The sequence below is a fragment of the Triturus cristatus genome, chromosome 12, assembly GCF_964204655.1.
Source record: "Triturus cristatus chromosome 12, aTriCri1.1, whole genome shotgun sequence".
Lineage (NCBI taxonomy): Eukaryota > Metazoa > Chordata > Amphibia > Caudata > Salamandridae > Triturus > Triturus cristatus.
In genome coordinates, this window is record NC_140595.1 from 858,130,367 (window position 1) to 858,202,455 (window position 72,089).

The following is a 72,089-nucleotide window of genomic DNA, read 5'->3' on the forward strand; positions in this document are numbered from 1 at the left end:
CTGATATACTTCTTAATCCACAAAACAACTTGAAAGGTGAGTTATTTAATTGTGAGGGGATGTATGTGGTCTATTTTGATTTTAATCAGACTAATGTATTTCTCCTGCTAAAGTGCAGGGGGTACTTTTTTTGTCTACAATCTTATTCACAGTGTGTGTGCATGTTGAAACCATTCTGTGATAAGCATTTGTGTTTTTCATGTGTTTGCAGACAGATGACTGTGCTGTTTTTATATTTTGGTAGAATTAGAGACCAGTCATTGTTTATGAATTTGCAAAATGAGTCATGTTTCTACACTAAAATGTAGTACCCGTAGATTAAGAAATGTGTTTTGGTAAACTCCTAGGGTTAGTGTTGTTTGTCTAGAATCACACTGTGAGTCTGTGTGCACTTGGGTAACCATTGTGAGAGAAGCATTTGGTAACATCATGTATTTGCTGACAGATGACTGTTTTAAAACCTGTCATATTGTCATGTTTTAGTAGCATTAGAAGCCAGTCTTTGCTTATGCATTGATAAAATGAGTCAGGCTTTGACACTAAAGTGTAGTACGTACATATATAGATTGTGTGCAGTCACCTTACCCCTTCCATAGTAGTGAATGAGTTTTGGTAAACTTCTAGTGATAGTGTAGCTTGTATAGAATTACACTGTGAGTGTGTGTGCATTTGGGAACCACTGTGAGAGAAGCATTTGGTAACATCATGTATTTGCTGACAGATAACTGTTTTAAAACCTGTCATGTTGTCAAGTTTTAGTAGCATTAGAAGCCAGTCTTTGCGTATGCTTTGATTAAATGAGTCAGGCTTTGACACTAAAGTGGAGTCCTGAAATATGTAGATTGTGTGCAGTCCCCTTACCCCTTTCACAGTACTGAATGAGTTTTGGTAAACTCCTAGGGATAGTGTTGCTTGTATAAAATCACACTGTGAGTCTGTGTGCATTTGGGAACCACTGTGAGAGAAGCATTTGGTAACATCATGTATTTGCTGACAGATAACTGTTTAAAAACCTGTCAAGTTGTCAAGTTTTAGTAGCATTAGAAGCCAGTCTGTGCTTATGCATTGATAAAATGAGTAAGGCATTGACAGTAAAGTGCAGTACTGAAATATATAGATTGTGTGCAGTACCCTTATCCCTTCCAGGGTAGTGAATGAGTTTTGGTAAACTCCTATGGATAGTGTTGATTGTCAAGAATCACACTGTGAGTCAGTGTGCATTTGGGAACCACTGTGAGAGAAGCATTTGGTAACATTATGTATTTGCTGACAGATAAGTGTTTTAAAACCTGTCATGTTGTCAAGTTTTAGTAGCATTAGAAGCCAGTCTTTGCTTATGCTTTGATTAAATGAGTCAGGCTTTGACACTAAAGTGGAGTCCTGAAATATGTAGATTGTGTGCAGTCCCCTTACCCCTTTCACAGTAGTGAATGAGTTTTGGTAAACTCCTAGGGATAGTGTTGCTTGTATAAAATCACACTGTGAGTCTGTGTGCATTTGGGAACCACTTTGAGAGAAGCATTTGGTAACATCATGTATTTGCTGACAGATAACTGTTTAAAAACCTGTCAAGTTTTAGTAGCATTAGAAGCCAGTCTTTGCTTATGCTTTGATTAAATGAGTCAGGCTTTGACACTAAAGTGGAGTCCTGGAATATGTAGATTGTGTGCAGTCCCCTTACCCCTTCTACAGTAGTGAATGAGTTTTGGTAAACTCCTAGGGCTAGTGTTGCATGTCTAGAATCACACTGTGAGTTAGTGTGCATTTGGGAACCACTGTGAGAGAAGCATTTGGTATCATTATGTATTTGCTGACAGATCTGTCTTTTTCCAGACGAAGATCTCTGACATTTATTCCGCTTTAGAGCTGCAGAGGACTTTAACCACTGAGCCCCTTGTACTTGGGGATGTGGCTCCTGTTCCCATTGCTTAAACTGAGAATTCCTCTCTGGGACGTTTGGAGTCCTTCCCTCCCCTCTCCTTGCAGGATTTAGAGATCCTCCTGAATAATACCAAGTCAGGCTCACCACTGGATATCTGTCCTCTTAAGATCCTTAAGCAATGCAGGGAAACCCTCTTGCCCCCTCTCGTTGACATCATGAATAGGGCCATGAGGGATGGTATTTTCCCCCCTCAATGGAAAAGGGCGGTAGTGAAGCCTTTACTCAAGAAACCATCTCTTGATCCTGGGGTCTTAAAGAACTTTCGCCCCATTTCACTGCTCCCTGCCCCTGCGAAGATGTTAGAAACTCATCTGAATAAACATCTCGCAGCTTTTGTAGAAAGTTCGGGCTGCCTTGATTATTCCCAGCATGGTTTCAGGAGGGAACATAGCACCGAGTCGGCCCTCACCATAGTGCTGGATAATATCCGCACACGTGTGGATGCGGGTCAGACCGCCCTCCTGATCCTGCTGGACCTCACGGCAGCCCAATTTGATACCCTCTCTCCCTCAGTTTTATCATCTCGTCTGAGGGAGATTGGGGTTGAGGTAGCAGCCCTGTGTCTATTGACCTCTTTCCTCGACCAAAGAGAGCAAAGAGTGAAGTTGGGGGAGTTCCTATCTCCATCCATGTCTGTGCAATGTGGGGTCCCTCAGGGGTCGGCATTAAGTCCGACCCTTTTTAACATATACGTGACCCCCCTTGCCAGACTAATTAGATCTTTTGGGATGGAGGTAGTTTCCTATGCAGATGACACACAGATCCTCGTCTCTCTCTCCCAGTCAGTTAGTTCGACTGCCTCCAATTTTAGATCTTGTATGGAGGCAGTCGACCAATGGATGATTCACAATTCATTGAAACTGAATGGGGAGAAGACGGAGGTGATGGTGTTTGGAGGAAAGGAAGAGGTATGGTCAACCGATTGGTGGCCGGACTCAATGGGAGCGTGTCCTGTTCCCGCCTCGTCGGCCAAGAACCTAGGAGTTTTGATCGACTCCACCCTCAACATGTGTCAACAAGTTAATAGAACTGTCTCTACCATTTGGGGCATTATACACATACTGAGGAAAATTAGGCACTATCTCTCGCAGCAGGCAAGGAAACAAGTTGCTGTTGCTCTCATTGGCTCCCGGCTGGACTATTGCAATGCGCTATATGCGGGACTGAATAGAAGTCTGCTGCAGCGCCTGCAAATGGCCCAGAACGCAGCAGCTAGGTTTGTCCTGGATTTGCCCAGGCGTGCCTCGGCTACCTCTGCCAGAAAACTGTTACAGTGGCTACCTATAGAGGACCGGATACTGTTCAAGACCATGTGCATGACCTATAGGGCTTTAGCTAATGGTAACTCCTCTGGAGTTGGATCTATTTTATCTCTCTATAGCCCCTCCAGGAACTTGCGCTCTTCCAACTGACTTCTCTTATTAGTCCCCCGTATCCGGAAAACTAAATGGGGGGGGCAAAGCCTTCTCCATTCTGGCACCTAAGTGGTGGAATGATCTCCCACTGGAACTTAGGTCCCTTCCCACTCTACAGCTATTTAGAAATGCTTTGAAAACCCGTCTTTTTGCGAGGTCATACTTGTAGTTGTGTTCTGCCTTCTGATTTTGATTTGTTTTGTAGGCGCCTTGATGCCTTCGGGTTTTAGTTGCGCAATATAAATTTTATTTCATTCATTTATTCATTCAGATAAGTGTTTTAAAACCTATCATGTTGTCAAGTTTTAGTAGCATTAGAAGCCAGTCTTTGCTTATGCATTTATAAAATGAGTCAGGCGTTGACACTAAAGTGGAGTCCTGAAATATGTAGATTGTGTGCAGTACCCTTATCCCTTCTAGAATAGTGAATGAGTTTTGGTAAACTCCTAGGATAGTGTTGCTTGTCTAAAATCACACTGTGAGTCTGTGTGCATTTGGGTAAGGATTGTGAGAGAAGCATTTGGTAACATCGTGTATTTGCTGACAGATAACTGTTTTAAAATCTGTCATGTTGTCAAGTTTTAGGTGCATTAGAAGCCAGTCATTGCCTATGCATTGATAAAATGAGTCAGGCATTGACAGTAAAGTGCAGTACTGAAATATGTAGGTTGTGTACAGTACCCTTACGCCTTCCACAGTAGTAAATGAGTTTTGGTAAACTCCTAGGGATACTGTTGCTCGTCTAGAATCACACTGTGAGTCTGTGTGCATTTGGGAACCACTGTGAGAGAAGCATTTGGGTACTTCATATGTTTAAATACACATAACTGCTTAAAAACTTTCCTGTTCTCCAGTTTTGTTAGAATTAGAAGGCAGTCATTGCTTATGTATTCACCCAGGAAGTGTCCTTGCAATACTGTAAACATTCAGTTAATATTCAAGTAGTAACTGAGTGAGGCAGTCCTTCACACATGCATTGATTCAAATGCTTATCCACTATGCATGCAGTCCTCTATCTACACATTTCTCTTTCACACCTTTAATTCCACAGTAAGTATTCATACACTTCAAGCAAAAACCCTGTCACTCCCCTTGTACTCCTCTAGTGATCCATTCAGCAGCATATACTAAACCATTCACTTTGCCAAAACCCAAAGAATTATAAATTCACTCAGGCACTCTCTTTGCAGTACTCTTATCATTCAGTCAGTATCCAAGTACTCATGCAGCGAGTCAGGCCTTACAACATGGACTGCTTCAAACCCCTATGCAGTATGCATACAGGCCTCTAGTCACCTACACACTTGTCTTTCACTTCTTTAATTAACTAGTCAGTATCTATATACTTCAATAAACATCCTGTCACTCATCTTGCACTCATCCAGTGACTGATCCAGTTCCATGTACTAATCTTTTTACTGCGCCAAAACTGAAAAACGTAAAAGTTTTACCCAGGCACTCTCCTAGCAGTAGTCTAATGATTCAGTCAGTTTCCAGGTACTCATTTAGTGAACCATGCATTAGCACATAGAGGGCTGCAAATGTCTATGCAGTATGCATGCAGTCTTCTAACACACTATACACTTGTCTTTAATAGCTTCAATTCCCCAGTGAGTATCCATGTACTTCCAGCAAACATTCTGTCACTCCCCTTGCACTGTTCCAGTGACTTATTCAGCATCATGTAGTAAAGCATTCACTGCGCCAAAACTGAAACACTTGTAAATTCATCCAGGTACACTTCTTGCAATAGTCTAATCATTCAGTCAGTACCTAAGAACTAATGGAGTGAGGCAGGCCTTAGCACATGGATTGACTCAAACGTCTTTCCAGTATGCATGGAGGCCTGTAACTACCAACAGAATTGCCTTTCAGACCTTCAATTTCTCTGTCAGTATCTATAAACTCCAATAAACACTCTGTCACTTTAATTGCACACCTCCACTGACTCATTTGGCAGTAAGTACTAACCTATTCACTGCACTAGAATCCAAAATCTTAAAAAGATTCACCGAGTCACTCTTTTTTGTAGTACTCTAATGATTCAGTCAGTAGTCAGGTAGTTTTGCAGTGATCCAAGTGTTACTCTATGGACTGTTTCAAACGTCTATCCACTATGCATGCAGGTCTCTAGCCACCTACATACTTGTCGTTCACACCTTCAACATCCCAGACAGTATTCATACAGTTCCCGCAAATACTCTGTCACTCTCCTTATACTTCTCCAGTGACCCATTCAGCACCATGTACTAATCCATTCACGGCACCGAAAGGCAACCACTTATACATTCACCCAGGTAGTCTCCTTGCAGTGCTTTAATCATTCAGTCAGTACTCAAGTACTCATGCAGTGAGTCAGCCCTTAGCACATGAATTGATTCAAACGTCTATCCAGTATGCATGCAGTCTTCTAACCACCTACACACTTGTCTTTCACACCTTTAATTCCCCACTCAGTATACATACAGTGCAGCAAACACCCTATCACTCCCCTTGTACTCCTCCAGTGACCCATTCACACCATGTACTAATCCATTAATTGCGCCAAAAGTCAACGATTTATAAATTCACCCAGGCTCTCTCCTTGCAGTACTCTAATCATTCAGTCAGTACCCAAGTACTCATGCAGTGAGCCAGGCCTTAGCACATGAATTGCTTCAAATGCCTATCCACTATGCATGCAGTCCTCTAACCACCTACACACTTGTGTTTCACACCTTCAATCCCCTATTCAGTATTCCTACACTTCTAGCAAATACTCTGTCACTCCCCTTGGAGTCCTCTAGTGACCCATTCAGCACCATGGAGTAATCCATTCACTGTGCCAAAACCCGAACACTTATAAACTCACCCAGGCACTCTTTATTTAGTACTCTAATCATTTAATCAGTATCCAAATAGTTTTGGAGGTAGACAGGACTTAACATATGGATGGATTGAAACATGTGTCCAGTATGCATGTAGGTCTCTAATCACCTACACACTTGTCTTTCACACCACCAATATCCATGTCAGTATTCATATACTTCTAGGAAACACCCTGTCACTCACCCAGTTTCTTTCCGTATAGTATTGTAATCATTCAGTCAGTTAGCATGTACTCTTTTAGTGAGGTAGGCTTTAGGGCATAAACTGTTTCAAAGTAGTATGCACTATGCATGTAGTGTTTTAACCATCGTCACACTTGTGCTTCAGGGCTATAGTTTCTTAGTCAGTTTTTATATAAAATGTGTTTCTACAGTAATAGAATAGTATAAATTTGAACGTTATTAATATACTTTTATTCGTGATTCTTTTTTACAGATACTGTTTTTCGACGTTAAAATAGAGAAATCATGCCTGAAAAAAAAAGAAAAAGGAAAAGAACAGAGACAGGAGAATTACTTGAAGAAAAGTCAACCACAAGTATTGAATGTACAAGATAATGTGGCTTAAAAGAAAAAATCTTCTGGTAAGATTACAAAGCAATTTATTAAAAATGTTTGTAGGAGGAAACAGAATGTACAGAACGCTGAATCCACTGTGAATGTTTCAACTACAAAAGAAATTCAAAATAAGAGGAAAAGCAAAAAAACAAATGTTCAGTCAAAGGAGACAAAGTATGCTAAAAGAAGGCAAAATCAGTATAAGGAATTACGAAAAAAAAAAAAAAAAATTCAAGAAAGTAGTACATAATTTGCTGAAAGATGTAAAGAAATATAAAAAGAGAGCTCTATTTTATAAAAAGAAGAAGCATATTGAAAGCATTGTGGAAAAGGCTTTTGAAGTAAAAAGGGAACTATTCATTTTAGTATTAAACAGAATTCGATCACTAGATAAACCAATCAATTTAATGAAGGCCAAAAGTAGGAGGAAAAGAGTAATTAATAGAAAAAAAATGTGTGATTTTTTTGGGGAGAATTGAAACACAGTTCCAGTTCAGAGCCTTTCTTTAATGAAGAGAGTTATTTACAGAGCAAAAAATTACTGTTTGCAGTTGACACCAGTGATAGAGCTTATGAAGTTAGAGATGGTTGTCCAATTGAGAAAGAGAAAATGGTTGAAAGAAATGCAGAAGAAGTGATAGCTGATCAAGTTCTAGGGAGATGTCCTAAACACCCTGGGGCAGATTAATGTTCCCTGGCGCATCCCTGCAAATCAGCATGGATGCGCCAGGGAAGATGCATCACGAAAGTTTACCCTTGCGCCACATTAGATGCGCCGCATTTACAATGCAGCGCATCGTGGCGCAAGGATAAACAGATGCGTGACGCATCTGATGGCGGAAGGTTGGCGCATTGCTGGAGTTGCGTCGCAAGCGCGATGCAGCTCCAGCAAGGCCCGGGGTGCTTTATCGTTACAATGCTGCGTCAATCCTTACGCCTGCTTCAAGCAGGCGCAGGGTTTTGACGCAGCATGGCCGGAAAAGTGACTGAGTGAAATCTTGTAGATTTCACTCAGCCACTTTTCGGAGGCGTTCCTGCGCTGGAACGCCCCCCCCTTTGCAGGTACGCCAACATGTGGCGCAAGCTTTACAACGTGACGCATCTCCCTAGATGCGTCACGTTGTAAATGGGGCGCAACATGGCGCAGGGTTTACACCGCTGCTGCGTCACAAAAGTGACGCAACGGCGGCCTAAAAGTGGCGCAAGTCCGTTATAAATCTGCCCTCCTGTGTATACATGGGTTGCAGTAGTATTTGTAGTGTACAACAGGAATCTATTTATAAATTATGTAGTTTTTTACGAGCATATACTAAAAAAGGTGTTAAACAAAAGATTAAGGTGTTGCGACAAGACCCTTGCAGAGTGAGAAAAAATATTGGTTTGCAAGGTCATTCTCTGGCTTGTCTTTCTAGGAAAGTTTGTGAAAGTGTTTTTCACCATTTCAGGATGCTGGCAGTACATCATACTCAAATGCGGAAGTTAGTGAGAAGATTGTATTATGCGAAAAGTCTAAAGTTAAATGAGTTGAACAGTGCTCTTTTGCGTGGCTCAGTATCAGATGTGAAGAAGGTTTGTGAGGATATTGAGTTTTGTTACTTTGGTCCTCAGCAGGAGAGTGCAGAAACTGTCACATCAGTAGAAGAAAATGTTGAACATAATGTAGAACCTGTGATTTCAAAAAATTATGAGGATGAAATCACAAAGTTTAAGGTAATTTCAGGTGAAAGACCAAAGGTTTCTTGTATTTGTTGTTGGCGACCTCACTATAAAAATCAGACTAGGTGTGTCAATCTGTATTTAAAAAGTGAAATAGAAGATAATGATAAGTGGATGGAATTTGCAACTTATTTGTTGATAGAGGATTGTTTTGATTTGGGATCTGAGCAGCGCATTTGCAAATATTGTTATAACAAATTAGATGAGAATAAAATGCCTGCTAGAGCCGTTCATAATAAGCTAGAGTTGGTTGCTATTCCTCCAGAGCTGATAGATTTAAATACGTATGAGTCTATTCTTATTCAATGTGTTCACCCGTTTCAGGCTATTGTTCGTATAGAGCCTAAAACAGGTAAATTACCTCCATCAGAGTTGCAAAGAGGATTGAAAGGAAGAGTTGTGTATTTACCGTTAGATTTAAGGAAAAATATTAAAACTATTGGTGTAGACCATGCAGAAAATGAGCCACTAGTCATTCTAGTTAATGGTGTTCCTATTAAGAATAAGAAAATCTGCCAAGAGTTAGTGGATGTTAGAAAAGTGCAAAAGGCATCATTGTATCTGTTAAAAAATAATGTGTACTATAGAAATGTGTTTGTAGGAGAAGAAGTAATAGATTTACAGAAGATACTGAAACATTAACTGGACAAATTGAAAAAGTGGACATGTCCAGATGGGAAGAAATCTATGAACATTACAGTGCACATCCACTTCATTCCAAAGAGGTAATGGGGAATACGATTGAGCTGTTCCAAATGAAAAAAGCAACAGGAAGTCCCATGAGTGTATGGGAAGAGAGTTTGGAAGCTCGTTGTTTCCCGCAGTTGTTTCCAACAGGAAAAGGTGGACAATATGATGAACGTCCTGTGCAGATTCCTGCATCTGAATATCGGACAACAAGATTATATACAGAAGATCCAAGATTTTGACAATGTATCCCTTATATGTTTCATCTTCTGTTTGAAAATGACTTGTCTGGACCTTCATATGCAGTAAATCACATTTTAAAAACTGGTATGCATCTGCAAAATGTAACTGCTAAGGATTTTATGGATAAAGTGCATCAGAGAGATGATCATTTTGAATCTCAGTTGATTAATCTGATGGCATGTCAGCGAGGGACTAATGAATATTGGTACCGTCGTCATGGAGAACTGAAATGTATGCTACGTAACTTGGGAACTCCTAGATGGTTTGTTACACTAAGCTGTGCTGAGTATGCTTGGGATGATTTACTTGAATTTCTTTGCAAATTGCAATATAAAAAATATTGAATACAAGACAGCAGGAGAATTGTGCTCATTGGATCCTGTTAATGTATGCAGATATTTCAATCATAGATTTGAAGCTATAATGTCTTTCATCTGCAATAAGAAGAATCCTCCTCTTGGAGAAGTTGTGGATTTCTTTTGGAGAAAGGAGTATCAAGCAAGAGGTGCTCCTCATATACATATGTTGTTATGGATCAAGGACGCCCCCAAATTTGGAACAGATTCAGATGAAACTGTTTTGTCTTTCATTGAAGATTATGCCACATGTGCTGTACCCAATAGCAAAGAACATAAAAACTTAAAACAACAAGTCTTATGATTCCAAAGCCATCGATGTGGAAAATACTGTCGACGAAAGTACAAGTCAAAGGATAAGTTCTATACCAAATGTCGTTTTGGATTTCCACGTCCTGTATTATCCAAAGGAAGAGTGAACAGTTTTATGTCAGCTGTGCGACATACCATCACAAGAAAGTCTCCGAAAAATACCTACAACTTAAAAAGAAGTGAAGAATCAAAATACATAAATGACTACAATCCAGTTATTTTATCCATGTGTAATGCTAACATGGATATTCAGTATGTTGCGGACAATTCCATTGCTGTTGCACGATATGTAACGTCCTACATTACTAAATCAGAAAAGACGGAATTGAAAGAAATGTGGGAAGAGATTTCTCACGAGAAGACTCTAAGTAAAAAATTATACAGTTTCAGTTTGAAGATGTTATCGCATCATGAAATTGGAGCATATGAATGTTCAGATCGGTTATCATCTGCAAGTCTATATTCCAAAAGTAGAAGAATCATTTGGGTGAGTTTATGTCTTGCAGGAATGCGAAATCGGGTACTAAAATCTGTTCAAGAAATTGAATATTTAGCAGAAAAAGAACCAGAAAGTACAGATATTTTGAAAACGAATATGTTGGACACATATTACCCAAACAGAAGTCATCATCTTGAGAACACGTGTCTCTATGAAGTGCTGCAAAACTACACTTATAAACGGAATACTACAGAGAACATCAATGATGAAAAATATGCAGTTATTGGTTCTGAAGGATGTCTGGTGAAACAAGGGAAATGAAATTTAATTAATCACAGGAAACTGAGTTGCGACACTGCTGATTAAAGGGAATTTTACTATTTAGCCCTTTTGCAAATGTTCAAACCATGGCGTTCAGAACTGGAATTACTTGGAGATTTTCAGAGCTATGAAGATTCATTTAATGCTTGTACAGATAGCATACAATGCAGTGCTTTTGCAAAGTATGTGAAAATGTTGAATGATGAAATTGATCAAGAAGCTACAATTGCAGCTGAGATTGCTAGAAACAGTTCTCAAGACAGTCAAAGTTCTGCTGCACTGAGTCAAGATCCACTAGGACAACCAATTGTTGAAACTGCCATGAATGAGGTGGAAACAGCAATGTATCAAGCTCAAGAAGATGTAATACAGTTAGGAATCTTGGTAGAAGAACTAAATGTTGATCAGAAACAAATATATCAACAAGTGAAAGAGCAGATTGACCATGGATTACTTCATGAAAAGAAAGGGTGCTCATGTACATCATTTCAACCTATCCGAATGTATGTGAGTGGTCAAGCTGGAACAGGAAAAAGTTTCTTAACCCCTTCGCTGCTAGGCCTTTTCCCCTCCTGTGCTAAGCCTTTTTTGGGCTATTTGGGGTAGTGCGCGCTTAGGCCCCTGTAACTTTTTGACCACATTAGGTATCCACGCCACATTTGCGTCCTTTTCTTCCAACATCATGGGGATTCTAAAGGTACCCAGGGTTTGTGGATTCTCTTAGAGGGTTCCCAGAAATTAGTCAAAATACAGCAAAATTTTGTTTTTTTTGTGAAAAATGGGGAAAAGTGGCTGAAAATGAAAGCGTCTGGGTTTTTCTCTGCAAATGATATCAAAAAAGGGATTGTGGGGCTGAAATCACAATTTCTCCTGCTTTTAGGGAATGACAGATTTTTGCTCTTTTTTGTGCTTTGAACCTCCTTCCAGATAATGGTAAAAATGGGTAGAAAAGCAATAATGGATCCTGGAAAGCTATACATTTTTGAAAAGTAGACAAAATTCTGAATTCAGCAAGGGGTCATTTGTGTAGATCCATCAAGGTTTCTTTATAGAAACTACCAGTTAAATATAGGAAAAATTTAAAATTAGTTGAAAAAAGCAGCCTTTTGAGTCAAAGTTTTCACCTGTAACTTCTTCTAATTATCACATCTCTTTGAAAGCAATGTACCGTTACATCCACTGGACCTTCCTGGTTGTGGGGATATATAGGACTTGTACGTTCACCAAGAGCCCAACGAACCCAGAGTAAAAAACTGAGCAGCATTTTGTTATGGTTTTTTTTTTTGTTCCGGGTATATAGCAATTATTGTGGGAAAATGTATACATGGAAAAATCGGTATGAAAGACACCTATGTATTTCTGAAATGGGAACAAATTACAGAGTTTAGAAACAGTGCATATTTGCACATTTTCGAAATTGGGAATACTCATACTTGCATGACAATTATTGGTCATTTTTCAAAATGACTTTTTTTTTTACACAATGTCTTTCATTTCGAAGGGAGAAATGCATCCAAAATCAATAGGTAATAACAGTTGCTTTACAAATCTGAACTACCCTAAGTCTCCCGATAAAAATGGCACCTCACTTGTGTGGGTAGGCATAGTGCCCACGACAGGAAGTGGCTCAAAACCTAAGCTGAACACACCACATTTTCACACTGAAAATTTACACTTTTTTTGCGAAGAGTCTAGCTGTAGTTTTTGAACCCTAGCCCTGCCGGCACCTAGGGAAACCTAGCAAACCTATACATTTTTGAAAACTAGACACCCAGGGGAATCCAGGATGGGGTGACTTGACTGCCTCCCATCATGGTCTGTTACCCAGAATCCCTTGCAAACGTCAAAAAATGACAAAAAAAACACATTTTCCCCACATTTCTGGGATGGAAAGTTCTGGAATCTGCGTGGATCCACAAATTTCCACCCATCCCGCGTTCCCCAAAGTCCTACGAGAAAAATGGTACCTCACTTGTGTGGGTCAGCCTAGTGCCCGCGACAGGAAATGGCGCAAAACACAACGTGGTCACACCTCAATTTTGCAGTGAAAAACTACCCCTTTTTGGCAAAGTGACTAGCTGTAGTTTTTGAACCCTAGCCCTGCCGGCACCTAGGGAAACCTAGCAAACCTATACATTTTTGAAAACTAGACACCCAGGGGAATCCATGATGGGGTGACTTGACTGCCTCCCATCATGGTCTGTTACCCAGAATCCCTTGCAAACGTAAAAGAATTACAAAAAATACACATTTTCCCCACATTTCTGGGATGGAAAGTTCTGGAATCTGCGTGGATCCACAACTTTCCACCCACCCCACATTCCCCAAAGTCCTACGAGAAAAATGGTACCTCACTTGTGCGGGTCGGCCTAGTGCCCGCAACAGGAAACGGCGCAAAACGCAACGTGGTCACACCTCAATTTTGCAGTGAAAAATGACCCCTTTTTGGCAAAGTGACTAGCTGTAGTTTTTGAACCCTAGCCCTACCGGCACCTAGGGAAACCTAGCAAACCTATATAGTTTTGAAAACTAGACACCCAGGGGAATCCAGGATGGGGTGACTTGACTGCCTCCCATCATGGTCTGTTACCCAGAATCCCTTGCAAACGTAAAAAAATGAAAAAAAACACATTTTCCCCACATTTCTGGGATGGAAAGTTCTGGAATCTGCGTGGATCCACAAATTTCCACCCACCCCGCATTCCCCAAAGTCCTACGAGACAAATGGTACCTCACTTGTGTGGGTCGGCCTAGTGCCCGCGACAGGAAACGGCACAAAACGCAAGGTGGTCACACCTCAATTTTGCAGTGAAAAATGACCCCTTTTTTGGCAAAGTGACTAGCTGTAGTTTTTGAACCCTAGCCCTGCCGGCACCTAGGGAAACCTAGCAAACCTATACATTTTTGAAAACTAGACACCCAGGGGAATCCAGGATGGGGTGACTTGACTGCCTCCCACCATGGTCTGTTACCCAGAATCCCTTGCAAACGTAAAAAAATGACCAAAAAAACACATTTTCCCCACATTTCTGGGATGGAAAGTTCTGGAATCTGCGTGGATCCACAAATTTCCACCCACCCCGCGTTCCCCAAAGTCCTACGAGAAAAAAGGTACCTCACTTGTGCGGGTCGGCCTAGTGCCCGCGACAGGAAACGGCGCAAAACGCAACGTGGTCACACCTCAATTTTGCAGTGAAAAATGACCCTTTTTTGGCAAAGTGACTAGCTGTAGTTTTTGAACCCTAGCCCTGCCGGCACCTAGGGAAACCTAGCAAACCTATACATTTTTGAAAACTAGACACCCAGGGGAATCCAGGATGGGGTGACTTGACTGCCTCCCACCATGTTCTGTTACCCAGAATCCCTTGCAAACGTAAAAAAATGACAAAAAAACAAATTTTCCCCACATTTCTGGGATGGAAAGTTCTGGAATCTGCGTGGATCCACAAATTTCCACCCACCCCGCGTTCCCCAAAGTCCTACAAGAAAAATGGTACCTCACTTGTGTGGGTCGGCCTAGTGCCCGCGACAGGAAACGGCGCAAAACGCAATGTGGTCACACCTCAATTTTGCAGTGAAAAACTACCCCTTTTGGCAAAGTGACTAGCTGTAGTTTTTGAACCCTAGACCTGCCGGCACCTAGGGAAACCTAGAAAACCTATACATTTTTGAAAACTAGACACCCAGGGGAATCCAGGATGGGGTGACTTGACTGCCTCCCACCATGGTCTGTTACCCAGAATCCCTTGCAAACGTAAAAAAATGACAAAAAAAACACATTTTCCCCACCTTTCTGGGATGGAAAGTTCTGGAATCTGCATGGATCCACAAATTGCCACCCACCCCGCGTTCCCCAAAGTCCTACGAGAAAAATGGTATCTCACTTGTGCGGGTCGGCCTAGTGCCCGCGACAGGAAACGGCGCAAAACGCAACGTGGTCACACCTCAATTTTGCAGTGAAAAATGACCCTTTTTTGGCTAAGTTACTAGCTGTAGTTTTTGATCCAAAGCCCTGCCGGCACCTAGGGAAACCTAGCAAACCTATACATTTTTGAAAACTAGACACCAAGGGGAATCCAGGATGGGGTGACTTGACTGCCTCCCACCATGGTCTGTTACCCAGAATCCCTTGCAAACGTAAAAAAAGACAAAAAAAACACATTTTCCCCACATTTCTGGGATGGAAAGTTCTGGAATCTGCGTGGATCCACAAATTTCCACCCACCTCGCGTTCCCCAAAGTCCTACGAGAAAAATGGTACCTCACTTGTGTGGGTCGGCCTAGTGCCCGCGACAGGAAAAGGCGCAAAACGCAAGGTGGTCACACCTCAATTTTGCAGTGAAAAATGACTCCTTTTTTGGCAAAGTGACTAGCTGTAGTTTTTTAACCCTAGCCCTGCCGGCACCTAGGGAAACCTAGCAAACCTATACATTTTTTAAAACTAGACACCCAGGGGAATCCAGGATGGGGTGACTTGACTGCCTCCCACCAAGGTCTGTTACCCAGAATCCCTTGCAAACGTAAAAAAATGACAAAAAAACACATTTTCCCCACATTTCTGGGATGGAAAGTTGTGGAATCTGCGTGGATCAACAAATTTCCAGCCACCCCGCGTTCCCCAAAGTCCTACGAGAAAAATGGTACCTCACTTGTGCGGGTCGGCCTAGTGCCCGCGACAGGAAACGGTGCAAAACGCAACGTGGTCACACCTCAATTTTGCAGTGAAAAATGACCCTTTTTTGGCAAAGTGACTAGCTGTAGTTATTGATCCCAAGCCCTGCCGGCACCTAGGGAAACCTAGCAAACCTATACATTTTTGAAAACTAGACACCAAGGGGAATCCAGGATGGGGTGACTTGACTGCCTCCCACCATGGTCTGTTACCCAGAATCCCTTGCAAACGTAAACAAATGACAAAAAAAACACATTTTCCCCACATTTCTGGGATGGAAAGTTCTGGAATCTGCGTGGATCCACAAATTTCCACCCATCCCGCGTTCCCCAAAGTCCTACGAGAAAAATGGTACCTCACTTGTGCGGGTCGGCCTAGTGCCCGCGACAGGAAACGGCGCAAAACGCAACGTGGTCACACCTCAATTTTGCAGTGAAAAATGACCCCTTTTTGGCAAAGTGACTAGCTGTAGTTTTTGAACCCTAGCCCTGCCGGCACCTAGGGAAACCTAGCAAACCTATACATTTTTGAAAACTAGACACCCAGGGGAATCCAGGATGGGGTGACTTGACTGCCTCCCACCATGGTCTGTTACCCAGAATCCCTTGCAAACGTAAAAAAATGACAAAAAAAACACATTTTCCCCACATTTCTGGGATGGAAAGTTCTGGAATCTGCGTTGATCCACAAATTTCCACCCACCCCGCGTTCCCCAAAGTCCTACGAGAAAAATGGTACCTCACTTGTGCGGGTCGGCCTAGGGCCCGCGACAGGAAACGGCGCAAAACGCAACGTGGTCACACCTCAATTTTGCAGTGAAAAATGACCCTTTTTTGGCAAAGTGACTAGCTGTAGTTTTTGAACCCTAGCCCTGCCGGCACCTAGGGAAACCTACCAAACCCAGATATTTCTGAAAACTAGACACCCAGCGGCTTCCAGGGAGGTATGGCTTGCGTGGATCCCCCAACGTTTCCTTACCCAGAATCCCCTGCAAACCTCAATTTTTGCTGAAAAAATCACTTTTTTCACACATTTTGGGGTGGGAAAGTAGTGGCATCACCGGGCTCACACAAATTTACCACCACCCAGCGTTCCCCCAGGTCTCCCAGTAAAAATGGTGCCTCACTTGTGTGGGAGGCCCAAGTACCCGCGGCAGGCAAGGGCCCAAAACGTAGTGAGGCGACATCAAAATGGCCTAACGCAAAACCACCTGGTTTTGCAAGGGGGGTCACTTAGGTTTTTGGCCCGGTGCGCGGTGGACATCTAGGGAACCCTACCAAACCCATGCATTTCTGAAAACTAGACACCCGGCGGCTTCCAGGGAGGTATGGCTTGCGTGGGTCCCCCAACGTTTCCTTACCCAGAATCCCCTGCAAACCTCAATTTTTGCTGAAAAAATCACTTTTTTCACACATTTTGGGGTGGGAAAGTAGTGGCATCACCGGGCTCACACAAATTTACCACCACCCAGCGTTCCCCCAGGTCTCCCAGTAAAAATGGTGCCTCACTTGTGTGGGAGGCCCAAGTACCCGCGGCAGGCAAGGGCCCAAAACGTAGTGAGGCGACATCAAAATGGCCTAACGCAAAACCACCTGGTTTTGCAAGGGGGGTCACTTAGGTTTTTGGCCCGGTGCGCGGTGGACATCTAGGGAACCCTACCAAACCCATGCATTTCTGAAAACTAGACACCCGGCGGCTTCCAGGGAGGTATGGCTTGCGTGGGTCCCCCAACGTTTCCTTACCCAGAATCCCCTGCAAACCTCAATTTTTGCTGAAAAAATCACTTTTTTCACACATTTTGGGGTGGGAAAGTAGTGGCATCACTGGGCTCACACAAATTTACCACCACCCAGCGTTCCCCCAGGTCTCCCGGTAAAAATGGCGCCTCACTTGTGTGGGAGGCCCAAGTACCCGCGGCAGGCAAGGGCCCAAAACGCAGTGAGGCGACATCAAAATGGCCTATCGCAAAACCACCTGGTTTTGCAAGGGGGGTCACTTAGGTTTTTGGCCCGGTGCGCGGCGGCCATCTAGGGAAACCTACCAAACCTACACATTTCTGAAAACTAGACACCCGGCGGCTTCCAGGGAGGTATGGCTTGCGTGGATCCCCCAACGTTTCCTTACCCAGAATCCCCTGCAAACCTCAATTTTTGCTGAAAAAATCACTTTTTTCACACATTTTGGGGTGGGAAGGTAGTGGCATCACTGGGCTCACACAAGCTTACCACCACCCAGCGTTCCCCCAGGTCTCCCGGTAAAAATGTCGCCTCACTTGTGTGGGAGGCCCAAGTACCCGCGGCAGGCAAGGGCCCAAAACGCAGTGAGGCGACATCAAAATGGCCTATCGCAAAACCTCCTGGTTTTGCAAGGGGGGTCACTTAGGTTTTTGGCCCGGTGCGCGGCGGCCATCTAGGGAAACCTACCAAAACCACGCATTTCTGAAAACTAGACAACCGGCGGCTTCCAGGGAGGTATGGCTTGCGTGGATACCCCAACGTTTCCTTACCCAGAATCCCCTGCAAACCTCAATTTTTGCTGAAAAAAACACTTTTTTCACTCATTTTGGGGTGGGAAAGTAGTGGCATCACCGGGCTCACACAAATTTACCACCACCCAGCGTTCCCCCAGGTCTCCCGGTAAAAATGGCGCCTCACTTGTGTGGGAGGCCCAAGTACCCGCGGCAGGCAAGGGCCCAAAACCTAGTGAGGTGACATCAAAATGGCCCATCGCAAAACCACCTGGTTTTGCAAGGGGGGTCACTTAGGTTTTTGGCCCGGTGCGCGGCGGCCATCTAGGGAAACCTACCAAACCCATGCATTTCTGAAACCTAGACACCCGGCGGCTTCCAGGGAGGTATGGCTTGCGTGGATCCCCCAACGTTTCCTTACCCAGAATCCCCTGCAAACCTCAATTTTTGCTGAAAAAATCACTTTTTTCACACATTTTGGGGTGGGAAAGTAGTGGCATCACCGGGCTCACACAAATTTACCACCACCCAGTGTTCCCCCAGGTCTCCCGGTAAAAATGGCGCCTCACTTGTGTGGGAGGCCCAAGTACCCGCGGCAGGCAAGGGCCCAAAACGCAGTGAGGCGACATCAAAATGGCCTATTGCAAAACCACCTGGTTTTGCAAGGGGGGTCACTTAGGTTTTTGGCCCGGTGCGCGGCGGCCATCTAGGGAAACCTACCAAACCCACGCATTTCTGAAAACTAGACACCCGGCGGCTTCCAGGGAGGTATGGCTTGCGTGGATCCCCCAACGTTTCCTTACCCAGAATCCCCTGCAAACCTCAATTTTTGCTGAAAAAAATCACTTTTTTCACACATTTTGGGGTGGGAAAGTAGTGGCATCACCGGGCTCACACAAATTTACCACCACCCAGCGTTCCCCCAGGTCTCCCGGTAAAAATGGTGCCTCACTTGTGTGGGAGGCCCAAGTACCCGCGGCAGGCAAGGGCCCAAAACGCAGTGAGGCGACATCAAAATGGATTATCGCAAAACCACCTGGTTTTGCAAGGGGGGTCACTTAGGTGTTTGGCCCGGTGCGCGGCGGCCATCTAGGGAAACCTACCAAACCCACGCATTTCTGAAAACTAGACACCTGGCGGCTTCCAGGGAGGTATGGCTTTCGTGGATCCCCCAACGTTTCCTTACCCAGAATCCCCTGCAAACCTCAATTTTTGCTGAAAAAGTCACTTTTTTCACACATTTTGGGGTGGGAAAGTAGTGGCATCACCGGGCTCACACAAATTTACCACCACCCAGCATTCCCCCAGGTCTCCCGGTAAAAATGGCGCCTCACTTGTGTGGGAGGCCCAAGTACCCGCGGCAGGCAAGGGCTCAAAACGCAGTGAGGCGACATCAAAATGGCCTATCGCAAAACCACCTGGTTTTGCAAGGGGGGTCACTTAGGTTTTTGGCCCGGTGCGCGGCGGCCATCTAGGGAAACCTACCAAACCCACGCATTTCTGAAAACTAGACACCCGGCGGCTTCCAGGGAGGTATGGCTTGCATGGATCCCCCAACGTTTCCTTGCCCAGAATCCCCTGCAAACCTCAATTTTTGCTGAAAAAATCACTTTTTTCACACATTTTGGGGTGGGAAAGTTGTGGCATCACCGGGCTCAAAAAATTTACCACCACCCAGCGTTCCCCCAGGTCTCCCGGTAAAAATGGTGCCTCACTTGTGTGGGAGGCCCAAGTACCCGCGGCAGGCAAGGGCCCAAAACGTAGTGAGGCGACATCAAAATGGCCTATCGCAAAACCACCTGGTTGTGCAAGGGGGGTCACTTTGGTTTTTGGCCCGGTGCTCGGTGGCCATCTAGGGAAACCTACCAAACCCATGCATTTCTGAAAACTAGACACCCGGCGGCTTCCAGGGAGGTATGGCTTGCGTGGATCCCCCAACGTTTCCTTACCCAGAATCCCCTGCAAACCTCAATTTTTGCTGAAAAAATCACTTTTTTCACACATTTTGGGGTGGGAAAGTTGTGGCATCACCGGGCTCACACAAATTTACCACCACCCAGCGTTCCCCCAGGTCTCCCGGTAAAAATGGTGCCTCACTTGTGTGGGAGGCCCAAGTACCCGCGGCAGGCAAGGGCCCAAAACATAGTGAGGCGACATCAACATTGCCTATCCCAAATGTCGCATCACTACGTTTTGGGCCCTTGCCTGCCGCGGGTACTTGGGCCTAGTTTTCAGAAATGCGTGGGTTTGGTAGGTTTCCCTAGATGGCCGCCGAGCACCGGGCCAAAAACCAAAGTGACCCCCCTCGCAAAACCAGGTGGTTTTGCGATAGGCCATTTTGATGTCGCCTCACTACGTTTTGGGCCCTTGCCTGCCGCGGGTACTTGGGCCTCCCACACAAGTGAGGCACCATTTTTACCGGGAGACCTGGGGGAACGCTGGGTGGTGGTAAATTTGTGTGAGCCCGGTGATGCCACAACTTTCCCACCCCAAAATGTGTGAAAAAAGTGATTTTTTCAGCTAAAATTGAGGTTTGCAGGGGATTCTGGGTAAGGAAACGTTGGGGGATCCACGCAAGCCATACTTCCTTGGAAGCCGCCGGGTGTCTAGTTTTCAGAAATGTATGGGTTTGGTAGGTTTCCCTAGATGGCCGCCGAGCACCGGGCCAAAAACCAAAGTGACCCCCCTTGCAAAACCAGATTAACTATTGTTCCTACAGCGTGAGAATTTTGGAATAATATTGCAAAGAAAATGTGGCAGACATTTTGAGGTTTGCAGGACATTGGGGATAAAAAAATTTTTTGAATTCACAAGAGAGACATCAACATGAACTCCCATGGGTTTTCGACAATATCTACAGTTGGTGGGTTATTCTTGCATGGAAAGTGTACCTTGGCAGAGAAACTAAAGACAAAGATTCCTGCACAACCATCTATTCCTCAAACACACACACATACTGGTTGGATTTGGCACGAGGGCGAGTCATGGTTCAGTGTATTAAATTTTATTAACAAGAGATTTCACAAAAATGAAATGCATTGTCAATAATTAAATTCACAAAAAAACAAACCAATGACTCGCAGCTCGTGAGCTGTAAAGCCACGTCAAGGCACCAACCACTTTACAGGCCATTCACACACCTTTCATACGTGATACAAACAAGACCATTCGCACCACCAGGCACAAAAGCAACACATTACAAAATTCACCAAAAAGGGACAAGGTACACCCTGCTTCAGAAAGACAAATATTACTGCACAGCCATCTAATCCGCAAGCACACACACATACTGGTTGGATTTGGCACGAGGGTGAGTGATGGTTCAGTAGATACAATTGTATTAGCAAGTGATTTCACATAAATGAAATGCACTGGTAATAATTGAAAGGGCGAGAAACTGAACCATTGACTCACAGCTCGTGAGCTGTAAAGCCACGACAAGGCACCAACCTCTTTACAGGCCATTTATACATCTTTCATACGTGTGAGACATACAAAACCATTCACACCGCCAGCCGCGGGCCCATCACATAACAAAACTCACACCAGCACACAGCGCCATTCAAGGGCCCATCACTTTCACACGCCCACAATCCAGACACAGCAACTACACAGGCTGATGGATTGCATGGAGTGGCACTCAGCTAGCAGTGTGTGTAGTGACCAGCAGAAAGTCAATACTCACACACAGCCAGCCGAGCACCAGTCCACACACACCGCTAGCCAAACACCAGTCCACGCACACCGCTAGCCAAGCGCCAGTCCTGGCACACCGTCAGCCAATCGCCAGTCCAGGCACACCGGCAGCCAATCACCAATCCACGCACACCGCCAGCCAAGTTCCACTCCACGGACACCACCAGCCAAGCACCAGTCCGCACACACCACCAGTCCATGCACACCGCCAGCCAAGTACCAGTCCACGCACACCGCCAGCCAAGCTCCAGTCCACGCACACCACCAGCCAAGCTCCAGTCCACGGACACCACCAGCCAAGCACCAGTCCACACACACCACCAGTCTACGCACACCGCCAGCCAAGTACCAGTCCACGCACACCGCCAGCCAAGCACCATTCCACGCACACCGCCAGCCAAGCTCCAGTCCACGCACACCACCAGCCACGCACCAGTCCACGCAGACCGCCAGTCCATGCACACCGCCAGACCACACACACCGCCAGCCAAGCACCATTCCACGCACACCACCAACCAAGTGCCAGTCCACACACACCAACAGCCAAGCGCAAGCCTACACACACCGCCATCACATGTAGGATTTTTTTAGAAAAAAATAAAAACAAAAACAAATCGCAAATAGATACAAATCTTCTAACAGAAAATCAGCAACTAAATACATTGCACTAACACCAACCTTGAAACAGAATCAAATTATCCAAAGAATACAGACCAGGCAGTTCACTTTACCACTCATGAATGCTCCCAAAAATTCTTTCGCGTGTGGTACGCTCTAAAACAAGCAGGGAGACACAGTGCAGGATGAGAAGGACAGTCGGGGCAGTACATACGACTCTCCTTTCGCAAACCTCTTCGCCAACAGACTCTACATCTCCTACTGGGAAAATCTTTTGCGGGTGTGGGAGGAATGTGATCTGGAAAGTGGCGTTCTTTCAATCTAGCAACATCCTCCACCACTCCAACTCTAGGAACACTTGCCTGTTCCACTACAACAAGACTGCCTATTACAGACTCCTGAAACTTAGCAAAAGTCATCTTTGACTCAGGGCAAGAATCCTGGAACACAACAAAAGCATTAAACATTGCCAAGTGGAAAAGATGGATAGCCAACTTCTTGTACCAAATGTAAGCCTTACGAAGAGCAGTGTAAGGTTCCAACCTCTGATCTACTCTGTCAACACCACCCATGTGCCTATTATAGTCTAAAATGCACACAGGTTTGCGCGCTTCAGCGACCTGACCCCAAACAGTCACAGGTGCAGTGCTTTCATCATGGATGGTAGTCAGCATGTAGACATCTCTCCTGTCTGTAAACTTCACAGCAAGAAGCTCCTGGCAACGCAACGCACTGCATTGTCCCCGCACAAGCTTTTGACAAACAAGTTCTTTCGGGAAACCTTTACGGTTAGAGCGGATTGTGCCACAAGCAAGAGTGTCCACTTTGGCCAATTCCCTGACCAACCGCACACCAGTGTAGAAGTTATCTACATATAAATGGTGGCCTTTGTTAAAAAATCCTCTACCAAGTTCCCAAACAATTTTCTCAGTCACTCCAAAAGTGGATGGACAACCAGGGAGGTTAATCCTAGATTCCTTACCGGTGTACACCCTGAAATTAGAGACATATCCAGTCCTACTGTCAAACAGCATATACAGCTTTAATCCATAGCGTGCCCTCTTACTAGGAATGTATTGCCTAAAAACCAAGCGGCCCTTGAACAACACCAAAGACTCATCCACTGCAATTTCTTTCCCAGGGGCATAAATCTCAGAAAATCGATCAACAAAGTGATCAAGGACAGGCCTAATCTTAAAAAGACGGTCACAATCAGGGTGATCTCGTGGCAACGCTAAACCATTATCAACAAAATGCATCATCCGAAGCAGAAGCAAATACCTGTCACGACTCATGACTGCCGGAAAAATAGACGTTGCCATCAAGGGACTGCTAGACCAATATGAAGACATTGATGGCTTCCTTAGCAAGCCCATCAAAAAAGTTAAACCCAAGAACTTCTTCATCTCTTCAACATTTGTGGGAGTCCACCGGGTAGCTCTAGAGTAGGGCCTAAGTCTGGCACTGTTGTCCCTCAAAAACTGTTCGGCATACACATTAGTCTGCTCAACAATCTCTGCCAAAAACACATCGTCCATAAACAACTGAAAAAAATTTACCGGCAAAAGGTTTTCAGTATTCACTCTAGACCCTGGAACACCAGTAAACTCTGGCAATGCCGGCTGCACCATGCCAGGGGCAACCCAGAGGTCATCACTTTCAAAGGGAAGCCTTGCAGCCCCAGCCTGCAGCCCAGATGCCTCTTGCCGCACTACACCAACGGGAAGCCTTGCAGCCCCAGGCTGCAGCCCAGATGCCTCTTGCCGCACTATCGGCACATCAGTCTCCTCCTCTAACACAGGCACTTCATCCGCACTAAGAGTATCTTCATCATCCGATGACTCTATACGGAGAGACAACTCACTGCCAGAATCGTCCCCTGCCTCCTCTCCCTCAGATGCAGAGTTAGTCTCTGAACCATGGTCAGAGGAAGACTCAAACAGCAAACCAACAACCTGCTGAGCAGTAATCCTGCGGCTAGCCATTATACTTACTAAGATAGAGGACTGCACAAACAAGTCAACAACAACCAACAATGTGCAAACCAAGTAAGTAAAGAAATGTGTACCTTTATCACAAAGATCAATGTACTCAAAAACTATACAATCCAATTACAAGAGACAGCTGCACTCACCAGAAACCAACTCTGCAGTGACACAGCAAAAACCAACGATATCAAACTAGAAAGAAGAAAAAAAACAAATTACTCACAAGACAACAAAATACACATCGAGCACCAATGCAAAAAGTTATTGACACTCAAAAACCAAACATACTGCTATTATTACACCATTTGCAAAAAAAAAACAGGCGGAGAAATCAAACACATTTACATTGTACAAAAAAAAGTCTCTTACCAAACTAATCAAACAGCAGAACCACCAGTAACAACACGGCAAACTGAAAAGAGCAAAAGCCTTCACCTAGAACAAAAAAGTTAAAAAAAAAACACATTACAATTGCAATTCACAAAAAATATAACAATAAACATTATAACATGCTATGTCACTACCCAAATGGTCAATCGGGTTGTGTGCCAGGTGGGGCAGAAAACAGCAGGAAAAATAAAACCGATCTGCCCCCAGAGGGGGCAGAAAAGTCTTCAAATGAATTAGGGGGCCCAGGAAGCGACCCTTGCCCAAGGGGTAGCTTCCTACAATGATAATCAGATCCCTGGTGTCTAGTGGGCTTTTCTGCCCCCCTGGGAGCAGAAACGGCGAAAAAATAAAACCGCTCTGCCCCCAGAGGGGGCAGAAAAGTCTACAAATAAATTAGGGGCCCAAGGAAGCGACCCTTGCCCAAGGGGTCGCTTCCAACAATAATATTTATATCCCTGGTGTCTAGTGGGCTTTTCTGCCCCCCCTGGGAGCAGAAACGGCGAAAAAATAACACCGATCTGCCCCCAGAGGAGGCAGAAAAGTCTTCAAATATTTTAGGGGCCAAAGGAAGCGACCCTTGCCCAAGGGGTCGCTTCCTACAATCATATTTACATCCCTGGTGTCTAGTGGGCTTTTCTGCCCCCCCTGGGAGCAGAAACTGCGGAAAAATAACACTGATCTGCCCCCAGAGGGGGCAGAAAAGTCTTCAAATATTTTAGGGGCCAAAGGAAGCGACCCTTGCCCAAGGGGTCGCTTCCCAAATACAAAAACACACATCCCTGGTGTCTAGTGGGGCATCCCTGCTCCACGATCGCGACGCTGTGCGCGATCGTGGAGCAGGAATGCCATGTATTGAGACATCAGGGGAGAGGAAATACTCTTTCCTCTCCCCCGATGCCTCAATACACTCCAAAAGGCCCCCGCCGCCCCACCGGAGCACACAGCACTCACCCTCCCTCTGTGGACGCCTGGAAGCAAATGGCTTCCAGGCGTCCCAGTGCTTCCTGATGACGCCGGCGCACGCTGTGCGCGCTGATGTCATGGGGAAGCGTGGGGGGGCTCGGGGGTGGCAGCGGAAACTCTTCCGCTGCCATCCCCCTCTGTGGGGGCACGATCGATGCCCCAGGGGGGGAGCGCCAGCGCTTCCCCCGGGAGCTGTGCTCATGACGGAGCGGTTCCGTCATGAGCACAGGCCAACCGATGCTCATGACGGAACCGCTCCGTCATGAGCATCGAAGGGGTTAATTAAAGTAATTACAAGTTATCTGCAGAAAACAACTGAGTCGCATTTGTCTTGTGTTGTCACTGCTCCAACTGGGTTGGCAGCACATAACATTAAAGGAATTACTTTACATCATTTACTAATGCTACCAGTAGAGCATGAGAACAAATTGGAATACTACAGGCTATCTGGAGAACCTTGTTGTGAAGTTTCAAGAGTCTTGAAGAAAATGAAACTTCTCATTATTGATGAGGTAAGCATGGTCTCAAACCTGATGCTTGCCTTTGTGCATTTAAGAAGGCAACAAATTCTTAAAACAGAGTATGACGTGTTATTTGGAGGAATACACGTCATAGTTTTTGAAGATCTATTGCAACTGACTCCAGTAAAAGGACAACCGGTATTTAAAACACTTGCACATGAAGATACCAGAAAGTCTCTTGGTAGTGTTGGTAATGTGAACATTTGGACTTATTTTGAATACAAAGAACTGACAAATATGCGGCAGGCAAATGATGCTGAATATGGAAGTATTCTTCAAGATATAAGAATTGGAATTCTTACAAAACATGGCAAACAAGCTTTGGAAAGTCGATTACTTTGCAATGTCTTTCCAAATGAAAATGTAGTTCCTGCAAAAGTGTACATGAAAATTGCTGAAAATAAATCAGTGATATGTTTAATGCCAACACTGCGAGAGTGTTCCATATTCAACAAAGAACTATTGAAACTGGAAAATGAAGAAATTATAAAAATGGAAGCCATCGATAAAATAGAGCATGAAGGAATCACTATTATTTTGACGGGAAAGTTGAAAACAAAACTGGATTCTTTAGAAAAAAAATATCTAAAACAGCTGGTTTAGAAAAGACACTGTATGCGTGTGTAAACTGTCGGGTAATTTTAAGGCGAAATTTGGATGTAGAAAAAGGGTTAGTTAATGGCGCAATGGGTAAAGTGGTAGATTTTGTTAATTATCAGAAAAAGAAGGAATTGAATTTTTAAAAATTAAATTTGATCAGATTGTAGAAGTTAAAGAAATTGGTCATTGTTCAGTACGTTTTTTGATTTTTAAAGATGTATATGTCCGTAGGAAACAATTTCCATTTTCTCAGGCATATGCAGTGACTATTCATAAATCTCAAGGATTAAGTGTAGACAGTGCTTGGTGAACATTGGATCTACTGTGTTTAAAGAGGGTATGGCATATGTTGCTTTGTCGCGAGTCAGAACATTATCTGGTTTGTTTTTGATTGATTTTGATGAGACAAAGGTTACTGCAGATGCAAACTGTGTAAAAGAGTATAATAGGTTAAGAAGGGTGTATGCTCCAAATTTAGGTCAATATCCTGTATTTGAAAAGCGAGTGGTTGGTCGAAAAAGAAGGTTTGAGAGTATCTGTTCTGAAGGTGTTGAGAAGGGAATAGAACAAGATAATGTTGTGATTGCAAGTAAAAAGAAATTGGACACTGTTGAAGAGGTTGTTGGTTATCAGTTTGAAAATAGTTCAGGTGTCAAATGCTATGCTAATGTAGTGGTCAATGTTGTTTTTTATCTTGAAGGTTTGCAAGAACAAATTATGCAGAATCGGCAACAAAGATTTTGTTGTCTGTTGCATTCTGTTTTTGAAAAAGTGACAACAGATACAAGTAAAATACAATCTGTTTCAGATGTTCGTAATCTTTTGGATGTGTGTTCTGGTTCTACACAATTTACACAAAATATCAAACAAGATGCTCAGGAATTTTTAATGTATATGCTTACCATTTTTGAAAATGAAGGTGTAGAAATAGAAAATATTTTTGGCCTTTCATACAAATGGGAACATCATTGTGAAAATTGCATGTATACATGTTCCACTAATTTAGACCCTGAAAGATTTCTGTATTTAACATTACCAGACTGTAAATCAGTTTCTTTTAATAAATTAGTTAAAGGTGCAAATCAAAACATGGAGTGTAGCCAATGTAAATCAGAAATGTTATCCACATTATTTTTAAGAAAATATGGACAATACATAATTTTAATGATGCAACGTTGTACAGCTGATGGAAGAAATTTGGATACTTTAATAAAGCAGTTTGTAGCAACACAAGTATCAATATCAGGAAGGACTTTTGTAGCAATTGCAATAATTTTACATGAGGGTCCTTCCACCACATCTGGACATTACACTGCCTATCTAAAATGTGACAAAGGCTGGACACTTTGGGGCAGATTTATGTTCCCTGGCGCATCCCTGCAAATCAGCATGGATGCGCCAGGGAAGATGCGTCCCGCAAGTTTGCCCTTGCGCCACCGCAGATGCGCCGCATTTACAATGCGGTGCATCGTGGCGCAAGGACAAGCAGATGCGTGACGTATCTGCCGGCGTAAGGTTGGCGCAGTGCTGAAGTTGTGTCGCAAGCGCGACGCAACTTTAGCACTGTTCCAACCTACTCCATACCTAACATGGTGCGTCAAGCCTTACGCCTGCTTCAAGCAGGCGCAGGGTTTTGACGCATCAGCGTTGGGAAAGTGACTCAGTGAAATCTTATAGATTTCACTGAGTCCCTTTTCAGGGGCGTCCAGTGACGGAACGCCCCCCCTACGTGGAAACGCCCACATGAAACCTAACGCAGGTTTTATGTGGCGCAGGGCTGTACACCGTGACGCATCTCGATTGATGCGTCACGATGTAAATAGGGCGCAACGTGGCGCAGGGTTTACGCCGCCGCTGCATCACAAAAGTGACGCAACGGCGGCGTAAAAGTGGCACAACTCCAACATAGATCTGCCCCTTTGTAATGATTCCCAGTTGGTTTTCAAACAACGTTTGCCTAGGGAATTACCAAATTCCTACCTAATATTTTTAAAGTCAAAGTTTTAGGAAGATAATTCACTCTCTGAGAAATTTATTATTATCATTTAGTAGGACTACCATTGGACAATTTACATAAAAAGGAGTGCAAAAATACCATTTGGCCTCAAGGAAAGGTATATGTTTGAATTATTGACTTTTTCGTGCTCATTGACTCGGTGAATATTTTTAAGCGACAACATTTACAGTTTTTTGTTAGCCATAAGCATTTTATATATGTGTGATTTGTATCTTGTGGTATTTTACTGAGAATAGCATGTTGTTTTTTTTTAAACAATCTTTTTGATTGTTTTTTTTTTTGCCCGCTGTTAAGTGATGAGCACGATTGAAATCACTATTTCTAGTGAAATTCAATATATTCTGAGAACAGCAAAAAAGGCAAACAAATTACTTTGTTGAAATTATGTTGTGTTGTAAAAAATGTATTATTACATGTTATAACTATTTTTTCTTTTCTTTACAGATCCTAATTCTAAAATAAGCAGTTTACATCAATTTTTATTGTAAAACAAATCTGAAAAAAATGTATATCATTTTTATTTTCTATTACTATGGAGGTAAGTTTAATTAAATATAAATCTGCAGAATGGGCAGATCTGCAAGAACCTACAAAGATTGAACAATTTTTTAAAAACACTCTTTATACCGATGTAGTTTTGAAATCTCTCTGTTACCGGATATTATGTGACCTGCAAAAAAAAAGATTTGAGTGGTTCATCATATTTCCCATTGTACCTATCGAAGGACCACAATCATTTCAATCATTCTTCTTTGAGCATCTTTGCAGACAAAACTCAGTGCTTACCTTCTATCATTCGAAAGCAATTTTAAAACTGAAATATGTCAATTTTTTAAACATAGTTATTGCGCAAGACACTCTTTCATATTTACAAATAGAGGAAAAGCCGCTCTGTGTACTTTTTCTACACCATGTAAATACAACCTCATCATTCACACCACTTTGCGTTGAAAGGTTGTTCTATAAGGGCCCGATTCACAGAACTAACTTAAGACAAAATCCTAAACTTACTACCATTTTGGTATTCACAGAAGGCACTTACTCATTTTGGTATTCACAGAAGTTAGGAGTCCTAACTTTAGGACTCCTAAATGCCTTCTGTGAATACCGAAAGTCTTAAAATTAGGATTTTTCTCAGTTTAGGAGTCCTAAAGTTAGGACTCCTAACTTTACTACTACTAAACTGAGAAAAATCCTAATTTTAAGGCTTTCAGTATTCACAGAAGGCATTTAGGAGTCCTAAAGTTAGGAGTCCTAACTTTACTACTACTAAATTGAGAAAAATCCTAATTTTAAGACTTTCGGTATTCACAGACGGCATTTAGGAGTCCCAAAGTTAGGAGTCCTAACTATACTACTACTAAACTGAGAAAATCCTAATTTTCAGACTTTCTGTATTTACAGAAGGCATTTAGGAGTCCTAAAGTTAGGACTCCTAACTTCTGTGAATACCGAAATGAGTAAGTGCCTTCTGTGAATACCAAAATGAGTAAGTGCCTTCTGTGAATACCAAAATGGTAGTAAGTTTAGGATTTTGTCTTAAGTTAGTTCTGTGAATCGGGCCCTGAGTGTTGTTGTCCATGATTGCACTGAATACTCATAGAACAAGACACATCTCTAGATTTATCAGAAATCATAAATCTCGATATGTGTGAATGCTGCACCATTCTCTAATTGGTGTACGAAAGCACAAGGAGAATTGTTTTTTTTTCTCCTCATTTTTAAATCTTCAATGCATGCTAAAATGTTCAGCATACATTGAAAGAGAAAAGTGTGTTTATTGATTGTTTTTGTGCATGAAGGTGTGTCTTTCTGCACAAAAACAAACAGCACATGAGACAGATATCCTTCCACTATGGTGCAAGGGTGCCTGTGTCACCACATAGCTGCAATTTAACCACTTCCGTGCTCAGGATGATTCCTGGCCGTCATGAGTCACAGTAGTCGTGTGCTCATTATGGTCGGGAGCTGTCCGACCGTTGCCGCTCCGCCCACGCGCAGCTAATTCCCCACCTGTGCAGGTGAATTAATCAGTGGGTGGAGTTATGACGGCTCCCAGCCGTCATGAGCACACGCCCACCATGAGCCGTCCTGAGTACCTGGGCGCCACGCTCAGCCCCGCCACCCCTCGCACCGCGGCATAATTTGCCGCACGTGGAAGGGGTTATGCAGCCGTGCAGAGAGAAGCATAGATGTGCAACATATTTATGTACATATGTTGCATCCCTGTGCTTCGGAAGTACTACAGCACACTGCAGTTAAAGAGGTTACTGTGTGATGCTGCAGCACTTCCTCATAGTTATGCGCTATTACATTCACCATACGCTAATAATGCATTCATTCAGTCAATTACGTTCTACACATACATTCATCTAAACTTTCACACACCAACAAACAAGTATACAGCTCTTTTTTTAAACCAGGAAAGTTAGTTCTTAGAAGAACTTTTTTTTTTCTTCTTTTTTCTTTTATATTTTTTTTTATTTTTTGAAACAATTTTTTAAAAAATTTGGATTTTCTTTTTTAAAAAAAAGGAAAAAATAGAACTGGAGGAACAAAACAATGAACTTCAGGGAAAAAAAAAAAACTATCAATGGTGACTTTCTTGCTTGCGGCAGATCAGATCGATAGACTGCTCGCCGTAGCATAAAGTTGCATTGCATTTTGTGCAGAGCACTTTCAAAAATTGGAATTGCGGACGGATGTCCAAATTTTGTGCAGATGGATGCACTCTTGAAGTGCTTGGCACTGATGAATCTGTAGGAGCAGGAGCAGGAGCGACTCTCATCCTTCGGCATTCCTCCCGAGCAAGATTTACTGGATGAAGGGTCCTCAGATGGTTCATCTTGCTCGCCGTTCCGCATGAATATTTCTTATTTGGATCCCCACGAGACAGCACTCTCTGGCAGATCTTGCAAGTGACCAAGGTGGCATTGGTCTTTGTTTGCCCCTATGGATACGTGAAAAATTTCCACACCACAGATGAAAAATGTGGTGTGCGTGGTGGCTCTTCCAAAAATTCATCCTCAGATGAATGAGGAGATCCAGGAGATGCCTGCTGCCCTGAAGCCATTGTTTTGTGCTAAGTGTAAACTTAGTCCAAAAAAGCTTCTTCTCTGCAAAGAGAGGCTTCTCCAAAGAAGGTCAAAGAAGAATGATTGAAATGGGTGGGGTCTTTCAATAGTTAGAACAGGAAGTGTAATGAACCAATCAAATCTCTTTTTTTCAGGTCACATGGGATCCGCGCACTGTGCGCTTACGCAGCACGCACCCTGCGCGCATCCGCGAAATTGAATTTAAAAAGAATATAGGATTAAATGTAAAAATATATTACTTTTATGAGTAGTTTAGAGTTTGTGTTCAATTAATATTCACATAAAATACATATATATATCTTTTTTTAAATGTCAAACATTTCACGGGATTCACGCACCTACGCGTTTTGCACACATATGACGCATCGCAGAAGCGCGCAAGCATCGCGTAACGTGCATCGTACGTTTCGCGTATAGGCTTGGAGTCGCGTACTGGTCACATTGTATTCGCGCACCGAACACGTACCCAACGCATACCGTACGCAGATGCTTTCGCGTACGGGTCGTGATGGGTGCGCATAGGGTGTGCAGATCCTCAAAAAATGGAGAAAAAAAATTTGAAAATTACATTTTGAAAATATAGTTTTACAAATATTTTAAAAATATATAAAAATATATTTTAAAACATTAACAATTTGTTTGTTTTTTAAAACCCAATAAAAACAAACAATATTTTTTAATTTTTAAAAGAATTAATTGAAAAAATATGTAAAAAAAAGAAGGTGATGAAAATGAATTTTTAAAAAACATAATTAAAGGAATTGACACACTGAAATTGAAAGATGTAGAAATCCAATGAATATCATTAAACATCATAGCTTTAGTGATAAATTATAGATAGAAATTAGCATTTAAAAAACCTTTGAAATTCACTGAAAAAACCATAGGTTTCATGCACGTTATAGTTAGGAATTGGCATTTAAAAACCCTTAGAAATTCACTGAAAAAACCATAGTAAGTAAGTAAATTTTATTTGCAAAGTTAATACAAACCATTGCAATTTCCGAATTTAAAAAGAAAAAAAAAAGAGCATGTGCATACTGTACAATTTCCAACATGGACTTGATTATCAATCTAAAATGATAAAATTCCCCCTTTTTTTTTTTTTTTTTAAAAGAAAAAACTTCCAAGTTAAATATTTCAATAACCCATTTCCATCACTGTGATAATTATGATAATAATAAGCAGTGTGTTGGATATAGTTCATACTAAACAAGTAGCTACAGGCTAAGTTAAAAGTCAAATTCCTGCATCCTTTTCTCCACCACCTTCATAAACTTCACCAAGGTCGTCGGGGGAGGGCAGGCAAGCACGGCATTCCTTCGTGTGCGTATTCCTCGTTGATTAAACAGAAATTTCAACAAGCGTTTTCTTTCTTCTAACAATTTGTCACAGGAGCACAAAAGGTGTGGCATGTCCTCAGTTGCCTTGCCACATAAACGACATAGGGAGCCCCCTTTGTCCCTCTGCCAGTGTGGAAAATGGGATCTGCAAGGTATCAAGCCCATTCTGAGTCTTAAAAACTTCAGTTTTATAAATCTTGAGTAACCCAGATTGAGGTAACTCTGTTGGCCTTGATTTGAGTAAGAGTTTAAGACAAACCACCCATGTGACCTCCTGGCAACTGACTCCTTATCTTCTAACCATGAAAGGTATTTTGTTGTTTTCTTTACCAGTCTTTTGACTATAGTATGGTTGGTGGGAGTGTTCCACAGCTCCTTTAGGCCTAGATTCATCAGGCTTTTGGCCAAGTAGTTGGCAGCTTGCGATGCTGGGTTCTGAAAAAACCATAGGTTGCAGGGGCGTTATAGTTAGCTGGACATTTCCCTCATACAAAACCCTAGAAATTCCCCCGTTATAATTAGTTCAGCTAACTATAACTCGCGCCCCCGCAATGCACTGCTGATGACGTCACATATTACATCACTCACGACATGGTCAGTGACATGATGACATCACTGATGACATCTCAAATGACATCACTGATGACATCACTGATGATGTCATCCATGTGATAAATTAGTACATCTTCTCACACCCTAATATAACCTTTGATATACCGACTCAAAATTTCAGACGGCCATTCTCAAAACCATAGATACTCCAATACCAATAACTACATACCCACTCATTGACTCTTAAGTCTACACACACCTCCACTCAACCACCTGTACAGTCAAACATAATTACACTCACTCAGTACAGGACTATCATATGCAATTATACACCTATATAGACACTCAGACACCGCCAATCATCCATAGACGTACTCACACACCTAGTCAGTAATGCAAATAATTAATCACACTCCAATTTACTCACCTATACAGTTATACACACACAAGTTCACTTACTCATACAAATACTACCACATTCTGACTCTCTTATACAATTACTGATACAAACAAACACTCATCCATACAGCCACTCTCACAATCACACACTCTCACATATAGCCAGTTATATACTCTCACACACATATACACTGCCTTTCACATATGTAGTTACTGACACATGTACCACTGAGATATACATTCAATCACTAACACAACCATACACACACTCACCCACCCGTACAGTCCATCACATATGCATTCTTAAAACCATGCACCATAGAATCACCCACTCATACATCTATGCACAGAGTCATACACAGCCTACCCACACAAACACTCAGGCACCCATAGAGATACTCAGACAACCAATCAATAACCCATATAAACACTCATATAGCTATTCACAAAACCATGCAGTCACTTATACACCAACAGATAGACAGATACAGACATTCACACAGTTTAGTCACTAGTCTGCAGTAAGATACGTTTAATGACTCACTTATATAGTCACTCACGCACCTACTAAATCATCCATTCACATACTTATGCACCCACTCATTCTTCCATAGTCCTTTCCCTATACATATTAAACATATTTAAATTTTACAGAAACACAGACTCACTGGATGGCGTCATCAGTGATGTCATCAGTGATGTCAGTTGAGATGTCATCAGTGATGTCATCAGTGATGTCATCAGTGATGTCACTGACCATGTCATCAGTGATGTAATATGTGACGTCATCAGCAGTGCATTGCGGGGGCGCGAGTTATAGTTAGCTGAACTAACTATAACGGGGGAATTTCTAGGGTTTTTTACGAGGGAAATGTCCAGCTAACTATAACGCCCCTGCAACCTATGGTTTTTTTCAGTGAATATAGCTATAGATGTATGTAGATATATATATAGAGATATAGTGCGCCTAATACTCACCAAAAATGCATATTCCTTTGCAGTTCATGCCTTTACAACAAAATTTGTTGTAAAGGCATGCGTGGTAAAAGTATGTATGGTAAAGGCGTATGCATTGTAAAATCATGCGTGGTAATGGTTATGTGTGGTAACAGTACCGGCGTTGTAACGGACATGTTGTAATGGTTATGCGTGGCGACGACTGCATTGTAATTAATGTTTCCCGCCAGAGGGCATGTCCTGCTTGGGTTGTTCTTTCATCAGTCATGTGGATGCAGATCATATTGATAACACTTATCCGGACATTTCCGCTGCCCGCGCCACTTAAAGCTTTGGGCACAGTGATAAAATGTGTCAGTAGCACAAGATGATTTTCCTTGAATGAAGTAGCTCTTATCAAGACAAATTTGGAGACCTCTGGTCTCTGTCTTGTTAAAAGTGTATAATGATATTCATGGTAAAAGAAATAAATAATATACATTTTACTGTACAATGTTTATGTTTGGGCTGCCAGATTACACTCCACCCAAGCGCTAGCCCAGATATCTTGGGACTAGGTATCAGGGGACCCAGGTGGGGGGCACAAATTGACATGTTTAACGTTTGTGCAAGAGGGACTAAGGGCTGTAGGACCTCGCCAACTATCATCTTCTTGAAGGAAAGTCCAGCCAGATGCCCACCCCACTCTAGAGTGATAGTTGTGTGTGATTTAAACAGCACTTTTGAGCCTCTCGACAAAGAAGACCTGTTGGGCACTGAGTTCGTTGATGATAAATGGGCTGTCCCTTCTTTACTTCTGGCACCAGTAAAAAAATGGACACAGACAGAACTTCATATTAATGTTCTAAATGTGGAATTTGGCCTAAGGGCTGTAATTGGCAGAACCCCTTCTGATAGGCAGGGCACCAATACATATAATAGAGTGAGCTGCCCTTCTCGCATCGATTACTTCTTCTTACATGTAAGATTGTGGGGGGACTTAGTCGACATGAATAACACAACAGACAACGATCACAACCCCCTCTGTCTAACTATGAACCCCTTGTGGGAAGCTCCTTATTACCCCAGGACTCTTTTAACCCCAACACTAACCAGGGTCGTAATCCCTACAAACAATAAGAGAGCTTTAAAAGGGCAGAAGGTGGTAGTGCAAGATGAAAAGATCTTAGCCATACTGCATGACCTGGTAGTGGGTACACGAGAACTTGAGGCCGTGGTTGCCAGGGAAAGAGATCTGGCTGATGCAACTGTGGTCCATTCCTGTACCTTTGATCAAATCAATGCCCATTTTGTAGTTCCTGGTTTAGATCACAAGCCCAAAAAGCAGCCAAGGTGTTTATTCATGGTACACTAAGGACAGCCGACTGCTGACGTGATCGATCATGGGACGACTCTCGCTGGCAGCAATTGAGGGACGCAAATCTATATTGGTCTCTTGTCACTTGGGGTAGTAAATCAGGCTCGTCCTCGCTACCTAGCTATATATCCGCCCAAGTATGGTACAGTCATTTTTTTAAGCTCTATTCAGTTGAGGAGGGCTTGCACTTGGAAGAGATGATTGAGCCTCTAGGATATCACACAGACCACAAGCTCTTTACCCTAGGTGAAATAGAGACTGCGATGGATAGAATAGTCCCGTCCAAAGCAGCATGCCCAGATGACATACCAAGTGATTTGTTTTTATCTGATAATCCTAATTGGGCCTGATACATCCATCTAGTGGCAAATGCAATAGCAAAAGATGCCCCAGTCCCTGAGTCTTGGAAAGGAGCAGAGGTGGTCCCAATTTATAAAAACGGAGCAAAGGACGACCCCTCTAATTATAGGCCCATAAGCCTGATCGATGCCCTCCAGAAGGTATTTAGCAGTCTTGCTGCAGAGGATTCTGCAGTGGACAGACGATCATGCCATCTTATCACAGTTTCAGGCTGGTTTCAGGTCCAGGACAGGGACTATTGACCAGGTCTTTTGGCTGCAGACCATCCACTGGAAAGAGTTGGTGATAAGCAAAAGCAGTCTTTACATAGCGTTTATTGATCTAAGGACTGCCTTTGACCTAGTTCCAAGGAGACAACTATGGTCAGTTCTCAAAGACCTGGGGATTCCTTTGTATATCCTTGACCTTGTAATTAGACTGCATGAAGATACTGATGCGCAGGTCAGGTAGGGGGACGCATGGCCAGTTGACCGACCGTGTCCCTGAAAACAGGGGAGTCTGATAGGGCTGCGTATTGGCCCCTACCCTATTCTCACTTTATGTGAATGGAGTGGTAATTTATTTGCTATAAGAACCTGCAGATGCACCAAGTCTGGGGCGGGTTAAGGTACCGACCCTCTTGTTCGCAGATGACACCTTGTTGGTGTCGAAGACCCCAATGGGGCTACAACGTCTTTTGAACAGGTTTAAACTTTTCCGCAAAGCAAGAGGCTGGTGATTAATACAACAAAAACTAAACTCATGGCCTTTAACCCCCCAAAGTCTTTTTGAGCCAGTCTTCTGCTTGACGGGAAACCTCTAGAAAGAGTGAGCACTTTTGATTATCTTGGTATCTGTCCCGCAGACAATATGTCTTGGAAATACCATCTTGCAAAAATGCTAATGAACCACAATAGGGTACCGGGATGACTTGGGAAGGAACACAGCAGACCGGTTGCGCCAGCCCTCCAGGTCTACGAAGGAAAGGCTGCGAGCGCAGCTTTGTGTGGGGCCGAGTTGTGGGGATTCGAGAAGACCCATGGCCTCTGCAGATCAGAACACAAATTCCTCAGGGAACTAGTGATGCTGCCAAAGTATTTACTCCCCTTATGCTTGATATGGGCAGACGATCCATAGGAGATGTAGCAAGGCTGAGACCCTTGCTCTTTTGGGCTCGTGTCAGGAGGACTGAAGAGCTTATGCCTTATGCAGTAGCCCTTTCTGAGGTAATTAGGCTGGACACAAGCAGGTAAAGTGGGTTGGATTGCCAATGCCAAGAAATTGATGACAGCCACAGGGCATAGAGCTCATTGGGACAAACAGGATCCACCAAGGAAAGAAGTGCCCAAGGGTTCGTACTGGAATTGGGTGGATCAGCAAGAATTCAGCAACCCAAACCTGGGGAGATTGACCGCTGAATTCTTTCTCCATAAGCAGGAAAGACATTTGGAGCCCTTTCCAGATATAATCCAGGTCCCACAGGATAGGCTCTTATATACCCATTTCAGGTTTGGCACACTTCCTGTTAATGAACCTATAGCTAAATGGCATACATGCAACCCAGCCCCTAAGGATTGTCCGTGATGCAAGGCCCGTAGGGAAAGTGTTGCCCATGTCATGTTTGTTTGTCAGGCATATTCCACACCTAGGGCAAAGTGGCTAAAACCGATATGCCGGCAAGTAGGCACTCAGGAGCATCACGTTGCCTTGCGTATCCTTAGATCGGACCCAAGACCACTTTTCGTCTGCAGTGTGGCTAAGTTTTTAAGCCACGCATGGATAATTAGCAGGAAGGCCCTGACAGGAATGCGGCAGCCCACATCTTTATGAGGCTTACACGCAGCTGACGCTGGGCTCCCAAGATAACACACTAAGGCTTTTTATATCTTGCATGCATCCTTCTCTGTTCTTATTTTACTGTCAGTGCTTCCCGGCTGGGTGCTTGCAAGTTAGGTCTAGCTGAAATTTTATCACAATATGGAAGTTATATTGCTATGTTGTATTTTTTGGGGGGGGGAAATGTTAATCATGTATATCTAATTATTATCGGCACTATTGTTAGTCATGTCCGTGATGCGCTGACAGCACGATAGATGCAGGCTCAAGCAAGCACGATATTAGTGCATTTGTGTAACACGTTTAGAATGGTGGAACTATTCTACACTGTTCCACTTATCAAAAAATTTGCTTTTTCTCCTTTATCACCTTTTATGACATGAGTGGTCGTATTATTTAATTAGTATTAATGTTTACTCAATTGCAATATTTTGTAGTGGGACATCAAACACATCAAAAAGGGGTTTTTAGGATGGCCCTGCTACTGTTCTTCATTTTTCTTGCCGTTTTGATTGTCTTTTTACCTGGAAATATGGCCCTATCAATGTTTTTAGAAATGCTTTTAGTGGATTTCCTCTTTTTTATCATATACTCGAACTTGAAGATTTGTCTTTTATGCACTTGCACTTTTTGGGGTTGATTGTGCCACATCTAATGTTCTTTTTTATGAACTCTGTCTCCCAATTTTTTACTGTATGAACTGCACTTTTATGGTTGTAAATGACCGAAATAAAGTTTGAAATGAAAAATGAAATGAAATAATAATTAGGCACAAATTAATTTTAAAAATCGAACATTTGTCTTCCTCCCAGGTTGCGATAGATTTTGAAGATATGGAAAATAGAACCACTTGGACAAGTTTCATCCTGCTTGGACTCACAGACCGCCAAGAACTGCAGACTCCTATTTTTGTGTTGTTCCTTCTTATTTATGGTGTCACTTTACTGGGCAACGTTGGCATTGTTCTTATCATCATTATGAACTCAAAACTTCACACACCCATGTATTTTTTCCTTGCAAATTTGTCCTTTGTTGATCTTGGGTATTCCACTTGCGCGGTCCCTAAAATGCTGGTGAACTTTGCCACAGGAAGTCAATCCATTTATCTGATCAGTTGTGCTTTACAGCTTTATTTTTTTGCTGGATTTTTGATTTCTGAATTTTACATTCTGATGCTCATGGCATTTGATCGATATATGGCAATATGTCATCCATTGCACTATACTCATAGGATGTCGCATAGGTTCTGTGTTCTGCTGGTGGCCCTAGTTTATGTGTATGGCTTCACAGATGCTATGACACAGACCGTGCTGACATTTCGTCTGTCGTACTGTGGATCACATGAAATCCATGGATTTTTCTGTGCCGACCCACCACTGTTAAAACTCTCCTGCAGTGACGTCACGATAAAACAAACAGTGCTCCTCATGTCTTGTTGCTTTAATCTCTCCATCACAATCCTGGCCATATTTGTGTCCTACATCTTCATCATCTCAGCCATCCTCCGGATTCGCTCCGCAGATGCAAGGCGTAAAACCTTCTCCACATGTTCTTCACACCTCATGTCTGTCATCATTTTCTACGGGACCCTCTTCTTCATGTATGTGCGCCCCAGTTCTCCGCAGTCTGTGGATGAGCATAAAGTAGTCACCGTGTTTTATTCAGCTGTTATACCCATGCTGAACCCACTCATTTACGGCCTGCGGAATCGAGAAGTGATTGAGGCTCTAAAAAAGGGAATTCATTTATGAAAGATCCCTTCATACTTCTTCCATTTGTTCGGCCATATACAGTTATCGAAAACTCGCAGCAATTCTGAGTGATCACATTCATATGGATTACATGTGCATGGACCTAGGAATCTTGCAAAACCCTCCTAAGGTTACCCAGCTGACATAGCAAGATACAGCTGTCAACAAGCATTGGTGATTATATGTGAAGTTGGCCCCACCGTAGAACATTTATGGATCCTTTAGATGGCTTAAAAAATGAAATCACCCAATCATCAAGGAGTCTTCTTATTGATGGTTCATGTTATTTGAGTTTTTTACCAGACCAAAACTGTCATGGAATGCATGCTTTAGAACATCTGGCTGTTCTCTACATTTGGACCTTTTGGGAGACAGATGTTACTAATCTGGTTTCAGTCTGTGTATGATTTATTCGTTGGCAGATTTTATCAGCCTGCAAATGCAATGCTTTTATTGTCATTTCTGTATAAATGCAGTGATCTCTGGGGTGACTTAACTCTTACCTCTCTGGTTGCCTTACTAAAGATGAATATGTTAAAGCATGTTGTGCTGTTGTTCTCTAAACTAGCTCTAAAAGGTATGGAAACCAGGGATTGCGCCAAAATGGTGTGCCTCCCCGACCAAGCATACCGAGGAGACATACTTTTATTTCTCCCTGTTACTCCCTCTCTCTGAATTCTGCAGCACACATTAAAAGAGGCATCCCTTTTTTACAAAAACAATCCTGCTCCTACTGCAGGCACCCTTGCACCATTGAACAAGGATGCCTGTGTTGGCGCTAGGCAGCACACAGTGTGCCAGCACCTGGACAGGGTAGAAATGCTTCACATCTTTGTAAGTAGGACACATTTCTGCTCTGTTCCTTTCACGCAACACAGTGCAGCATGTTCCCTTGCTGCATAGGGTTGAATGACTTTTAGTAAATGTGGGCACCAGTATTTATGTAGAAGGGTCTCTTCCTGAAACAAGGGGGCGCTGTGTTGTGGTCTGAAGATTGTGCTTTCTTCCTTCATCAGGTGTCTCTCTTAGCTATCCGGGCTATCCTGCTGCTTCTCAAGACTCAACCAGAGCACGATGCTGGGCATGTGACTGTGTGTGAGGTTATGGTTGGCCTACTCAGCGAGGAGCAAGCTCGATGATGAAGCACGCCACATTGGTGGGTGAGGGTGGTTGTATCCCAAAATCAGATGATGACACTGACTCCACCATTTTGATTCGGAATACATTGGCGTGGCAGAACAGCACAATACGTTTATGAATTGCTCTCTCTGGAGGATGTGTGATAAACCAGGTTAAAGATTTCTTCTGCTTCCCCTCTTTGGTTATTTTCTGTCAAATTAACTAGGGCATATCCAGAATGAAACTGAACAGTCAGGCTGCGATCACATTGAACTGGATTTGTTCCACACTAGTAACAGGTTTGAGATGTGTCTTGACGAGGACAAAAGACAACTGTCTACTACTCCGACTACATCTGGGGTGACCTCTTCCTCACAAGGTACATCTCATTTATGAACTATGGACACGTCAAAATGAGCATCTGACTTATTGAGAATGGCTGTTTCTACGAACTGTCCCTGTGCACGGGCATGGCAACAGTGATTTGCCGTGTAGGCTACAGTGCGTTGCACATTTGTAGCCAATTCTAAGGACAGAGCGGTGTTAGACCTCAACAGCTGCCCCCAACCCCCACCACAAAGGCTTGAGGATCAAGGTTTTCAGTTACTAATTGCTTCAATTAATCAATCAATGCATTTATATAGCGCACTACTCACCCAGAGGGTCTCAAGGCGCTGGGGGAGGGGGGTCCGCTACTGCTCGAACAGCCAGGTCTTGAGTTGCTTCCTGAAGGCGAGGTGGTCCTGGGTCAGGCGGAGGTGGGTCGGGAGGGAGTTCCATGTCTTGGCGGCGAGGTAGGAGAAGGACCGTCCTCCTGTGGTGGCTCTTCGGATGCGGGGGACGGTGGCGAGGGCGTGGCCGGTCGATCGAAGCTGGCGTTTGGGAGCGTAGAAGTTGAGGCGGCTGTTGAGGTATCCTGGGCCTTAGTTGTGTAGGGCTTTGTGTGCGTGGGTGAGGAGTCGGAAGGTGATTCTCTTGTTGACCGGGAGCCAGTGCAGGTCTCTCAGGTGTCTGGAGATGTGGCTGCGACGGGGGATGTCCAGGATGAGTCGTGCTGAGGCGTTCTGGATTCGCTGGAGTTTTTTCTGGAGTTTGGCGGTGGTTCTGGCGTAGAGGGAGTTGCCGTAGTCCAGACGGCTGGTGACGAGGGCCCGGGTGACCGTCTTCCTGGTCTCGGTGGGGATCCACCGGAAGATCTTACGTAGCATGCGCAGGATGTTAAAGCACGACGAGGAGACGGCGTTGACTTGTCTGGTCATGGAGAGGGAGGAGTCCAGGATGAAGCCCAGGTTGCGTGCGTGGTCTGTTGGTTTGGGTGCGCTGCCTAGGGCGGGGGGCCACCAGGAGTCGTCCCAGGTGGAGGGTGAGGACCCCAGGATGAGGACTTCCGTCTTGTCCGAGTTCAGTTTCAGGCGGCTGTTCTTCATCCATTCGGCTACTTCTTCCATCCCTTCGTGAAGGTTGGCTCTGGCGGTGGCGGGGTCGTTGGTGAGGGAGAGGATCAGCTGGGTGTCGTCGGCGTAGGAGATGATGTTGAGGTTGTGCTGGCGTGCGATGTCTGCGAGGGGGCTCATGTAGACGTTGAAGAGGGTTGGACTGAGCGAGGAGCCTTGAGGAACGCCGCAGATGACTTCGGTGGCTTCAGATCTGAACGGGGGGAGGCGGACTCTCTGTGTCCTTCCGGCGAGGAAGGAGCTGATCCACTCCAGTGCCTTCTCCCGGATTGCACTAGTGTACGGTGGCAGACAGTGTCGAAGGCCGCGGAGAGGTCTAGGAGGATGAGGGCTGCTGTTTCTCCGTTGTCAAGCAGTGCTCGGATGTCATCGGTGGCTGCGATCAGGGCGGTCTCGGTGCTGTGGTTGGCCCGGAAGCCAGACTGCGAGAGGTCGAGGGAACCGTTCGTCTCGAGGAAGGCGGCCAGCTGCTTGTTGACGGTCTTCTCGATGACTTTTGCAGGAAACGGGAGCAGCGAGATGGGGCGGTAGTTCTTGAGGTCGGTGGGGTCGGCTGATGGCTTCTTTAGTAGAGCGCTGAGTTCGGCGTGCTTCCAGCTCTCCGGGAAGGTAGCGGTGTTGAAGGAGGTGTTGATGATGTCCCGCAGGTGGGGTGCGATGACAGCGTCGGCCTTGTTGAAGACGTGGTGAGGGCAGGGGTCAGTAGGAGATCCGGAGTGGATGGAGTTCATCATGCGGACGGTGTCTTCGGTGCTGATCGGGGTCCAGGTGCGGAGGGTGGTGGTGGGGGGCGGTGGTTCGGTCGTGGCGTGCGTCGGTTGAGTGCAAAAGCTGTTGTGTTTGTCCGAGATCTTGTTGTGGAAGTAGGAGGTGAGGGAGTTGCAGAGGTCTTGCAAAGGGGTGATGTCGTTGTTTCCAGCGTTGGGGTTGGAGAGCTCTTTAACGATGTTGAAGAGTTCCTTGCTGTTGTGTGCGTTGTTGTCCAGTCGTTCCTTGAATGCAGTTTTCTTGGTGGCGTGGATGAGTTGGTGGTGTTTTCGGGTGGCGAGCTTGAGGGCAGTCATGTTGTCCGGTGTTGGGTCTCTGCGCCATGTTCTCTCGAGGGCTCGGCAGTTCTTCTTGGAGCTCTTGAGTTCGTCGGTAAACCATGGGGCTTTCTTGCTGCCGGGTCTGCTAGGCGGGGTCTTCAGAGGGGCGAGGTCGTCTGCGCAGTTGCTGATCCACTTCGCGAGGTTGGTGGCCGCCTGGCTTGGGTTCGTTGTGCTGGCGGGAGGGTTCGTGCTCAGGGAGGTCGCGAGCTGGTCGGCTGTGATCTTGCTCCAGCTTCTGCGTGCAACCTGTTGCTGGTGGTGGTGGATCGTGGTCCTTCTGAAGCTGAAGTGGATGCAGCTGTGGTCCGTCCAGTGGAGTCCGGTGGCGTGGCTCAAGGCGATGTCCTTGCTGGATGAGAAGACTGGGTCGAGTGTGTGTCCGGCGTAGTGGGTGGGGGTGGTCACCAGCTGCTTGAGACCGAGGTTTGCGAGGTTGTCCAGCAGGGTGGTGGTGTTGCGGTCGTTGTTGTTCCCCAGGTGGAAGTTGAGGTCCCCGAGGAGGATGTAGTCAGCAGAGGGGAGGGCATGCGGGCTGATGAAGTCGGCTATGTCTTCGCTGAATTGTGTGCCGGGGGTCTGTAGATGAGGGTGCCTCTGAGGGTGGTCTTGGGGTTGATGTGGACCTGGAAGTGCATGTGCTCGGCGGGTGCGAGGGTGTCGTTGGTGTCGGTCGTGATGCGGATGGTGTTCCTGTGGATGATGGCGATGCCTCCTCCGGTCTGGTTGATGCGGTCCCTTCGGATGATCTTGTAGCCGTCTGGGATGGCGATGGCGATGTCGGGCGCTGAAGAGGCGTTCATCCAGGTTTCCGTGAGGAAGGCGACGTCTGGTGAGGTTGTGTCGAGCAGGTTCCAGAGCTCGATGGAGTGTCTGTGGACGGAGCAGGTGTTGAGCAGGATGCATTTCAGGTGGCTGCTGCTGTTGCTCGTCTTGGTCTTGGTCGGTGCTGGAGTAGTGCTGGTCCGGATGCAGGTGAACTTGCAGGCGTTGCAGCAGAAGGGTCCGTGGGTGCGTCTCGGGGTGGCTTGGTAGCATCCTGGGATTCGGCCGGCGTTGAGTGCGTTGAGGGTGGCGGCGTCGTACGTCCGGCGGGTGGGCTGGGGTCTGCGGGTGCAGGGGGTCCTGGCGCTGGGCGCGGGCCAGGCGCGGACGGGCGCAGACGGGCTTACCTTTGGCGCACCTTCGGCGCGCAATCGGCGCGCCCGCTGCGCGTCAACGCTGCGCGTGCGCACGGTCGCCATTTATGGCGAAGTGCGAGGGAGGGAGGAGCAGCTGGGAGGCGGGAGTGGGGAGGGCACAGAAGGAAAAGGGGGCGTGTCCGTGCTCACGGCGGCGGGAGGCGGGGAGCGGGGCGGGTGGGCACAGGGGCGACTACGGGGTCACAGCCCTGGGGGGCACACAGGTACAGAAAGAAAAAGGGGGTACAATGCCTAAAAGAGGCTACAAGACAACAAGTAAGTAATGTAAACACAGTTAGCGCAGGAGCCCACACCGAGCGACGGCGGGGGGCGTGGTCAGCAGGCAGGCTAAGCGAGGCTGAGGGCAGCGGCAGGCGGGGAGCACACGCTACAGCTGGTGGCCGTGTGGCGCGGGGGTGTCCTAAGAATAGGTCACACTCACCTGTGCCGCACGGTCGCCATTTATGGCCAAGTGCGAGGGAGGGAGGAGCAGCTGGGAGGCGGGAGCGGGGAGGGCACAGAAGGAAAAGGGGGCGTGTCCGTGCTCACGGCGGCGGGAGGCGGGGAGCGGGGCGGGTGGGCACAGGGGCGACTACGGGGTCACAGCCCTGGGGGGCACACAGGTACAGAAAGAAAAAGGGGGTACAATGCCTAAAAGAGGCTACAAGACAACAAGTAAGTAATGTAAACACAGTTAGCGCAGGAGCCCACACCGAGCGACGGCGGGGGGCGTGGTCAGCAGGCAGGCTCAGCGAGGCTGAGGGCAGCGGCAGGCGGGGAGCCCACGCTACAGCTGGTGGCCGTGCGGCGCGGGGGTGTCCTAAGAATAGAATAGTGCCCTTTGGTTTTAGTTTTCCTGAACAGACCTTTAGAAATACACAAAAGAGTATTTTGAAGATTTCACTTTTCAAAAGGGATCTGTTTACTAGAGCTGACTGTAGACGATGACTCTCTTCTCTCAATGTTCATCTGTAGCTCTAGTCATGAGTGCTATCCTGTTTCGCATAAGCAACCTGCGTAGAACTCTTCACTTGCACCTACAATTTATTAGCAAAATAAGAACATAAATACCCCTCAGTTGGCACTGTTTTGGTAATTTCATAACACAGCATTAATATGTATACCTCAATGTATGATGTTGTGTTGTGCGTAATAAACAAAAACCCTTCAACATATAAGACTAAAATATTTGTGAAGGGCAGGCAATTATAAACCAGCTAGCCTCATCTTTATCTTGTGAAAAGATATTAGGGGTTAGAATCCACAGGAATGGATAATAAATTGAAGTCTACAAGTGGCACTCACAACATAGGGGCTTATTACGATGTCGGGCAGACTTGTGCTGACTGGGAACCACCCAACCGTGCATCGGCAGGTTTGACCGCATGATTACCATGTGACCGCCTATTGGCGATCAAAAACATCCATTTTTCAATGGAAACCTGTGTGGCAGGCGGAGAAGGCCCGCAGCACAAACTTCCATTGAAAAAATGCATGTTTACAAACATCTCTACACCCACACAAGGTGCAGAGATCTTTAGGGGGGCCCAATGCCCCAGAGTGGATAGGCTAACATGGAATAGCAGTCGAAAACTGACATAATCCCGATGGCGGAGCCGCCGTCATTAATGGATTATGAAGTGTTTCCGGCCCACCGACGGGCTACTTGAGCCCGTTGGAAAGCGTCAGACAGTCCCTCCGCCTGCTTCCTCCGACCGCATGCATTGTAATGCAGCAGCAGATGGTGGGTGGTCAACCATCGTAATCGGCCCATAGTATTTATTGCCATCACTAGAGTATCATCTGATTTTAGACAGATGTTAAAGGTTAACCATCCTTCCTTACCTGCCTTCCCTGCCAGCCAGCAATGGAAAATTGCAAGGCGGCTTCGGGGACTACTTTGGAGGCGTTAATTGCTTAACACAGTGCACTGTGCATTCCATAGAAACGCAGGAAGCATGGCAGGCAGTTAGGGCACAATGCGCAAACTGCCTTTTGTAAAGTGTAAAGTAGTACAACAGTAGAACCACTTACAATAAGATGCAATTCACAAACCTAAAGTGGTTATTAACAAAGGAAACTTACACTTGGAATTTACACATGTAATTTGTTCTAACACTTTTTAGCAACTTTACTACTTTCGTTTTTTTACAAAATCTGAGTTTAAGGCTACTTGTCTCCACCCCTGGCAAAAGGGGCGGATCCAAATGTATGGCTATAAGTCACTACTGCCAAAAAAGAAACAGTACTAAGCCTTGTATCCTACATTAACATCCACTGGTACTCCAACACCCTCTCATAGGAAATAAAGGAGTTAGGGGCTTGAAATTAAAAAAAAAAACATAAGCAACAATAATGTTCAATTAGATTATTTGAAATAGTTGAAATAAATACATATATTCTATATTCCATTTAAAATCTAAAATTAAAACATATTTACTATTCAATTATGAAATAACCTTTTTTTAATGAACTTTAAAAAAATATAATTACATTACTTTTAATTAATTCTATGCATCACTTTTAATGATTATTAATGCATACTAAGAATCAATATATTTTTAAGGAAAACAGGAGACATTTAAAAGATATTGCTTTATTAAAATTGCAACCTACCTCATTATTTATTCATGAGTTAGGTCAATTTGAGACGCACTCGGAATCGTCATTTTAAAATAAAAAGTTTCATACATTAGGAATAGCTATTTATTATTATTTAGCAATAATTGCAATTAGGAGATCACTATTCCTAATGTTAATACCCTGGGCCTCAAATTCCTCCAATCCAGTAAGGAAGAGATTAGTTCTGTCTCAGAACGTATAGCATCAACGAGGAGTCCATCCAGACCGCAAAATCATTGTGAGATGGGATTTAAACAAGGTACTTATAGCAATGTGTTTACAAGTTTCTGTCCTTAACAAGCGTAATAATTATTACAAGATTCTAGATATAGCACACAACTTTTTTTCTCACAGTGGGTATAATTAACAAAACATTCTGGGCAACTTTATTTGACCAGGAATGATGAATCTAAATGGCCACTTCAAGCCGGACATTCCTGCAATTCCTCCAAAGTATTGTATTATATATTAGTAACCCCCTGTGTAATTGTGGCAGATAGCTGCTTTGCACATAGTACCTGTGTCAAAAACTGTCCACGGGTGACAAGAATCAACTGGGATATAAACTATAATGAATCAGGGAACACAATCTCTTTGAAAGATGAAATTGCCAGCCTGTGTAAAGTAAGATGGAATGTCCACTCAAAACACTCAAGACACTTGGGAGGACGTCTGGTGGTGTATACACCCCTTCTCATTGCTTGTGTTTTGAGGAATGTTTACTCACACAAAAGGTACGAGGAGTGGAATCCCTTTGCCACTGCCCCAATGCCATATTACAGACGTGGGCGCAGAGGAAAAGAAGCCCTCGGGAAGCGCACTCACAGTGTGCCATCTAAAAGGTGGCGCACTGTGAGTGTGCCTCCTGTTGGCAGCCCTCTGGCGATGGGGAAGGGGGTCCCATGGACCCCCCGGGTATCCCCTTGCAAGGGGATCTCTAATCCCCTTTAAAAGTGCACGCGGGTTGCTGCCTGCACTGTAAACAAGCATTGGCATAGCCAATAGGTCTCGCTTTTGGGACCTTCTAAGTATTTCGTTATGCAGCACAATATCCTTAGTGCAACCACATCAACTGTTGCGTGGCTAAACACTTATAAGGTCCCAAAGGCGAGACCTATTGACTATGCCAATGCTTGGTGTGGTTGTGTGTGTGGTTGTGTGTGTGGTTGTGTGTGTGTGGTTGGGTGTGTGTATGGTTGTGTGTGTGTGGTTGTGGCTGTGTGTATGGTTGTGTGTGTGTGTGGTTGTGGTTGTGTGTGTGTGAGTGTGGTTGTGTGTGTGTGGTTGTGTGTGTGGGGGGTGGGTGTGGGTGTGGGTCTGGGTGTGGATGGGTGGTTGTATGTGTGGTTGTGTGTGTGTGGTTGTGTGTGTTTGTATGTGTGGTTGTGTTTGTGGCTGTGTGGTTGTGTGTGTGTGGTTGTGTGTGGGTGTGTGGTTATGGTTGTGTGTGTGTGTGGTTGTGTGTGTGTGTGGTTGTGTATGTGTGGTTGTGTGTGTGTGTGTGTGTGTGGTTGTGTGTGTGGTTGTGGTTGTGTGTGTGTGTGTGTGTGTGTGTGGTTGTGGGTGTGGTTGTGGGTGTGCTTGGGTGTGGTTGGGTGTGCTTGTGGTTGTGTGTGTGTGTGTGGTTGTGTGTGTGTGGTTGTGTGTGTGGGGGGTGGGTCTGGGTGTGGGTCTGGGTGTGGGTGGGTGGTTGTATGTGTGGTTGTGTGTGTGTGGTTGTGTGTGTTTGTATGTGTGGTTGTGTGTATGGTTGTGTGGTTGTGTGTGTGTGGTTGTGTGTGTGGTTGTGTGTGTGGTTGTGTTTATGGCTGTGTGGTTGTGTGTGTGTGGTTGTGTGTGGGTGTGTGGTTATGGTTGTGTGTGTGTGTGGTTGTGTGTGTGTGTGGTTGTGTATGTGTGGTTGTGTGTGTGTGTGTGTGGTTGTGTGTGTGTGGTTGTGGTTGTGTGTGTGTGTGTGTGTGTGTGGTTGTGGGTGTGGTTGTGGGTGTGCTTGGGTGTGGTTGGGTGTGGTTGTGGTTGGGTGTGGTTGTGGTTGTGTGTGGTTGTGGTTGTGTGTGTGTGTGTGTGGTTGTGTGTGTGGTTGCGGGTGAGGTTGGGTGTGGTGTGTGTGTGGTTGTGGGTGTGGTTGTGTGTGGTTGGGTGTGGTTGTGGTTGTGGGTTTGGTTGTGTGTGTGTGGTTGTGTGTGTGGTTGTGTGTGTGTGTGTGGTTGTGGTTGTGTGTGTGGTTGTGGTTGTGTGTGTTTGTGTGGTTGTGTGTGGTTGTGTGTGTTGCATGTGTGGTTGTGTGTGTGTGGTTGTGTGTGTGTGGTTGTGTGTGTGTGGTTGTGTGTGTGGTTGTGGTTGTGTGTGTGGTTGTGGGTATGGGTGTGGTTGGTTGTGGTTGTGTGTGTGTGGTTGTGGGTGTGGTTGTGTGTGTGGTTGTGTGTGTGTGTGGTTGTTTGTGTGGTTGTGTGTGTGTGTGGTTGAGTGTGTGGTTGTGTGTGTGTGGTTGTGTGTATGTGGTTGTGTGTGTGGTTGTGTGTGGTTGTGGTTGTGTGTGTGGTTGTGGGTGTGGTTGTGTGTGTGGTTGTGTGCGTGTGGTTGTTTGTGTGGTTGTGTGTGTGTGGTTGTGTGTGTGGTTGTGTGTGGTTGTGTGTCTTTGTGTGTGGTTGTGTGTGGTTTTGTGTGTGGTTGGGGTTGTGTGTGTGTGGTTGTGGGTGGGTGTGGTTGTGCGTGTGGTTGGGGTTGTGTGTGTGGTTGGGGTTGTGTGTGTGGTTGTGGGTGTGGTTGTGGGTGTGGTTGTGTGGTTGTACGTGTGTGTGTGTGGTTGTGTGTGGTTATGTGTGTGGTTGTTGTGTGGTTGTGTGTGTGTGGTTGTGGGTGTGGTTGTGTGTATTTGTGTGGGTGTGTGTGGTTGTGTGTGTGGTTGGGGTTGTGTGTGTGGTTGGGGTTGTGTGTGTGGGTGTGGTTGTGGGTGTGGTTGTATGTGTGGTTGTGTGTGTGTGGTTGTGTGTGTGGTTGTGTGTGGTTGTGTGTGTGGTTGTGTGCATGTGTGTGGTTGTGTGTGTGTGTGGTTGTGTGTGTGTGGTTGTATGTGTGGTTGTGTGTGTGAGGAAAAGAAGCCCTCGGGAAGCGCACTCACAGTGTGCCATCTAAAAGGTGGCGCACTGTGAGTGTGCCTACTGTTGGCAGCCCTCTGGCGATGGGGAAGGGGGTCCCATGGACCCCCCGGGTATCCCCTTGCAAGGGGATCTCTAATCCCCTTTAAAAGTGCACGCGGGTTGCTGCCTGCACTGTAAACAAGCATTGGCATAGCCAATAGGTCTCGCTTTTGGGACCTTCTAAGTATTTCGTTATGCAGCACAATATCCTTAGTGCAACCACATCAACTGTTGCGTGGCTAAACACTTATAAGGTCCCAAAGGCGAGACCTATTGACTATGCCAATGCTTGGTGTGGTTGTGTGTGTGGTTGTGTGTGTGGTTGTGTGTGTGTGGTTGGGTGTGTGTATGGTTGTGTGTGTGTGGTTGTGGCTGTGTGTATGGTTGTGTGTGTGTGTGGTTGTGGTTGTGTGTGTGTGAGTGTGGTTGTGTGTGTGTGGTTGTGTGTGTGGGGGGTGGGTGTGGGTGTGGGTCTGGGTGTGGATGGGTGGTTGTATGTGTGGTTGTGTGTGTGTGGTTGTGTGTGTTTGTATGTGTGGTTGTGTTTGTGGCTGTGTGGTTGTGTGTGTGTGGTTGTGTGTGGGTGTGTGGTTATGGTTGTGTGTGTGTGTGGTTGTGTGTGTGTGTGGTTGTGTATGTGTGGTTTGTGTGTGTGTGTGTGTGTGGTTGTGTGTGTGGTTGTGGTTGTGTGTGTGTGTGTGTGTGTGGTTGTGGGTGTGGTTGTGGGTGTGCTTGGGTGTGGTTGGGTGTGCTTGTGGTTGTGTGTGTGTGTGTGGTTGTGTGTGTGTGGTTGTGTGTGTGGGGGGTGGGTCTGGGTGTGGGTCTGGGTGTGGGTGGGTGGTTGTATGTGTGGTTGTGTGTGTTTGTATGTGTGGTTGTGTGAATGGTTGTGTGGTTGTGTGTGTCTGGTTGTGTGTGTGGTTGTGTGTGTGGTTGTGTTTATGGCTGTGTGGTTGTGTGTGTGTGGTTGTGTGTGGGTGTGTGGTTATGGTTGTGTGTGTGTGTGGTTGTGTGTGTGTGTGGTTGTGTATGTGTGGTTGTGTGTGTGTGTGTGTGTGGTTGTGTGTGTGTGGTTGTGGTTGTGTGTGTGTGTGTGTGTGTGGTTGTGGGTGTGGTTGTGGGTGTGCTTGGGTGTGGTTGGGTGTGGTTGTGGTTGGGTGTGGTTGTGGTTGGGTGTGGTTGTGGTTGTGTGTGGTTGTGGTTGTGTGTGTGTGTGTGTGGTTGTGTGTGTGGTTGCGGGTGAGGTTGGGTGTGGTGTGTGTGTGGTTGTGGGTGTGGTTGTGTGTGGTTGGGTGTGGTTGTGGTTGTGGGTTTGGTTGTGTGTGTGTGGTTGTGTGTGTGGTTGTGTGTGTGTGTGTGGTTGTGGTTGTGTGTGTGGTTGTGGTTGTGTGTGTTTGTGTGGTTGTGTGTGGTTGTGTGTGTTGCATGTGTGGTTGTGTGTGTGTGGTTGTGTGTGTGTGGTTGTGTGTGTGTGGTTGTGTGTGTGTGGTTGTGTGTGTGGTTGTGGTTGTGTGTGTGGTTGTGGGTATGGGTGTGGTTGGTTGTGGTTGTGTGTGTGTGGTTGTGGGTGTGGTTGTGTGTGTGGTTGTGTGTGTGTGTGGTTGTTTGTGTGGTTGTGTGTGTGTGTGGTTGAGTGTGTGGTTGTGTGTGTGTGGTTGTGTGTATGTGGTTGTGTGTGTGGTTGTGTGTGGTTGTGGTTGTGTGTGTGGTTGTGGGTGTGGTTGTGTGTGTGGTTGTGTGCGTGTGGTTGTTTGTGTGGTTGTGTGTGTGTGGTTGTGTGTGTGGTTGTGTGTGGTTGTGTGTCTTTGTGTGTGGTTGTGTGTGGTTTTGTGTGTGGTTGGGGTTGTGTGTGTGTGGTTGTGGGTGGGTGTGGTTGTGCGTGTGGTTGGGGTTGTGTGTGTGGTTGGGGTTGTGTGTGTGGTTGTGGGTGTGGTTGTGGGTGTGGTTGTGTGGTTGTATGTGTGTGTGTGTGGTTGTGTGTGGTTATGTGTGTGGTTGTTGTGTGGTTGTGTGTGTGTGGTTGTGGGTGTGGTTGTGTGTATTTGTGTGGGTGTGTGTGGTTGTGTGTGTGGTTGGGGTTGTGTGTGTGGTTGGGGTTGTGTGTGTGGGTGTGGTTGTGGGTGTGGTTGTATGTGTGGTTGTGTGTGTGTGGTTGTGTGTGTGGTTGTGTGTGGTTGTGTGTGTGGTTGTGTGCATGTGTGTGGTTGTGTGTGTGTGTGGTTGTGTGTGTGTGGTTGTATGTGTGGTTGTGTGTGTGGTTGTGTGTGTGTGGTTGTGGTTTTGTGTGTGTGTGGTTGTGTGTGTGGTTGTGCGTGTGGTTGTGTGTGTGGTTGTGTGTGTGACAGTAATACTAAAAGCATCTAAAAATAAAGGAACACAAACATCGAGTTTGCGGAAAGAGAAAGCACGTTGTAAGTCAAACGGGCGCAGCAAAGCATTAACACAACAACAAAACAAACAAGATCACTTAGCGAAGACTGAGTGCTGATAATGGATACACACAGCCCATCATCTTAAGCGTTCGATTGCAGCCAATGTGCACTCAAACCTGCCCCCTCCTTGTGAGTTGCACCCCATATTTCATGAGTTGTAACTGCTGCATCCACCATAGCGCTTTGAGATCTAAAGCGCTATATAGGACTAATCGATTAACCAGTCGGCAACATGCTGTGCTTTTAAAGAGAGTGTGCCAAAAGTTTCCAGCTTCCTCATCATGTCCTCATGAAAGCGCCAACGAAAGGACTCCCTGAATGGTGCAAGGGACATGAAGCAGCCGCTGCGTTCAGAAATAAACACTGTGAACGTTGTCCAGTTTCACAGTAACATTTCCTTAATGTTCGTTAAGTCACAAAACAGTAATACTAAAAGCATCTCAAAATAAAGGAACACAAACATCGAGTTTGTGGAATGAGAAAGCACATTGTAAGTCAAACGGACGCAGTAAAGCATTAACACAACATGTTCTATGATGTTCTTTGAACGAGAACATCAACGGGGCGCCGCGAAAGTGATCGCGGACGAAAGTGAAAGTGATCGCGGGGGCTTAATGAGCATGACGAGGTTTGCCAGCCTCTGCTCCTAAGTGCGCGCCCGCGCACATGCACTGTAGCTCTAGGCTTGCCATGGTAGCATCTTTTGGAGCCCTCACAAAAAGTCTCGCCAGATGAGCGCATGCGCTGGGTCAGGCAAGAGCTAAAAAGCAATGCTTTTTGCTGATGCTGCTGGGCATCACCCAAAAAAGGCACAATACAGCAGCCTGTGTTGGTGGTTGTGTCATTTTCTAGGTGTGCAATTGCGTCATCAGTTATGTGTGTGCCTACAGAATGGCTCGAGCACCATTTTCTGTTTATTTTTTATTTACCGATCTAAGATGGTTGGTGTCACTTAGATAAGTCAATTTTAAAAAGCGATTTTGTGGAGGGCCGGCAGCAATTTGTTGCCTTTTAAAAAATATATTGAGAAAAGAGCAGAAGAGGCAGTGAGACACCACATGAGCAGATAGGGGGCAGTGGGTTTTGGAAAAGCAACGAAGAGTAGAAAGGGGGCGCAAAAGCAACATAGGGGGCCTGGAGAGAGGCACAAGAGGGAGACTGCAAAAGGGAATGTGGGAAGAAGTAAACGGGAGAGAGAGTCAGCAGCCATGATAGACAGCAGAAAAAAGATCGTGGGGATGGGTATTTTTGACTTTTAGGGAGAGAAACACAAGAGGGAGAGAGCTGGAAAACACATGCACTCTGATGGGGTGCTTAACCAAGAAGAAAAAATAGTTCCCTAAAACAGAGCAGTGAAAGGACACATGTCAACTAGCTAAGAGCACGGTAAAGAGACTTTGCTCCAAGGGAGGAACAAACAGAAGAATGACTAGAAAAGCCATCAAATAAAAAGCAAGTAAATGAGACTGCCAATACAACCAACCTACGGTAAGCAATGGATGAGCTGTAAGTGAGCGTAATTTGTTGTAAAGCCTACAATAGGTTTTATCGCAACTAGACAGCTTGAGTTGTCTGGTAGAATCAACCTAAAATAGCATGCAGCACACTGCTACTAAAAAAGGGTATCCTAGCGCTTTAGAGTCTATGCAGGCAAAATCATATAAGATGGTTTGAAAGAGTAGATGAGTTTTTAGCAATTTCCTAATGGCGAACAAATTCTCAGTCAAATTAAGGTGTAAAGGCACAGCTGAAGTCAAGGTAAAAAAATGATGGGCAGACTCGCCAAATGAGGGTCTGTTGAGACTCTGCAGCCGCTGAACAATCACCCAAGCACTCATCACCAGCAAGCAAGACTATGGAAACATAGTTTTTTGGAATATCTGCCCAAACCATCAAATTGCTTACGACCATTCAGAATGTAGCAGCCAGACTCACACTCAGCCTCCCAGCACAGACCCTTGAGACTTCCAATGGCTCCCCATACACAAACACACTCATTTCAAATTACTTTTACACACATACAAAGCACTACACAATTTAGGTCCCACCTACCTGAACAACTGCTTCAGTTTACAAGTACACTTAAAATAACATAAAAATGAAGCAGCCCAAATTTGGAGGCTGACACTCCTTTTACTCTCATTTTTCTTCCAATAAGTAAACATATTCATAAAACAAATTAGAATTGCATTTTGCTTCTTTCCACAGGATTGCCTTTTTGGAGGACTGTAATAAAGTTTAGCAGCAAATGTTCTACTGGCTGAGGTTGAACAGAGGCAGGCATACATACACAGGTCACTTCGTCACCACTATGTAGTCTGGCCAGTTGTTATTCTCTGCAGGAAGGGTCCCTCATTGAGAGTTCAGTGTCCCTGTATGATCATCAGGCCCTTTAAGCCTTTGGACCTTTATGGAAAAGCATGGCTTCATGTATGCCTTTTTGAAACAACCACTCCACGTCCCGCTATTGATATCAACAATAGAAGACATTTTCAGTGCACTATAAATAACATGCTGCAATCATGGCTAGATTTACCAATGCAGTGTAAAAACATACAATTGGAAAGTGTACATATTTGTTTATCCAAAGACATTCATTTTAAACTGCACAAGGTATCCCAGAGATGGCCTTGGGCGGTTACGTCAACATATGTTTCTCATAGTGCAGGGTGAGTCTTTCCTCATAGATGTAAGTTAGCTCGATGAGTTCAGTGCTCGCTGCCAAGAGCTGTATTTAACTGGTAGGAAACGGGGGTAACAGGTAGCAACAAACAGTAGAAATAACACAAGCGGTTTATTTAGTTGAATCTTAACCCCTTCGCTGCTAGGCCTTTTCCCCTCCTCTGCTAAGCCTTTTTTGGGCTATTTGGGGTAGTGCGCGCTTATGCCCCTGTAACTTTTTGACCACATTAGGTACCCACGCCAAATTTGCATCCTTTTCTTCCAACATAATGCGAATTCCAAAAGTACCCAGGGTTTGTGGATTCTCCTAGAGGGTTCCCAGAAATTAGTCAAAATACAGCAACATTTTTTTTTTTTTTGTGAAAAATAGGGAAAAGTGGCTGCAAATGAAAGCGTCTGGGTTTTTCTCTGCAAATGATATCAAAAAAGGGTTTGTGGGGCTCAAATCACCATTTCTCCAGCTTTTAGGGAATAACAGATTTTTGTCAGAAATCCAACATTTTTTACACAGTTTTGACATTTTTCTGGGACATACCCTATTTTTGCTATTTTTTGTGCTTTCAACGTCCTTCCAGATAATGGTAGAAATGGGTAGAAAAGCAATAATGGAAACTGAAAAGCTATACATTTTTGCAAAGTAGACAAAATTCTGAATTCAGCAAGGGGTCATTTGTGAAGATCCATCAAGGTTTCTTTATAGAAACTAACAGTTAAAAATAGAAAAAAATTAAAAATTTGTTGAAAAAAGCAGCCTTTTGTGTCAACGTTTTTACCTGTAACTGCTTCTAATTATGACATCTCTTTGAAAACAATGTACCGTTACATCCGCTGGACCTTCCTGGTTTTGGGGATATATAGGACTTGTAGGTTCACCAAGAGCCCAACGAACCCAGAGTAAAAAACTGAGCAGCATTTTGTAATGGTTTTTTTTTGTTCCGGGTATATAGCAATTATTGTGTGAAAATGTATACATGGAAAAATTGGTATGAAAGACACCTATGTATTTCTGAAATGGGAACAAATTACAGAGTTTAGAAATAGTGCATATTTGCACATTTTCGAAATTGGGAATACTCATACTTGCATGACAATTATTGGTCAAAATGACTTTTTTTTTTACACAATGTCTTTCATTTGGAAGGGAGAAATGCATCCAAAATCAATAGGTAATAACAGTTGCTTTACAAATCTGAACTACCCTAAGTCTCCCGATAAAAATGGTACCTCACTTGTGTGGGTAGGCATAGTGCCCACGACAGGAAGTGGCTCAAAACCTAAGGTGAACACACCACATTTTCACACTGAAAATGTACAAATTTTTTGTGAAGAGTCTAGCTGTAGTTATTGAACCCTAGCCCTGCCGGCACCTAGGGAAACCTAGCAAACCTATATATTTTTGAAAACTAGACACACAGGGAATACAGGATGGGGTGACTTGAGTGCCTCCCACCATGGTCTGTTACCCAGAATCGCTTGCAAACCTAAAAATTGACAAAAAAAACACTTTTTTCCCACATTTCTGTGGTGGAAAGTTCTGGAATCTGCGTGGATCCACAAATTTCCAACCACCCCGCGTTCCCCAAAGTCCTACGAGAAAAATGGTACCTCACTTGTGGGGGTCGGCCAAGTGTCCGCGACAGGAAACGGCGCAAAACGCAACGTGGTCACACCTCAATTTTGCAGTGATTAAATGACCATTTTTGCGCAAAGTGACCAGCTGTAGTTATTGAACTCTAGCCCTGCCGGCACCTAGGGAAACCTAGCAAACCTATATATTTTTTAAAACTAGACACACAGGGAATACAGGATGGGGTGACTTGAGTGCCTCCCACCATGGTCTGTTACCCAGAATCCCTTGCAAACGTAAAAAATTGACAAAAAAAACACATTTTCCCCACATTTCTGGGATGGAAAGTTCTGGAATCTGCGTGGATCCACAAATTTCCACCCACCCCGCGTTCCCCAAAGACCTACGAAAAAAATGGTACCTCACTTGTGCGGGTCGGCTTAGTGCCCGCGACAGGAAACGGCGCAAAACGCAACGTGGTCACACCTCAATTTTGCAGTGAAAAATGACCCTTTTTTGGCAAAGTGCCTAGCTGTAGTTTTTGAACCCTAGCCCTGCCGGCACCTAGGGAAACCTAGCAAACCTATATATTTTTGAAAACTGGACACCCAGAGGAATCCAGGATGGGGTGACTTGAGTGCCTCCCACCATAGTCTGTTACCCAGAATCCCTTGCAAACGTAAACAATTGACAAAAAAACACATTTTCCCCACATTTCTGTTATGGAAAGTTCTGGAATCTGCGTGGATCCACAAATTTCCACCCACCCCGCGTTCCCCAAAGTCCTATGAGAAAAATGGTACCTCACTTGTGTGGGTCGGCCTAGTGCCCGCGGCAGGAAACGGCGCAAAACGCAACGTGGTCACACCTCAATATAGCAGTGAAAAATGACCCTTTTTTGGCAAAGTGACTAGCTGTAGTTTTTGAACCCTAACTCTGCCGGCACCTAGATAAACCTAGCAAACCTATATATTTTTGAAAAATAGACACCCAGGGGAATCCAGGATGGGGTGAGTTGAGTGCCTCCCACCAGGGTCTGTTACCCAGAATCCCTTGCAAACCTAAACAATTGACAAAAAAAACTGTGTGGATCCACAAATTTCCACCCACCCCGTGTTCCCCAAAGTCCTACGAGAAAAATGGTACAACACTTGTGTGGGTCGGCCTAGTGCCCGCGACAGGAAATGGCGCAAAACGCAACGTGGTCACACCTCAATTTTGCAGTGAAAAATGACCCTTTTTTGGCAAAGTGCACAGCTGTAGTTTTTTAACCCTATCTCTGCCGGCACATAGGGAAACCTACCAGACCCATACATTTCTGAAAACTAGACACCCGGGGGCTTCCAGGGAGGTATGGCTTGCATGGATCCCCCAACGTTTCCTTACCCAGAATCCCCTGCAAACCTCAATTTTAGCTGAAAAAATCACTTTTTTCACTAATTTGGGGTAAGAAAGTTGTGGCATCACTGGGCTCACACAAATTTACCACCACCCAGCGTTCCCCCAAGTCTCCCGGTAAAAATGGGGCCTCACTTGTGTGGGAGGCCCAAGTACCCGTGGCAGGCAAGGGCCCAAAACGTAGTGAGGCGACATCAAAATGGCCTATCGCAAAACCACCTGGTTTTGCAAGGGGGGTCACTTGAGTTTTTGGCCCGGTGCTCGGCGGCCATCTAGGGAAACCTACCAAATCCATACATTTCTGAAAACTAGACACCCGGCGGCTTCCAGGGAGGTATGGCTTGCGTGGATCCCCCAAAGTTTCCTTACCCAGAATCCCCTGCAAACCTCAATTTTAGCTGAAAAAATCACTTTTTTCACACATTTTGGGGTGGGAAAGTTGTGGCATCACCGGGCTCACACAAATTTACCACCACCCAGCGTTCCCCCAGGTCTCCCGGTAAAAATGGTGCCTCACTTGTGTGGGAGGCCCAAGTACCCGCAGCAGGCATGGGCCCAAAACGTAGTGAGGCGACATCAAAATGGCCTATCGCAAAACCACCGGATGTATGACGTTACAACGCATGCTGTTACAACGCATGCTGTTACAACAAAAGTTTTACAACGCCAGTGCATTGACAACGCAGGACATTACAACGCAAGTCTTTACATCGACTTGCACTAGATGGCGTGCTAACATTAAAAAAGTGTAATTTACTATTCCAACTTCAGTCCACGTAACAGTAGGGAAGGTGTTGGGATAGTAAACTACACTATTTTTAATGTTAGCACGCCATCTAGTGCAAGTCAATGTAAAGACTTGCGTTGTTATGTCCTGCGTTGTCAATGCACTCGCGTTGTAACAGTTTTGTTGTAACGGTAGTGCGTTGTAAAAGTTGCGTTGTAAAGGTTGTTCCCCAAAACCACCTGGTTTTGCAAGGGGGGTCACTTGAGTTTTTGGCCTGGTGCTCGGCGGCCATCTAGGGAAACCTACCAAACCCATACATTTCTGAAAACTAGACACCCGGCGGCTTACAGGGAGGTATGGCTTGCGTGGATCCCCCAACGTTTCCTTACCCAGAATCCCCTGCAAACCTCAATTTTAGCTGAAAAAATCACTTTTTTCACACATTTCGGTGTGGGAAAGTTGTGGCATCAAAGGGCTCACACAAATTTACCACCACCCAGCATTCCCCCAGGTCTCCCAGTAAAAATGGTGCCTCACTTGTGTGGGAGGCCCAAGTACCTGCGGCAGGCAAGGGCTCAAAACGTTGTGAGGCAAAATCAACATTGACTATCCAAAAAATGTTTGGGCCCTTGCCTGCCGCGGGTACTTGGGCCTCCCACACAAGTGAGGCACCATTTTTACTGGGAGACCTGGGGGAATGCTGGGTGGTGGTAAATTTGTGTGAGCCCGGTGATGCCACAACTTTCCCACCCCAAAATGTGTGAAAAAAAGTGATTTTTTCAGCTGAAATTGAGGTTTGCAGGGGATTCTGGGTAAGGAAACGTTGGGGGATCCACGCAAGCCATACCTCCCTAGAAGCCGCCGGGTGTGTAGTTTTCAGAAATGTATGGGTTTGGTAGGTTTCCCTAGATGGGCGCCGAGCAACGGGCCAAAATCTCAAGTGACCCCCCTTGCAAAACCAGGTGGTTTTGCGATAGGCCATTTTGATGTCGCATCACTACGTTTTGGGCCCTTGCCTGCCGCGGGTACTTGGGCCTCCCACACAAGTGAGGCACCATTTTTACTGAGAGACCTGGGGGAACGCTGGGTGGTGGAAAATTTGTGTGAGCCCGGTGATGCCACAACTTTCCCACCCCAAAATGTGTGAAAAAAGTGATTTTTTCAGCTAAAATTGAAGTTTGCAGGGCATTCTGGGTGAGGAAACGTTGGGGAATCCACGCAAGCCATACCTCCCTGGAAGCCACCGGGTGTCTAGTTTTCAGAAATTTATGGGTTTGGTAGGTTTCCCTAGATGGCCGCCGATCACCGGGCCAAAAACCCAAGTGTCCCCCTTGCAAAACTAGGTGGTTTTGCGATAGGCCATTTTGATGTCGCCTCACTACTTTTTGGGCCCTTGCCTGCCGCGGGTACTTGGGCCTCCCACACAAGTGAGGCACCATTTTTACCGGGAGACCTGGGGGAACGCTGGGTGGTGGTAAATTTGTGTGAGCCCGCTGATGCCACAACTTTCCCACACCAAAATGTGTGAAAAAAGTGATTTTTTCAGCTAAAATTGAGGTTTGCAGGGGATTCTGGGTAAGGAAACGTTGGGGGATCCACGCAAGACATACCTCCCTGGAAGCCGCCGGGTGTCTAGTTTTCAGAAATGTATGGGTTTGGTAGGTTTCCTGTTAGACGGCGACCTCAGAGGAGCCTGGAAGGGGTCCTGACTACCCTGAGTCCCACCCTCAAGGTATCGTAGCCGGGCACTGGCGGGAGACTCCCCAGGGGGAGGAATCTCGTATCTAGGATCGTACTTCTGGCACCACCCGACACAGAGTGAACACACCGGGTATTCTGAGAAACAATCTTTATCAAGTAGGTTATCACTGCAAATATGTACAGGGTGAGCACGGGCTCAAGAGTCTCGGAAGGGGTAGGGGGTAGCGGGACAGTCTCTGGTAAAGGTTCAAGCAGGGACGCATCCGGTGCACAGCTCACAATCCTCCTGCTGGGGGATACGAGGTTGTAGTCGGGGTCCGGCGGGACCGTGAGAGTCGGTTGGAGCCGCGAGTCACTCAGCGGGCTCAGGTACAGGTTCGGAGGTCTTACGATCTTCAGGGAGCCGCGAGTCACTCAGCAGGGCTCAGGTACAAGTTTGGAGGTCTTACGATCTTCAGGGAGCTGCGAGTCACTCAGCAGGGCTCAGGTACAAGTTCGGAGGTCTTACGATCTTCAGGGAGCCGCGAGTCACTCAGCAGGGCTCAGGTACAAGTTTGGAGGTCTTACGATCTTCAGGGAGCCGCGAGTCACTCAGCAGGGCTCAGGTACAAGTTCGGAGGTCTTACGATCTTCAGGGAGCCGCGAGTCACTCAGCAGGGCTCAGGTGGGTTCAAGTTCCAGGAGCCGCGACCACGTCGGCAGGCTCTCGTTGTTCCAGCGTCGAATCTGCCGGACAGACCCAGAGCACCCCTTGTTATAGGTCGACCCCTCTTTGATGTCCGGAGTCTGTGCAGGCAGGGGTCTTGTCACCTGGGGGTCGCTTGTCGGGCTTTCCTGCTATTGTCTTTTGATCCTTTCAGGGCCGGGTCGGGAGGAGTCCCAGACACCCAGCAGGCATGGAGCCAGCCCTCAGGGAGGCCGGAGGGCCGATCGAAACCCATCGTCCCGGGGGAGCTCAGAGGTGCGATAGAAACTGCTCCTCCCTCTCTCATCCCCTGGAAGCATGATGTCCTCCAGCCGGAGTGGCGCCTCTAGGCCCGGGTCGCGCTGGGGCCGGGCGGCCATCTTGGTGCATGAAGTGGGCACGCGGGCCCGGGGTGGCCGAAAGGAGAGAGGCCAGGGACGGGGATGTCCGGGTCGGTGCGTGTGTCCTGGTGGGGAGGCTCGGCTGGGCCGCGTGCTTGGGCCGTAGGTACCAGGTTTCGGTGGTGCGGGGGCACGGAGGGCCATTCTACGAGGCCGGGTCCAACACGCGTCCCCCCCAGCTGAAAGCCGGAGAGAACTGCCCATCAGCTTGGGGGGTTCTCTTCGCTGAGGCGGAAGAACCGGGAGAGGCCGTCAGCATTGGCGTGGTCCGTACCAGGCCGGTGTTCCACGGTGAAATCCATCCCCTGGAGGGAGATTGACCACCGCAGTAGCTTGGGGTTTTCTCCTCGCATCTGCATGAGCCATCGCAAGGGCCGATGGTCAGTTTGGACTCGGAAATGGGTGCCGAACAAGTATGGTCGTAGCTTTTTGAGTGCCCAGACCACGGCAAAGGCTTCGCGCTCTATGGTGCTCCATCTCTGCTCTCGGGGCAACAGCCGCCGACTGAGGAAGGCGACGGGCTGGTCTAGGCCTTGGTCATTTACTTGGGACAGGACGGCCCCAATGCCATGCTCGGAGGCATCGGTCTGGACGATGAACTCCTTGGTGTAGTCGGGAGCCTGGAGGACGGGGGCAGTACACATGGCCTTTTTTAGGGCATCGAAAGCTTCCTGGCAGGCAGCCGTCCACTGCACTTTCTTTGGCTGTCTTTTAGACGTGAGTTCTGTGAGAGGGCCGACAAGGCTGCCATACCCCCGAATGAATCTTCGGTAGTAGCCCGTGAGTCCCAGAAAGGCTCGGACCTCCGTCTGGGTGATGGGTGGTTCCCAGGCCAGGATGGCGTCGATCTTTGGCTGTAGAGGGGCGACCTGGCCACTCCCGACCTGGTGTCCCAAGTAGACCACAGATCCTTGCCCGATCTGGCACTTGCTGGCTTTTACTGTGAGGCCTGCCTGGCGCAGGGCGGTTAGCACCCTCCGGAGGTGCTGGAGGTGCTCACTCCACTCTGAACTGAAGACAGCGATGTCGTCCAGATATGCCGCGCTGAACTGTTCTAGCCCGGCCAGGACCCTATTCACCAGTCGCTGGAAAGTGGCCGGGGCATTTTTCATCCCGAAGGGCATTACGCGGAAGTGGTAGTGCCCATCGGGGGTGGAGAAAGCGGACCGCTCCTTGGCCCCTTCGGTGAGCGCAATCTGACAGTATCCGCAGGTGAGGTCGAATGTGCTGAGGAATCGGGCTGCCCCTAGTCGGTCAATGAGTTCGTCGGCTCGTGGAATGGGGTGGGCATCGGCTCGGGTAACGTCATTGAGCCCCCGGTAGTCCACGCAGAATCGGAGCTCGGGGGCGACACCGGGGGCCGCTGCCTTCGGGACCAGGACCACAGGGCTGGCCCAGGGACTGTCAGAGGGCTCGATCACCCCCAGGGTCAACATCTTCGAGACTTCCGCTTGAATGCAGGACCGGACCCGGTCCGGAACCCGGTAGGCTCGGTGTCTCACCGGCGGGCTGTCCCCGGTGTCCACGTCATGAACACACCAGTTGGTGACCCGGGGGGTCAGGGAGAAGAGGTCGGAAAATTGTCTTAGGAGCTGGCGGCAGTCCGCTTGTTGCTGGGCAGTGAGGGCTGGGGAGAGGTTCACTCCTTCCACGGAGCCATCCTGCTCCTTGACACACAGGAGGTCCGGGAGGGGATCAGACTCATCTTCGGCCCCGTCATCGGTGGCCAGCAGGAGGCTCAGTTCTGTCCGCTGGAAGTGAGGCTTGAGGCGGTTCACGTGCAGGACCCGGAGGGGATCCCGAGGTGACTGGACGTCCACCAAGTATGTGACTTCACTCTTTCGCTTAACCACCTTGTAGGGCCCAGTCCATCGGTCCTGGAGGGCGCCAGGCTTCACAGGAGCCATGACCCACACCTGCTGGCCCGGCTGGAACTCGACCAGAGTGGCATTCTGGTCGTACCAGCGCTTCATCTCCTCTTGACTTGCCTCCAGGTTGGCCTCGGCCAGTTCTCGGAACTTCCTGGTCTGGTTTCGGAGGGCCAGGACGTATTGGAACACATCTCAGGGGGTGGTCTGGGGTGCTGCCTCCCACCCTTCCTTAACCAAACTGAGGGGACCTCTGACGGGGTGGCCATAGAGTAATTCAAATGGGCTGAACCCTAAGGACTTCTGGGGGACCTCCCGGTAAGCGAACAAGAGGCAGGGAAGCAGGACGTCCCACTTACGCCGGAGGGGCTCTTCTAGGCCAGCGATCATCCCTTTTAAAGTCCTATTAAACCTTTCTACTAGGCCGTTCCCTTGGGGATGGTACGGGGTGGTGAATTTATAGGACACCCCACATTGTTGCCACAGGGACGTCATATACCTTGAGATAAAATTAGTTCCGCGATCGCTCACGACCTCGCGGGGAAAACCCACCCTGGAAAAGATCCCCATCAGGGCCCGGCCCACCACGGGGGCCGTAATGGTGCGTAGGGGAATAGCCTCAGGATAGCGGGTGGCGTGGTCCACGAGGACCAAGATGAAACGGTGGCCTTGGGAGGTGGGGGGGTCCAGTGGTCCCACGATGTCGATTCCGACTCGTTCAAAAGGGGTGCTGACGACCGGGAAGGGTTGGAGGGGAGCCTTGCACTTCCCCCCACTCTTCCCACTAGCCTGGCACGTGGGGCAGGACTTGCAGTGGGCTTCTACCGCTGCTCTCATTCTAGGCCAGTAAAAATGGGTCACGAGTCGGCTGTAGGTCTTGTCCTGACCCAGGTGGCCGGCGAGGGGGACGTCGTGGGCTAAGCCCAGGAGGAAATCTCGGAAGCGGAGGGGTACCACCAGTACCCGTCCGGATCCCAGCTCCACCGACTTCTGCTCACTGTACAAGGTGCTATTATCCCAATAGATTCGGTGGGTCCCGGTCTGGTCACCTGCGGCTTGGCCCTCGGCCTGGCGCCGCAGTCCGACCAGGGAAGGACAAGTGGCTTGCTCCCGGCAAAACTCTTCCCGAGTGGGCCCGCCCTCGTGGTGCCAATGGGCCAACTCGGGTAGATCTCCCAACTCGGGGACCGGGGCGGGGTCGGATGGTGCGGGTTCGTCGCGGGCGACGGACCCTTCTGGTGGGGGGACGGGAGGACCCTCGGCGGGGACTGTACTGGTCTCTTCGATTGGGGTGTTCTCGACTTCTCTCCGGGGAGTGAGCCGGGCTGTCATAGATCGGGTGGTGGCGCACACCCACTCGGGGAGTCCCATCATTCATAGGTGGGCCTTGCGCTCGACGTGCTTCCAGGGAGAGCTCTCTAGGTCGTTCCCTAAGAGGCAGTCGACCGGCTGGGAGGTTCTCACGGCCACCTTGAGTTTCCCTATCACCCCTCCCCACTCAAACGGCACCAGGGCTACCTGACACATACTTTCTCTATTGTCTGCGGATATTACGGGGCAAAAGACGTTGGGGAGGATCTGCTCCTCGGGGACTAGGTGCTTGAGGACACCGGTGATACTGGCCCCGGTGTCCCGTAGGGCCTCTACCTGGTGGCCATTGATCTTGACGAGCTGCCCGTATTTCTGTGTGTTGGATGGTAGGAGGCTACCAGGCACCATCTCTCTATCTCCCAGGGATACTAGGGCCATTGCTGCGGGTTCCCACTCTTCGGCTTCCTCAACCTCCTCCCCCAGAGCTACGTTGGCTATCTGTCTCGCAGGGGTGGTAGGGGAGACTTGGGTGGCCATGGGGCACTCTGGGTCATTGGCGTAGTGCCCGGATTTCTGGCAACGGAAACATGTGACGGTCACCCGGTGTCCCCGTCTCCCAGGGGGCCCTGTCACCGGTGGGGGGGGGCGCCGGGAAAGGTGGAGGTTGTGTCTTCGGGAGGCTAGGCTGGGACTCTCTCGGCCCTCCCTGGTTCCCTCCCCCTCTCTGGCGGGGTGGTCCCTGATTGGCTCGGGGGTACTCTCCTACCATGCCCCGGGAGACCCGGGTGTTGGTCCAGCGGTCGGCCTCCACAGCCAGCTTCCGGGGATCTGTGAGCTTGCTGTCAAGCAGATGCTGACGTAGTTCTATGAAGCAGTTCGCGGCCAGATGTTCCCACAACATGAGGTCAGTAAGTTCGGCCAGGGTGGTGACTTTGCTGCCCTTGATCCACCCATCGAAGGCCCGGCTGAAAAAGTTTACATACTCCACCCAGGTGGTGCCTGGGATCTTCCTGCAGTCCCGGAATCGCTGACGGTACATTTCTGGGGTGAGGCCGTATCTTGTGAGTAGGGCCTCCTTCATGTGGCTGTAGGAGGTCTGCAGGGAGAGGGGTAGGTCGAGCAGGGTGTCCCTTCCTTCGCTCAGAAACCGCCCCCACAACCCCGCCCCCCAGTCCTTCTGCGGGATCCGATGGGAGGTCATGGCGACCTCGTAGGCCCGGAACCATTGCTGAATGTCATCGTTTTTATAATATTCCTTGACCACATCCTTGGGGATGTGGACCTTCTGTTCCGCTGGGGAGGCCGTCTCTCGGTTTCCCGGGGGCCTTCCTTCCTCGCTTCTGGCCTTGAGCTCGATTTCTTTCAAGCTGCGTTCGTGCTCTAGTTGGAGCTTCCTTCCTTCGTGCTCCCGTTGGAGCTTCTTTTCTTCTAGTTCGCCTTGTACACGCATTTGCTCTACTGCTAGCTTTTTTTCCGCTAACTTCAATTCGCCCTCGATTTTTAGTTTGGCTAACTCGAGTTCATGATTGCGGCTTCTCTCTCTGTCCGCGAGCTCTTCCGGGGATAGGCCCCCGTCTGGTACGATGCCTCGCACCTGATTGCTACTGCTTCCACTTTGGGGGGGTTCGGCTTCGTCGGGGCGCTCCCCCGTGCCTTCCGGGCGGGAGTCCCCGGTCTCCACCCAAGTTTTCAGTGCTTTCTGCAAATCCTCTTTAGTGTTGAGACCAGTGGTAGCGATTTTAAGTTCTTTGCAAAATTGCTTTAGCTCCTTGTGTGTATATTCTTCTAGCTGTTCCACCTGGAACACCCTGTTGGCGCTGGTTTCTGCGGGGCTCACGGCGCTTCCTTCTGCCATCTTTGTCGGTAGTGCTTCCGTTGTTCACGGTACGATCTCTAGGTGATCGGCCTGAATCCCGTCGCTTGCCACCAATGTTAGACGGCGACCTCAGAGGAGCCTGGAAGGGGTCCTGACTACCCTGAGTCCCACCCTCAAGGTATCGTAGCCGGGCACTGGCGGGAGACTCCCCAGGGGGAGGAATCTCGTATCTAGGATCGTACTTCTGGCACCACCCGACACAGAGTGAACACACCGGGTATTCTGAGAAACAATCTTTATCAAGTAGGTTATCACTGCAAATATGTACAGGGTGAGCACGGGCTCAAGAGTCTCGGAAGGGGTAGGGGGTAGCGGGACAGTCTCTGGTAAAGGTTCAAGCAGGGATGCATCCGGTGCAAAGCTCACAATCCTCGAGCTGGGGGATACGAGGTTGTAGTCGGGGTCCGGCGGGACCGTGAGAGTCGGTTGGAGCCGCGAGTCACTCAGCGGGCTCAGGTACAGGTTCGGAGGTCTTACGATCTTCAGGGAGCCGCGAGTCACTCAGCAGGGCTCAGGTACAAGTTCGGAGGTCTTACGATCTTCAGGGAGCCGCGAGTCACTCAGCAGGGCTCAGGTACAAGTTCGGAGGTCTTACGATCTTCAGGGAGCCGCGAGTCACTCAGCAGGGCTCAGGTACAAGTTTGGAGGTCTTACGATCTTCAGGGAGCCGCAAGTCACTCAGCAGGGCTCAGGTACAAGTTCGGAGGTCTTACGATTTCAGGGAGCCGCGAGTCACTCAGCAGGGCTCAGGTGGGTTCAAGTTCCAGGAGCCGCGACCACGTCGGCAGGCTCTCGTTGTTCCAGCGTCGAATCTGCCGGACAGACCCAGAGCACCCCTTGTTATAGGTCGACCCCTCTTTGATGTCCGGAGTCTGTGCAGGCAGGGGTCTTGTCACCTGGGGGTCGCTTGTCGGGCTTTCCTGCTATTGTCTTTTGATCCGTTCAGGGCCGGGTCGGGAGGAGTCCCAGACACCCAGCAGGCATGGAGCCAGCCCTCAGGGAGGCCGGAGGGCCGATCGAAACCCATCGTCCCGGGGGAGCTCAGAGGTGCGATAGAAACTGCTCCTCCCTCTCTCATCCCCTGGAAGCATGATGTCCTCCAGCCGGAGTGGCGCCTCTAGGCCCGGGTCGCGCTGGGGCCGGGCGGCCATCTTGGTGCATGAAGTGGGCACGCGGGCCCGGGGTGGCCGAAAGGAGAGAGGCCAGGGACGGGGATGTCCGGGTCGGTGCGTGTGTCCTGGTGGGGAGGCTCGGCTGGGCCGCGTGCTTGGGCCGTAGGTACCAGGTTTCGGTGGTGCGGGGGCACGGAGGGCCATTCTACGAGGCCGGGTCCAACATTTCCCTAGATGGCCGCCGAGCACCCTGCCAAAAACTCAAGTGACCCCCCTTGCAAAACCAGGTGGTTTTGCGATAGGCAATTTTGATGTCGCCTCACTACGCTTTGGGCCCTTGCCTGCCGCGGGTGCTTGGGCCTCCCACACAAGTGAGGCACCATTTTTACCGGGAGACCTGGGGGAACGCTGGGTGGTGGTAAATTTGTGTGAGCCCGGTGATGCCACAACTTTCCCACCCCAAAATGTGTGAAAAAAGTGATTTTTTCAGCTAAAATTGAGGTTTGCAGGGGATTCTGGGTAAGGAAACTTTGGGGGATCCACGCAAGCCATACCTCCCTGGAAGCCGCCGGGTGTCTAGTTTTCAGAAATGTATGGGTTTGGTAGGTTCCCTAGATGGCCGCCGAGCACCGGGTCAAAAACCCAAGTGACCCCCCTTGCAAAACTAGGTGGTTTTGCGATAGACCATTTTGATGTCACCTCACTACGTTTTGGGCCCTTGCCTGCCGCGGGTACTTGGGCCTCCCACACAAGTGAGGCACCATTTTTTCTGGGAGACCTGGGGGAACGCTGGGTGGTGGAAAATTTGTGTGAGCCCGGTGATGCCACAACTTTCCCACACCAAAATGTGTGAAAAAAGTGATTTTTTCACCTAAAATTGAGGTTTGCAGAGGATTCTGGGTAAGGAAACGTTGGGGGATCCATGCAAGCCATACCTCCCTGGAAGCCGCCGGGTGTCTAGTTTTCAGAAATGTATGGGTTTGGTAGGTTTCCCTAGATGGCCGCCGAGCACTGGGCCAAAAACCCAAGTGACCCCCCTTGCAAAACCAGATTGTTTAGACATAAGTATTGCTTTGTTGCGTGAGAATTTTGGAACAATATTGCAATGAAAATGTGTCAGACATTTTGAGGTTTGCAGGACATTGGGGATAAAAAAACTTTTTGAATTCACAAGAGAGACATCACCATGAACTCCCATGGGTTTTCGACAATATCTACAGTTGGTGGGTTATTCTTACATGGAAAGTACACCTTGGCAGAGAAACTAAAGACAAAGATTGCTGCACAACCATCTATTCCTCAAACACACACACATACTGGTTGGATTTGGCACGAGGGCAAGTCATGGTTCAGTGTATTAAATTTTATTAACAAGAGATTTCACAAAAATGAAATGCACTGTCAATAATTAAATGCACAAAAAACCAAACCAATGACTCGCAGCTCGTGAGCTGTAAAGCCACGTCAAGGTACCAACCACTTTACAGGCCATTCACACACCTTTCATACATGATACAAACAAGACCATTCACACCACCAGGCACAAAAGCAACACATTACAAAATTCACAAAAAGGGACAAGGTACACCCTGCTTTAGAAAAACAAATATTACTGCACAACCATCTAATCCTCAAGCACACACACATGCTGGTTGGATTTGGCACGAGGGTGAGTGATGGTTCAGTAGATACAATTGTATTAGCAAGTGATTTCACAAAAATGAAATGCACTGTTAATAATTGAAAGGGCGAGAAACTGAACCATTGACTCACAGCTCATGAGCTGTAAAGCCACGACAAGGCACCAACCTCTTTACAGGCCATTCATACACCTTTCATACGTGTGAGACATACAAAACCATTCACACCGCCAGCCGCGGGCCCATCACATAACAAAACTCACACCAGCACACAGCGCCATTCAAGGACCCATCACTTTCACACGCCCACAATCCTGACACAGCAACTACACAGGCTTATGGATTGTGTGGAGTGGCACTCAGCTAGCAGTGTGTGTAGTGACCAGCAGAAAGTCACTACTCACACACAGCCAGCCAAACGCCAGTCCGCACACATCGCTAGCAGAGCGCCAGTCCACGCACACCGCTAGCCAAACACCAGTCCATGCACACCGCTAGCCAAGCTCCAGTCCAGGCACACCACCAGCCAATCGCCAGTCCAGGCACACCACCAGCCAATCGCCAATCCACGCACACTGCCAGCCAAGCTCCAGTCCACGGACACCACCAGCCAAGCACCAGTCCGCACACACCACCAGTCCATGCACACCGCCAGCCAAGTACCAGTCCACGCACACCGCCAGCCAAGCACCATTCCACACACACTGCCAGCCAAGCTCCAGTCCACGCACACCACCAGCCAAGCACCAGTCCACGCACACCACCAGCCAAGCACCAGTGCACGCACACCGCCAGTCCACGCACACCGCCAGTCCACGCACACTGCCAGCCAAGTACCAGTCCACGCACACCGCCAGCCAAGCACCATTCCACGCACACCACCAACCAAGTGCCAGTCCACACACACCAACAGCCAAGCGCCAGCCTACACACACCGCCATCACATTTAGGATTTTTTTAGAAAAAAATAAAAACACAAACAAATCGCAAATAGATACAAATCTACAAACACAAAATCAGCAACTAAATACATTGCACTAACGCCAACCTTGAAACAGAATCAAATTTTCCAAAGAATACAGACCAGGCAGTTCACTTTACCACTCATGAATGCTCCCAAAAATTATTTTGCGTGTGGTACGCTCTAAAACAAGCAGGGACACACAGCCCAGGTTTAGAAGGACAGTCGGGGCAGTACATACGAATCTCCTTCCGTGTACCTCTTCGCCAACAGACTCTACATCTCCTACTGGGAAAATCTTTTGAGGGTGTGGGAGGAATGTGATCAGGAAAGTGGCGATCTCTCAATCTAGAAACATCCTCCACCACTCCTACTCTAGGAACACTTGCCTGTTCCACTACAACAAGGCTGCCTATTACAGACTCCTGAAACTTAACAAAAGTCATCTTTGACTCAGGGCAAGAATCCTGGAACAAAACAAAAGCATTAAACATTGCCAAGTGGAAAAGATGGATAGCCAACTTCTTGTACCAAATGTAAGCCTTACGAAGAGCAGCGTAAGGTTCCAACCTCTGATCTACTCTGTCAACACCGCCCATGTGCCTATTATAATCTAAAATGCACACAGGTTTGCGCGCTTCAGCGACCTGACCCCAAACAGTCACAGGTGCAGTGCTTTCATCATGGATGGTAGTCAGCATGTAGAC

General features: G+C 46.8%; 1 protein-coding gene across 1 annotated transcript; it reads left to right on the top strand.

Moving 5' to 3' along the window:
* The first annotated feature begins 39,499 nt into the window (after positions 1 to 39,499).
* LOC146783111 (olfactory receptor 5M5-like) lies at positions 39,500 to 40,417 on the top strand. Its single transcript, XM_085637944.1, has one exon. It carries the CDS (start codon positions 39,500 to 39,502, stop codon positions 40,415 to 40,417), a length of 918 nt encoding a protein of 305 aa, XP_085494070.1.
* The last annotated feature ends 31,672 nt before the right edge of the window (positions 40,418 to 72,089 follow it).

What these genes read in the sequence shown, in the direction of transcription:
- LOC146783111 (XM_085637944.1), top strand. Translation starts at nt 39,500, where the DNA reads ATGGAAAATAGAACCACTTGGACAAGTTTCATCCTGCTTGGACTCACA.